The following is a 72,089-nucleotide window of genomic DNA, read 5'->3' on the forward strand; positions in this document are numbered from 1 at the left end:
AGATGCTTTCAGATGCTTCCCTCAGACCCTGTGGCATGTACTAAGCTGGCCGTGTGACCTCAATTCCAGTTGAGGTGGCACAAGGTGGAAATACCTCGAGATCTGGTCAGATGCTCAGTGCTCAGAACTTGTGGCATACACCAAGAGAATGCTAAAAGCTCAAATGCTTGACCTCTACCATCATGGGGTCATGTGGCACTGCTCAAGATCTGCTCTGTTTTTTTGTTGGTTTAGTTCCATCCTGATCCTGATGGGAGTGGTCTCTTCCAAAATGACAATAAAAACATCCAGGCAGCTTGACGTGTCTAAAAATGGCTAGATGTGAGTAAATATGCCAACCCATCGATCACCCAAAGGGCAATAACAGCATCTGACTGATAACAGCATCTGACTGATGTGTTAGACAGCACTGTGCACCACTACCACCGAAAGACAGGGTCAAGGGTCATTCAGCATCTTTTGGTGGCCTACCACCTTATGTATTTTTTAGCTTTTCCTTTAATTTGTCACCTGCTCATATATGCTAAGTATATAAACCACATAGGAAGCACAATCCTGCCCTAAATGTGTATATGTGTCAAGGAACATGTATGTGTGTGTACGTGTGGGCGTGTGTATACATACACAAGCCATTTCCCAGAAATCCGTCTCCTCACACAGACAGGTGCTGGGTGAATCATGCAGGTTCACGTGAGACTCAGGTGACAGATAACGATCACGTAACGACGTCACCGTGCTCGTCGCCGGCGAATACAGCCAGGGATCCAGATCCTACCCACAAACCACCATTCCAGAAAGCGAAGGAGAGAATTCAGGTGAAATGGCTGTTATAAAGAAATGAAACTGAGGATCTGTGATGCTTTGGGGCTGTTTTTCCTCCAAAGCCCCTTAAGAAGCTTCATCATGGCATCATGGACTCCTTGAAGTACTAGGAGATTTGAAGGAAAGAGTCTGTCTGCTCCTACACAGAAAAACACCAGCCTATTGTATATGTGGGGTGGATCTTCCAGCAGGGTCATCAAGACACAAGTACGATTCCGAGCAATAATGGTATGTTAAGTATGGAATTAAGGATTTGACACGGTAATCCTAGTCTATAGACAACAGTCCTCAAAGGAAAGTAAGAATTTGGATCAAAAGTACTTCTAGGTGGTTTGGAATCTTGGCTTGAATTCTCCAAGGTCTAATACACTTGTAGGACAAACCAGACCTAGACTGGTGTAGAAGCTAAGAAAAAAGTGAAAATCTTTAATTATTCAACATCAAGTGTCTTCATGAGGTCTTACACCACCAGGAGACACCAGAACAGCTTCAACTAGAGATGGAACATAACAATAATACGGCGTGCTAACTACCATATCAGCCCTGCCAGGAAGCAAAAGCCTCCACATCTCCAAGGCTCCAAGTTCTGAACCCTTTGCTCCAAGCTCTGAGGCCTTGGTAGCAGCCTTGTGCTGTTTGGTGTGACCCTGCGGGAAGGATTGTTTGAGATATTGGTTCACAGTCTATAGGTAACACACCTGTGGAGAAGGGCTGTCTGAGCCCAGCATTAAGCTTAGACAATGCCAGGTTAATTCCAAATCAAAGATTACACTTGTAGTTTGAAGTCTTAAGGTACTAAGTGACATCAACGGTTTGAAGTTAATTTAAAAAATCCATTGTCTTGACAGACCATGGACCATCTATTACACTGAATTGTAAACAACTGTCTCTTTATAGATCAACCCACCAAGCAGATGTGCAAATTGTGCCAAAATTCTCAGTCGTGAATTTCTGCTGACTTAGACGAGACGTGAGGTTAAAGTTCATTGGTAATTGCTTTTGGGTCACAAGGCTAGAAATGTTTATTGATGTCATTTTTTTCCACAAACAAAAGCAGACCTGCATCCAAAACGGCCAAACGCGAGTACTTTGACAGCAAGTGCACCAATTACAAAAATGTGACCCAGTGCTTGGGGTATGGAGCACAACATCTTGACCCTGAAGAATTGAAAAATATAACATGGTCCAATAAGTCAAATTTGCATTGTTTCTAATGCTTCTAGAGCAGGGTTTTTTAAACCTTGGGTCGCCAAAAAAGTGAGTCACAGAGAAAAATTATAAAACAAACAGAAATTAACAAAACATGAACTGAAACTTGTGTTCCCTGGGTCGCGTTTGAAGGAAGCCAAATGATGCCAACTGTTCAGTACAGCCATCTGATGAAACGCATAGTTAAATCTGCATTGTCATCTAACAATCAACAACTATGGTGCAAACAATCTTTCCTTTCATTTTTACATGATTTCACCATGAGCTACTTTGGCACACCCGGCCAAACGAATGCTGCCTCCAGGTTCAGAGAGCTGGCACGAGTAACAACTAAAAATATGGGCACATGGATCAAGAATAAAACAGAAACAACATGTAGGGTGTCAGATAAACTGAGGAAAGTGCACTAAAACATGTAGGGTGCTACTAATAACCTATTCCGAAACAGAACGGAATAATACAGTGCATGACAGTATTGCTGGCATAGTGGTGCTACGTGTAGTCCTGACACTGCTCCAAGAAAGAGCTCCGCCTCGTTACTGCCATCTTCCTCCCCACCAACACCTCCTGAAAACATGACAGCAGGTGGACTGGCTAGGGTGCATTTCTGTCGAGCACCCGGTGTTCCTATTAGGACGTGGTGAGCGGGAAAATACGTTGGATTGAGATCTACTGACATCTAGTGGTAGAAGTGAGAACTGCGACATGCATCTAAATAACGAACCGTAAAATTTTTTTTATTTATTTTATTGAATGCAAATTTTAGAAGAACATCCCAAGCTAGGTATGTGTTTAGCATTTTATATAATACATCCACATTTTCATGCTCTGAATGATGATTTTGGAACTTATCCTCAAGGCACAAGCAATTCTATCATTAATAAAGTTCTGTTTGTAATCTCATGAATGTGCATTCAGAGTCTCGTGAATTGCATGAAAGATTTAATCACAAAAAACTAAAAAGAAGCAGAAATATTGCAATTAAAGCATTAAACACAGTGGTTATTGTAAGGAATATATTTTGCAAATAGAAAACACAAGAATATTTGGGAACAAGTCTTATTAGTACAACAGAAAAAATAACATTTGAGTTGTGTACGGCCAGATTCAACCAGAGTATCTGTATGATCAACAGCATTTTTAAGGTCAGACACATGTTAAATGAGAAGACCTGGCTTGCCGTTGACGTTCCGATTCATCCCAAATGTGTTCAATGGTGTTGAGCTCAGGGCTGTGTGCAGGCCACTGGAGTTCATCTAAACCAAACTCACTTTGTTCAAACTGTTACTACAAGATTAGAATTTAAACACTGTTTAGCAATAGGTGTGACCAAAACCCATGAATTTAATAATTACAAGGAGCGTCCGTATACATACAGAACGTCATTAATGCACTAGTGTTCATATGTGAGTGTTCCTGATGTAATGTGTCACACAGTATCTCAATCTGCTCCTGTGAATAATCCTGTTTACATGACAAAAATCCTCACATCATTTTTCTGGGTCTTTGTTTAATGACAAGGTCACACGGCAAAGAGGAACAAATATTCCACTATTATTATTTTTGTTTTTAATTCACTGTTTGTGCCCATGAACTTCATCTGCCTAATTTTATTGCGCAATGAGTAGCAATCATGATAAAAGTCAAGGAGCCACACCAAACAGCAAACACATTATACTTTAAATACTTTGCCGTCTAACTGATTTAGTATGTGCGAAGCTCAAGGAACCACAATTTGTCCCCAGACAGGATTGTAAGCCACCCAGAATTTCTCAAAATGCTCTTAGACTAATAATAAAAAATATGAAGCCAGCAATTAATTAAAATAGGTTGCAGGATGACCTGAAAGGAGCAGGAACAACAGTCAGCAACAACAATCAAACCATATGGCAAAAGAATATCAGATCATTATGGTTGGAGATCACTATGGTTGAAGGAAAGGAAGAAGTTCAGATTCTTAAGATGAAGTTTCAAGTTTATAGTAAAGTATGGTGGTGGAAGCATCATGATATAGGGCAGCTTCTTGGCAGATAGTACTGAGGAATAACACACCATGAAAATAAAAACATGAATGAAGAGACGTACCTGGACATTGCTAATTTGAAATCTAGGCAAGTTATCGTTTTAACAAAGCAAACACCAGGAACATGACTCTCAAAATGACTTCTTTTGAGTACACAAAAAGTGGTTTAAGACTAGCTCTCCTCTCATTGTACATAGGATCTGTGTGCAAATGTATTACAGGTATAATATTATTGCTATTACACGATTATTTATGCCTATGATTTATCTACACACCCACACATTTACTTCCATCTCTCCTACAAACCCATGTGCTACAAAAGGCGACATGCACTGACTCTTCTGAGTCAAAGTTCAGCCTTGGAACTTGCCCCGAAGGAGCAGGTGACTCCCGTTCCCTTCAGTCCGCAGTAACCATCAGGGACCTTGTGCAGGTACTGCTGGTGGTAATCCTCTGCGTAGTAGAAGACCGGGTTCTCTCTGATTTCGGTGGTGATCGCACCCCGGCCTTTCTCCCTCAAAGCCTGTGTGATATCAGGAGACAGAAAAAAACAAAGTAAAACAAAGCATGAGAGAAAAAAGTGATTTATGTTTCATTTTTGGATTCTATATGGACCAAAAATTTTAAGTGGTTGTAGGAATTTGTGCCCATTTAAAAAAAAGACAAAGCAATTTACGTTCCCATTTATCCCAGAGAAACAAAATCAAGAGAAAAGAAAAGAAATCACTTGCCATGATGAATTATAACATTAAAACCACCTCCTTGTTTCTACACTCACTGTCCATTTTATCAGCTCCACTTACCATAAAGAAGCACTTTGTAGTTCTACAATTACTGACTGTAGTCCATCTGTTTCTCTGCATGCTTTGTTAGCCCCTTTTCATGCTGTTCTTCAATGGTCAGGACCCCCACAGGACCACCACAGAGCAGTTATTATTTAGGTGATGGATCATTCTCAGCACTGCAGTGACACTGACATGGTGGTGGTGTGTTAGTGTGTGTTGTGCTGGTATGATGTGGATCAGACACAGCAGCGCTGCTGGAGTTTTTAAATACCGTATCCACTCACTGTCCACTCTATTAGACACTCCTACCTAGTTGGTCCACCTTGTAGATGTAAAGTCAGAGACGATCGCTCATCTATTGCTGCTGTTTGAGTCGGTCATCTTCTAAACCTTCATCAGTGATCACAGGACGCTGCCCATGGGGCGCTGTTGGCTGTATATTTTTGGTTGGTGGACTATTCTCAGTCCAGCAGTGACAGTGAGGTGTTTAAAAACTCCAGCAGTGCTGCTGTGTTTTATCCACATCATACCAGCACAACACACACTAACACACCACCACCATGTCAGTGTCACTGCAGTGCTGAGAATGATCCACCACCTAAATAATACCTGCTCTGTGGTGGTCCTGTGGGGGTCCTGACCATTGAAGAACAGTATGAAAGGGGGCTAACAAAGCATGCAGAGAAACAGATGGACTGCAGTCAGTAATTGTAGAACTACAAAGTGCTTCTATATGGTAAGTGGAGCTGATAAAATGGACAGTGAGTGTAGAAACAAGGAGGTGGTTTTAATGTTATGGCTGATGGGTGTATTTAAACAACTCACTTTTAGCCCGGAGTGTAATTTAATAACCTGTAGTTCTAAGCCGAATCCACTAGGTGTCAGTGTTGTGTATGTAATGAAGTATGTGTTGATTTATTGTTTATTTCTACAATTAAGCTTAATAATATGGTACCTGTTCACTTTTCAAAGCTTTTTCACATTCGCGACGATTCCTGTACACTGTAAAATGTCCATTTTCTTTTGTTTTTATATATTTAAACACTTTTAGCCTGGAGTGTAAATGAATAAGCTGCAGTTCCAAACCAGATCCACTAGGTGTCAGTGTTGTGTATGTAATGAGATAAAAACTGAAAGTCCGCATTTTTTATGTGCCTGTAATATTTGACACCTGAAAGTGCATTAAAAAAATTGGGCTTTCTATTTAGACTAAAATAGACTAAAGAGATAGAAGCAGTTTTCTAATTGGCGGTTATTTGGAAAAACCACATTTAAAATGACATAATATGACAATGTTTGAGGGTGTAACAAGAAAAAAACAATGTTTGCATGATTATATATTACATATTTATTGGAAAATGTAAGTGTTAGTGAGCTGAATTACTTTATTACATCAAACACTTGTGTTACAGGGGAATCTAAGAACCTCATATTTCCTATCCTGCCCCTCCATCTTTCAAAAATGTGTAAAAAAAAAACCCATATAAATAAATAATAAAACATACAAAATGCACAGTATAATGCATTTGGAACTGCACACTAGCATTAACACCCCATGTGTATTTAACTGCTTGAGCATCTTGTTTGTTTACATTCCTCCACCCTATTTAAAGTGGATTTTTTAGATTACCGCTTTAGCGATCTGAATGGCAATACTGTTGCACTTCAAAAACACTTCAGACGTGTAGCTAGCAGCTGAAAATAAAGCAAAACTAATCCGCTGCGTTTAATTTTGCACGACCTTCGATTGACCTTGACAGGCCAGACAAAACTGCGCTGAGGATTTTTAATGGCGAGGGATAAAATATGCAAATGCGGCTGAATCTGAAAGAAACAACCAGATGTTCAGAGCAGTACGGAGACCAGAAAAAAGGTTCAAAATCATTTAACTTCAGACCCTCAATCAATTTTACTCTCAACATGTGAGAGCTTCACTGCGGAAAAACTGATCTGATGAGATCTCGCTCGTCCTTCTTCGCTCCCTCTCGCTTCTGAATAAAAAGTCTTTGATGTTCTGCTAATTTCTACATATCGGAGCATATCGCAGCACCCCCACCCTCCCTCCGACCGAAAACGTGGCTCTGAAATGAGGTCTTCTGCCGCTCTGCTCTTTTTCACTCTTTACTCTTTATTCAGCTTTTAGGGCAAAAATATATGGATATGGATGCCTGACCATGCGCTTGTTGGATATGCAATAACAAACCTTAGGCATTTATATGAAAGTGCGTTACTTTGAGGTTACTTTGTGCGTTATCGTTTGTGGGAATTTGTGCTCGTTTAGCCAAGAGTGCAATTCTCAAATCATAAAATCTGGCTTGCGAACAGTGGGTCTGTCCAAAAACCATTTAATGCTTTTAAATCATCCAACACGCCACAGAAGAAGGCTGTCCGAATTCTTAGATCCCTTAAAATGCTGCCTTCTTAGGCGCCTTAATTCTTAACAATAATCTGACTGAATGACGAGGGAGCGTCCGATGCTTCCTTAGCAATGAAGGCGATCCCAGCATTCAGTGCGGTCCAATTTTATTTGTTGTTGTTTATTTTTACATAAGCCAACAGCACTCTAGTTTCTGACCTCGGACTGATGACCAGAAATTTTTATCAGAATGTTTTGGGAAAGGATTTCACTCCACAGATACTTTAGAAGCTTGGGTCAGAGCGCAGGGTCAGCCGAGAGAGTCAAGGGTGGATGCATGGCCCAACTGTGGCTATGAGGCAGAGCCAGGATTCAAACCCACAACCTTCTAATTGGTAACCCAACACCTTTATCCACTAGGCTACCTAGACTAGCCCATATAGGTCTGGACTAGTAATCAGAAGCTGGCTTCTTCTAGCCATACTACCAGGTTACTATTGTTGGGCCCTTGAGCAAGGTCCTTAACCTAATTGCTAAGACTGTGTACTGTCACAATTGTAAGTTGCAGTTGTTTGGATAAAAGCATCTGCTAAGTGCTGCAAATGCAAATGTAAATGTGAACGTATAACTAATGGGTTTTATTGTTTTTTGTTATGGTTGTTATATTGTTATATTAAATTGAATTTAAAGATCTGACAGTTTAGTGTAATAAACATGTGACAATAAAATAAATCAGTTAAAAATAAATGTTTTTTTTGGCACTGCTTGGTTCCAATTAGCACCTTTATGTTTAAGAGTACACCCCAACAAATTATATATAATTTACGTTTTATCTCTGCGTACCCCGATCAGGCATGACATTATGACCACCTTCCTAATATTGTGTTGGTCCCCCTTTTGCTGCCAAAACAGCCCTGCAACTGTGATGCTCTGTGTATTCTGACACCTTTCAATCAGAACCAGCATTAACTTCTTCAGCTACAGCAGCTCATCTGTTGGATCGTACCACATGAGCCAGCCTTCGCTCCCCACGTGCATCAATGAGCCTTGGCTGCCCATGACCCTGTCGCCGGTTTACCACTGTTCGTTCCTTGGAGCACTTTTGATTTATACTGACCACTGCAGACCGGGAACACCCCACAAGAGCTGCAGTTTTGGAGATGCTCTGACCCAGTCGTCTAGCATCACGATTTGGGTGTGTGTGGGTCTTTTAGGGTCAGCGTGGTCGTTGATAGCGTCCCGTCACCTCTGGCTGCCTCATCTGATTGCATTTCTTAAAACACAGCTGCCCCCCTCAACCTCTGACCTTTGCTCCACCCAAGGCCAAGGGCATGAAGCAGCGTGGGCTCCGGTGTGACGACTCCCCCATCAGGCGTTCGCATCTGAGCCCAAGCGAGGGAGCAGGAGGTCGCCTCCGAAAGAAAACGAGGGGGTTTGCATACGGGTTCAAACCGACACTGGAGACGTTGGTCATGCTGATTGTGTGAAATGAGCCCGACTGCAGGGACTGCAAAATAGTCCTGAGTGTGAGCTGGACCTCAAATTCTCCGGTTTGAATCTGAGGTGTTATCGACCTGGCCGGGCATCCAAACAGGCACATTTGGCTGCACCAGAGAGAGGAATGATGACTGTTTTGTGTTTTGTAGCACCTGGATTGTAGAGTGCAAGGTTAGTCTCTCTGTACGCTATTCGGCTCTCTGTGAGATTCCACCGCTGGCAGGTGAACATGTCTCCTAGGGGGCATGTAAAACTCTCAGCTTTCCTCGGCCAGCATGGGGGTGGTGCAAGCGGCAAAATGACTGCAATAGGGAAACTGGCAGCAAAACGGGCAGCAAATGGGGAAAATTCAAGAGAACTGATGCGCATTGGTGTAAAACAAAGCTGCTTTGTTACAGTTAGTGTCCAAATCTTAAAGTCTGGAACCAAGAAGATTGTTATTTAGTGATCTGACAGAAGCTGGTACACTGGGATTGCCTTCACCGCTGAGGAAGCATCAGCCGCTGCCTTGTTACTCGGTCAGATTAGAATAAAATCGCTTAGAATTAGGGCACTTTAGGCAGCATTTAAAGGTATCTAAGAATTTGGACTGCCTTCTTCTTGGGAGCGCAGGCAGGATGATGTACAATGCGTCTATGTAGAGAGATCACTGAACCCATGGACTCCAAAAGCCCTTTGAGGGAGTCCTCTGGTATCTGGTACCTGTACATTACCTGCATATCCATCACCCTACACTTCTAAGAAATAAAGTACGGTCATCTGTCCGTGTCCTGAATGTGAGGACTGTGTGTATTTGTGTTCGTACGCGTACCTGCTGGTAGAGCTCTTTACTCTTCATGACTAGCTCCTGCTGCTCCGGACCGCACGTGTAGATAGTCGAACGGTACTGCGTCCCTTTATCGTTTCCCTGAGCCATACCTGTGAACACACACACATGTAAAATCCTCAAGTAAGCAGGACACAGTGATGTCCTTCGAACCCTCATTCATCCGTCCACGACGGAACTTCAGCCCTAAGGCTACGTTCACACTAGACGCGGTTTCAGGTGGAACAATGCTGACCAGTGTGACATTTATGCTGATACGGTGAAAAACGTCGTGCTTGTTATTCCCATTAACATCTGGTTAGCGATGCCGAGCAGTAAAACATTTCTGATCCGGCACATTGTTGCTTATCTTCACTGACATGACCGCGCTGACTGACGTCTTGAGCTGCGTCCTGGCTGGACAGGTGATACAAAAGGCACTTGAGGTCATAAGCTATTACGCAACACTGATGTCCACTAAGCATAAAATTCACCAAAGAATGTGGAGAAATTTTATGCTAAAGTGTTAAACTTTGATAAGAAAATCGTTGATCTGCGACCAGGCGAAAAACATTACACTGGACACCCCTACAAATGATAAGTTCAGGTGTTTTTTTAGCCACAACCACTACAGCAACCAGGCATAACATTATGACCTCTGAAAGGTGAAGTGAATAACACTGATTATCTCTTAATCACGGCACCTGTTCGTGGGGGGGATATATTAGGCAGCAAGTGAACATTTTATCCTCAAAGTTGATGTTAGAAGCAGAAAAAATGGGCGAGCGTGAGGATCTGAGGGCCAAATTGTGATGGCTAGACGACTGAGTCAGAGAATCTCCAAACCTACAGCTCTTGTGAGGTGTTCCCGATCTGCAGTGGTCAGTATCTATCAAAAGTGGTCCAAGGAAGAAAAAGTGGTAAACCGGCGGCAGGAGGCTCATTGATGCACGTGTGGTCCGATCCAACAGACGAGCTACTGTAGCTCAGATTGCTGAAGCAGTTGATGCTGGTTCTGATAGAAAGGTGTCAGAATACACAGAGCATCACAGTTTGTTGTGTATGGGGCAGAAAAAAGGAATTCCAACACAATATTAGGAAGGTGGTCATAATGTTATGCCTGATCGGTGTAAAACCATTTATATGCTTCCATTTTCCTGTGCCACATGTGTGTGCCCCTGTACCCAAAGCAATCCGTCCAAAAATACGGTTCCTGTGGCTTCCACAGAGTCTTGAGTTCAACCTCCCTGAACACTTTTGGATGAATTGGAACACTGACCACAGGCCAGGACTTCTAGTCCAACACCAGTACCTAAACAAAGTGGGACGATTTCCCACAGATGCACTTTAAATGCTTGTCTTGAAATGAGACGTCCATTAAGCTTAAGGCTCAGTAGGCAGCATTTTAAGGTACCTAAGAATGTAGACGTGTCTTCTTCCCGGGAGCGCAGGATGACTAGGTTTTCACACAGACCCATGTCTCCATGGACCTTGTTTAGGCCTTCCCTAAACTATAGTCACAAAGTATGTTATGTATAGATTTGATACACCTGTTAGGTGAACTTGTGCAATTAGAAGAGGTGTCCACATACTTTTGGCCGTACGTACACTGAGAAGTCGAATTTTATAGACTGACAATCGTCCTCTGTCACTACAAGCTCTGCACACTGAGTTTCTTCAACCTCCATCAAAGACGTCAGTTATTATAGATGAGAACCGGTCTGAATAATTCACACACACACACACACACACACACACAGTGGATTTGAGAGAAGGAAGGCGAGAGATGCATCCTTCAGTTCCAAGCATTTGCACACTCTAACATAGACACATACAAAAAAATACAGCCAGAAGTATGTGGACGCCCCTCCTGATTGTTAAATCCAGACGACAGACCCCACGTCTCCATGGGAACACAATCATGCTGGAACAGGCGAGGGCCTTCCCTAAACTGTTGTCACGAAGTATGTAAAGTAGGAAGCATGTGTTATTATTGATTTGAAGAAATGTGACAGAAGACGTTTTTTTTTAACCAACACTTAATCCTGGTCAGGGCCACACTGTGTCCTGTGTTGTGTATGCAGAAACGCATCCCGGACAGGATGCCCATATATGGCAAAGCGTCAGGAATCATGTCTGTATGTAGACGAGATTCGAACCCTGGGGGTTCCGGTTGTCACCTGTTTTACACTTTGTGGGAACGTTAGTCAGTCCCTGGAACGTTAATTCCCTCAAGTCAAAGAGAGTCAAGAGAGACTTTGTAAGCTCAGGCATCACAGTCAACGTTCTGATTCATCCCAGATGTTTTAAGTGGGGTTGAGGTCAGGACTCTGTGCTGTGGTGCCTTTTAGCATTTAGCAGACACCTTTATCCAGAGTGACCTACAGTACTGTGACAGTGTATTGTCTAAGCAATTGAGAGTTAAGGACCTTGGCAGTGGTGGAGTTTGAACCAGCGACCTTGTGATTACTAGTCCAATACCTTAACCACTAGGCTACATCTGCCAGTACGATGTGCTATGTGATTACGGACCGTGTGTGTGTGTGTGTGTCCTGCAGGTGCAGTGATGCAGTGTTCGTGCGAGAACATGAAGCTAAGAGGGAAGCGCTGCAGAGTGGAGGCTATTTTTATTCCTCTTGCATAACACACACACACACACACACACACACACACACACAGTGGATTCAGAAAGTATTCAGACCCTGTGACTTTTTGTGCACTTTCTGCATCGTGGATTTGACTTTAAATGGACATGATTAATGTTTTTAGAATTAGTCTAGGCTTAATCGCTGTACATTGTAGGGTCTGTTTGAAAACCTAGAAAGCTGCTAGGTTTGCCTCTTTCCTCTTTCCTATGTGGGCAGCTGCCTCAGTAGAGAGGATTCTAATAAGACTCGAATCAAACTCATAAGGCAGATTATTTAGACAGCGATTAGGCTGATTACGTCACCGCAGGTGGCTTACTTGGCCTACTAAGCTAACACAGTTAGCCTCAGGTCATTCAAACCAGCGGGCACAAGCCAGCGGCACACCCGGGTCGCTGGCATGCCAGCTAACGTCTCCCTCTGTGTACCGAAAACAGTTAAACTGTCCCCGATGAGCCCGAATTTACAAATAAATGACACTTCTATATAATTCTACCTTTATACTTATTACAAATCAATGAGAAATTATTTACATTGGAAAGAAACTCCGTTGGTTGCTCTGCATATATTGTGTAATTTTTTGTGACAAAAGGTGGGAAATGTATAAACAACTAAAATTGGGTGGGAAATGTATAAACAACTAAAATTGGGTGGGAAATGTATAAACAACTGATATTAGGTGGGAAATGTATAAACAATAAAAAAGATGGCTGTACATGAACATGACTAAATTGGAAGGAAATTAGGTGGGAAATGTACAAACAACTACAATAATATTGATTAGAATTGAGGCACCTCAGTAGGAGCATTTTAATGCACCTAAGAATTTAGACATGCCCTCTTCTCAGGAGTGCAGACACACACTGTGATAACATGTAATCCCATATGTGATACCATAATGGTGGCATATTGTTATGCATAGATAAAACCCAATTTAAAAGATGAAAAGTGGGTGCTCGGATGGCACAGGAATCTATCACACTAGCCCACCAGCGCTGAGACCTGGGTTTGGGTCTCAGTGGTGCCACTGGTCTGGTTGGGCGCTCTACAGACACAATAGGGTGTCTAAAGCGTTTGACCTCAGTAGGCAGCATTTTAATGCATCTACATGCCTTCTTCTCGGTAACGCAGGTAGGGAGATCACTAGGTTCTCAGACAGATCCATAAAGCCATGTTTTTTTTAACCGAACCCCTCGTTCGTTCCTCTTTGTCTCGCTCCTCGACTGCGTCCGTTATTTCGGCTATTTAAACACACGCTTCCTTCCAATCCAATCTCCATAAATTAGCCTGAGCTGCCGCTCCGAGCGGCCCTGATAGACAGATCTTAACGACTCCGCCTCTTCCAGCCCCCCGCAGGGGAGGGACAGAGGTCGAGGGTCACCCCTCGTGAGGCACGTGCCGGGTGCAAGCTGCACCCTGCCGAACAGGGTGGGTGGGGGTCTTACTTGGGGGTTCTTATTTTAGAAACGGGGCGTCTTTTTGCTATTGTTGTTGTTGTTATTTCCTTCGACGGGGAAGGGGGAGGGGGAGGGGGTTGTGCTAATCCATGATGCGGCGTGATTGAACTCAATAACCCGAAAACCCCGACTGGATAAAAACGGCTGAGATTTGGAGAGATTAGGAGATTTGGATTTGGAAGCTGTTCTCTAAGAATGGAGCGTCTCATCTTTCAAAAACAAACCACAACTGAGAATATAAGAGGATGAGACGATACTGGTGGATTTTAAAACTGTAAAATGTCACGTTTTACATGAAGGAAAATTCTGGTTTCTGATTGGCTGTTGATAATAAGACAGCACCAAAGTAGATTTGCCCCAAAATTGAATCATGGTTCAAAATGAATCTGAGGTAGCTGGGTCGGGTATCCAGATGTTTCCAGCAGGTCCTTCAAGTCCAGTACGGTGCATTCAATATCCATATTTATACGACACACAGTGTGATATCATGTGTACCATGTGATACCATAATGGTGGCATAACGTTACAAGTACATGTATAAAAACACTATTTAAAAGACAAAAAGTGGGTGCTTGTAATGTGCAGGAATCTATCACACAAGCCCACCAGTGCTGAGACCTGGGTTTGGGTCTCAGTGACTTCACTGGTCTGATTTGGCACTCTACAGACACAATAGGGTGTCTAAAGCAGGGACCGCTGGATGGAATATCCCCTAACAATGGCTGCAACAGTCCTGTGTTCGGCCACTGTTACACCCAATCGTGTCTGTGTTGTTGCTCGAGCTAGGGGAACTTCTGCGCTCGGAGAAGTCTGGAAGGTCCCATAGTGTGCGCCACAGTGCATGGCAGTCCTGTTTGAAAATACTGCACTGTACGAACACCTTCGCTGTGACCTCAAATGACCTCACTTTGACCAAAGACAGCTTGACAGTCTGTTTAAGGCCAACGTTATGTCATTACTAAATTGGAAGGAAATTAGGTGGGAAATGTGTAAACAACTAAAATTAGGTGGGAAATATATAAACAACTAAAATTAGGTGGGAAATGTAAAAACAACTAAAATTAGGTGGGAAATTTATAAAAATAATGAAAAAAAATGATGGCCAAACAAATGACTAAACTGGGTGGGAAATGTATAAACAGAATTTAAAGAAAGATGGGCGACCATGCAAGTGACTAAACTGGGAGGTAATTGGGTGGGAAATGTATAAACAACTAAAATTGGGTGGAAAATGTATAAACAGAATTTAAAAAGATGGCTGTACATGCACACAACTAAAATTGGGTGGGAAATGTATAAACAAAAGAAAAAAAAAAGAAACAATGGTCGTACATGTAGGAGACTAAATTGGGTGGGAAATAAATAAACAACTAAAAAAAGATGGCTGTACATGTAAGAGACTTTGTGAGGAAATTGGGTGGGAAATGTATAAACAGAATTACAACAAACTAAAGCAATCATGTGACGCTCTTCAAACACGCTCGACTTTACGGCTGACTCCAGATCAGTAGCTGTGACGCTTTTATAACACTCACAGTTTCACATTTTAAAGCAGGCTGATCTCCGGTCAGTTTGGGTGCATCACATTCATAGCTGTAGAAAACAAAGCTGATTTGAAGTCGGAACTTACGGACTATTGTTCCGGACTATCGTGGTTCTGGAGAGAGCGGGTACAAACGGGGCTGAAGATGCCACGGAGCTAATGCAGTCCCTCATATCTACAGTACATCTGACCCAGAAAAGAAGAAAAAAAGAGACAAAAAACTAGACAAAGCCGTGAAGAAGCACAGCGCTGTCTTCCTGTCTTATTCTGTCTTTTCTACAGATTTAGAAGAAGCGAGGGACTGGGGGGGCGAGGAAGGATGCTCAGAGTGACTAAGTGATAAAAGAGGAGCGCAGGGATGAGCGGCCCGCCTCGGGGATCGGACGATCCTGGAACGACAGAAGTGATGCGGCGCTGATTGGGGAGGAGCGGAGAAGAAAGCGGGATATGATGAGGAGAGGAGGCAGATAAGATGTTCTTATCTCAGTCCAAGAAAGTGCCAGACTTTTGGGGTCAGGTGGGAATAAGGTGGAGGGGCGGGGGTGTGGGGGTTCCTCTTTTAAGCTGATAAGTGAGATGAAGCTGTCGTGCCGGGTTGCGGTTCGTGTGTTTACATGCACGGTCATAATCCGGAAATCAGATCGTGGGCTGATTTCTGCAGTTGCTTGTTATTCGTTATGGTTAAAAGTATGTGGACACACAGGTGTTTCAGACAGTGGTACCTTGAAACTCAACGTCAATTGGTTCTGGGAGTGGCGTCGAGTTTTAAAGATGTTGAGTTTCAAGGTATTTTTTCCCATAAGGATGTATTGTAAAAATAGTAGTGTTCCATGTTCCTGAGGATCTGCATATATTTTAGACTAATGTAAAGTAATGAGGTTGTTTTTGACACTTATACACTAAAAATAACAAATATAATATAAAAACACTGAAATAAAAAGCTGATTCTGATTCTCACAATTTCTCAGAAGCTCGAGCTGTAACACAAGTTTAAAAGTGAAACAGGGAGGAAAGTCCAGATAAACACAGATACATGTGGAGCTGTAACACTGGATTTGATGGTTATTCCACACAAACGCAGATTCGTCTCATATTCGCTCTTTGATGACGTTTTATTGCCGAGGGTACAAATTTCTCCACAAGGGGGGTTGAGTTTCAAAGATTTTGAGTTTAGGGGATGTCAAGTTACAAGGTACCGCTGTTCTTGCATGAGTTGAAGAATTGAGGGTTCGGGCCTTGCTCAAGGGCCCAACAAAGGCACCAGAAACCCTCCAATTTGCATTACTCGTCTGGTACCTTATATATAAAATAAATGACATGTGTTTAACTATGTGGCAAGAGTTTCGGGAAGGCCATTTCCATTTCTTGCTTAATATTCCTATTGCGCTATTGACTGATGCTATTGTTTATAATTACGGTTGCGGATTAGCGTTTAGGTTCTCGTGGAAAATGCGCCCATGTTTAGCAAACCCTACTTTCCTAGTACTCTTGATCAATTGGAAAGTATGGTACAGATAGCCCTAAATTAGGACTTGTAACCGTTTACAGGTTATTTCACTCTATGTCTCAGCAATCCTATGGCAATTCAGTTAGTAATAACTTCAAAAAGTCGAAAGCAGCTAAAAGCATGACTCGGGTAACTGAGTTTGGAACACTCCCAACCAATTCTGCAATTGTCGATGCTCCAAATCCTGTTAGCAGCAAGTTCGGGTTGCCGGGTACCCTTGATCAATCGGAAACAGAAACAGAACACTAAGTACGGTACAGATTGCTATAAATTAGGACTCACTCATTTAATGGTTATTTTGCACTATGAGGCGGTCCTAGCAATCCTACGGCAATTCAGTTAGCAATCGCTTAGTCAAAAAGTCTAAAGCAGCTAAAAAAACGTTTGGAAAACTCCCAACCCATTCTGTGGACGCAGGAAAGGGGGGCGATTGTCGATGCTCTAAATGCCGTTAGAACCAAGTTCGGGATTCTGGTACCACTTTCGTGGACAGGTTTCACCCGTGACCTGACTGTCCGAGCCAGGCGTCGACATACGGGCGCGCCGTGTACACACCGGCATACGTGAAATTTGCTCTGCGTGCCATGCCACGGCCTAGACACAGTGCCAGAGCAAGTGTTGCTGGGTATAAGATCCTGGGTGCGACGCGGGGGGTGCTGAAGAGCGTCCGATTGGCTGGGAATGTTGCTATCCGAGCCGCGATTGGTGGCCTCGCGAGTCACGCCGCTGAGAGCAAAACCCTTTGAACTAGGAGACGACGGCTGAATGCTCAGGTCTCTGAACGTGCCGCGAAGACGCGTGCACACACACACACACACATACGCACACATATACAAAATGCAATGCAGTGACTAATGCATCACATGAACACACACCGTAGTGAGACGACATGAGTGTCTGTGTGTGTGTGTGTGTGGAGAGAGCCGAGTTATGCATGCATGGGAAAACAGCCTACAGAGACCCTTCCACATCCCTGCACTCAAATGGACCAATCAGAGAGCAGCAGTGCCTACACCTGACAGGCTGGATTATTTTGCGGAATTGACGAAGGCCCTCGTGAGCGCCGTTTCACTTAATACTGCCAGAGATTCGACGACCTGGGCGACCTGGTGTGAATAAGTAAATGCCCCCTTTGCTGATCGCTTTATTTTTTGGTTTGTGTTAGGTAGAATATCAAGGTGTCCAAACTTTTGATGACTTGCCCTTTTCCTTTGGCCTTTGTGTTGCAACAGAGGTGCTCATTTCAGTAATAGGTTTCGACAGGTTTTATTCCCCCTCCAAATGTTAACAACCCCAACACCCCTAACCCTTACCTTGGGTCTGGGCTATGCTCGTAAATCGACTCGTAAATCAACCATCCGAACCAGTTTCATTTCAGCATAAGGGGAAAGTTGGGGATTTCTTCCCACCCTTGGCTTGAGCCGACTGTTCCATGTATGTTTTAATGGGTGCAATCAAACTAGCCCTATTTATATGGACACACCAGTCAACAGCTATTAATGAGCCGTTCCAAGACAAGGAATTAGCGCCTGTATGTATACTTTTGACTCGGACACAGCAAGAAGGTCCTGTGTTCGATTCCCGGGTGGAGTGGTCTGGAACCTTTCTGTGTGGAGTTTGCAGGTTTGCATGTTCTCCCTGGGTCTGTGTGGGTTTCCTCCGGGTGCTCCGGTTTCCTCCCACAGTCCAAATACATACAGCCAGGTTAACTGTAGCTACTTAAATTGCCCTATGTGCGGTCGTGAATTACCTTAAAATCCTAATAAATGCCCCCAGGTGGCGCAGCAGGATATTTTGCTATCACACCAGCGCAGAGATTCTGAACTCCTCGGCTTGAAACTCGGCGTTGCCACCAGTCTGGCATAATTGGCAGTGCCTGCAGGGAGGGATGACCGGAATATGTGGACGGGGTCTTCAAATGCTGTGTAAGGACCATGACTGGCGGATAGAGGCGCCTGTGCAGAGTGCATGGGTGGAAAAGGGTCGAGTTAAGGGCTGCACGCGGGTCGTCGGAGGCGTGAGCAGCAATATACCCAAAAATGCAGCGGAAGACAAATTGACTACGCTAAATTGAAAGAAAATGGCAGAAAAACGCATAAAATATAATAATAATTTTTTTAAATCCTAATAAATTAAATACATTTCGTGGCGCGGCAGATTCTAGGGCTGCTTTGCTTATTGTTCCATTATCGAGCCACATCTGGAAAAATCGCCTCCCACACACACTCTTATCCGTTTGACTTGCTTCGTCTCAGATGGGAGAAACTGGGTTAAATGCCCCCGGTGGGCACGCGCACCCACGATGACAAATCCCCACGCCGTATTTTGCATTTCTCATCTTTCCACATGACCGCGGTCTGTACCGTTCTGACCCTCGAGACTTCCCGAGTGGCGCTCGTCTCTCTCTCTCGACCTTTTCCTTCTGCGCCGGTTCGCTTTCGGTACACGTGTGTGAGATGTGCGTTTACCTTGAGTGGGGTCGTGGCTCTCCCAAAACACCTTCAGGAGTTTGTCTAGGCTTAGATCTTTAGGAACGTAGACCACTCGTACCACCTCTGTGTGGCCTGTCAGACCTGCAGAGGAAGCGTTAATGAACGTTAGGAAGCGTTCACATCAGTCTGAAAGCTCCACGTGTATCTGTGTTTATCTGGATTTTCCTCCTGTTTCACTTTTAAACTTGTGTTACAGCTCAAGCTTCTGAGAAATTGTGCGAAACAGAATCAGCTTTTCAGAGTCTAAAATGCTTATCATTAAAAAAAAGCGTGGTTTAATGTATTAAAAGAACGACTCAGGAACACTAAACTTCTCTTCATTATTACTGCTTGTAAGTTCTCTCCACTAATGAAATTCCTTACTTGCTGTTTACATTTACATTTTCCGCATTTAGCAGACGATTTTATCCAAAGCGACTTACAATTATGACTGAACACAATTTTGAGCAATTGAGAGTTAAGGGCCTTGCTCAGGGGCCCAACAGTGCCAACTTGGCGTTGGTGGGGCTTGAAACGGCAACCTTCTGATTACTAGTCCAGTACCTTAACCACTAAGCTATCACTGCCCTTTTTGTTGTTCACGTTAAGCTTTGTTCATACGGTCCAAGTCACTTTTACCGACTCATATCAAACAGTTTGTCTCTCTGGAGGCGCTTTGAAAAGGTCAGCGGCAAACAAACTGGGTCAGTTTGTTCAATCAGGTGACAGCGTTGGCATGACGGGTTTATGTGTGAATGGTCGTGTTGTTTCTTATCCATAAGCTATTTTTTCTCCCTTTTTCTCCTGTTTTTTAGCACGTCTAATTTTTACCCAATTGCGTTATGCATCTGTGTGGGAACCCAACACTGGCAGGTGACAAGAAGTGGCCTCGTTTTTTCTTTATTTTACTTTAAATTGATAACCTTTTTTTTACGAATTTCTTTCCACAGATGCCAATGATTGTATATTATATTGTAATTACATGTTATTATTACCATACAATGCTCAATAATATCAAATGATAAATTTTTTTGTGCATCAAATACGTTCACAATAGAACTGCGATAAAACAGGAGCCTCTTCTTTCCTAAACACACCGTGTGCCTGCCTACAACTAGGTCATGGGATGGAGGAGGGGGAGCAGTGCACTGCAGAGGGCTGCTGGGATGTCACGGAGGACCGACGGATGCGGACGACTGAATCGGTACGAATGAATGACAGAAATGGGAAAAGCAAATGATGAGAATCTTACCTGAACACACCTCCTGGTAGGTAGGGTTGGGGGTGAATCCACCCGCGTAGCCGACCTGTGTTGAGAAAACTCCAGGAAGAGTCCAGAAGCGCCTCTCTGCACCCCAGAAACAGCCCATACCTGCACACACACACTGGGTTTTTAGGGAATGAAAGGAGGAGGGACATGCTATGCTTTCTTTTTTTTCTCCACCAGACACTCAGGGTCTGTCTAAAATCTAGTGATCTCTGTACATAGACAAATTTATGTCATCCTACACTCCTGAGAAGAGGGCATGTCTCAATTCTTATACCTCTATACCTTAAAATGCTGCCTACTGAGGTGCCTTAATTCTTAGTGATCTTATTCTAATCTGACTAAATACTAAGGGAGCGTCTGATGCTTCCTCAGCGGTGAAGGCAATCCCAGCATTCAGTGAGGCACAACTTTTCTCACAAAAAATGACAAATATGGCGGATGGATTATTCGACAATTTAACTGTGTTCGGCACACGGAGGGAGACGTTAGCGTTAGCTGGCATGCTAGCAGCCCGTGTTGTGCCGCCTCGGCCCATTGGTTTAAATAGCCTGAGGCTTACTGTGTTAGCTTAGTGAACACAAACTGTAGTGACGTAACTGCCGTCTGTTCGATATCTTGTTAGAATCCTCTCCACTTAGGCAGCTGGTCAGGTAGGCAGTAGGCAGCAAGGCAGCTCACTAGGTTTAGGGGGATTACTACAGATTTACAGCCTGGTTTGCTCAGGCAAAGAAGATTAACTCTGAAATAAGATGGCTATGGCTAAAGCTTGACTGTGTTCTTATCATTTTGGACCTATAGCTTGTAGGTGGCAGCAGCAGATTTTCTCCAGGTGCTTTATGGAGTCCTAACAAAGTTTATAGAATGTTATGGAATGGAGGACAACTCCATAAATGAAATTAGTGGTATTTTCTTCTAATATTCAGTTTGTAAAGTCTCCTTGGGTATGTAAAAGGCTCTATATAAATTAAACTTATTATCATTATTATTATTACAAAAGCCTTTTGTGTTACAGATTGTGCATTGAGATGCAGAAACTCACCAAACATGATCATCTGTGTTAGTTCAGGAAAAGGCTCCACTGTGGGCCTCCCTGTGGCTGCATGCTTAGCTAAAACAAAGAGAAAGAAAAAAAATACACAATTATCGGTTCAATCGTCCACAAGTGGAAAGTTCACTGAGACAAATGGTAAGGACATTCGCACGAGTCACACAAGACCATAAAACAAAGCTAGGAAAGAAAGTCATAAGTATCTGAAAAGTCTCTTAAGGGTTGCAGGATGTCCAGAAAACAGCAGAAACAACAGTTACACACTAAACAACAAGCAATAAACAAGCAATAAACTGTGCCATAATGATCTCAGCTAAAAGCTGACAAAATGTATCATTTGAATGCCCAATTTCTACAACGTTATAAACAAATAAACCCAAATTCAACATAAATAAGCAAATACTGTGCGGTAGGATGAATATAGGTATATGTATATGTATATAGGTTAGCGGTGGGGGATTACTATAGATTTGCCTGGTCTTCCCGAGATAAGCGGGATTAACGCTGGAGACTCCACACTTAACAGATTACACACACACACACAATACCTACATAGGTATATTATCATTTCATCAGACCAGTTTCCAGCCTCCTGTAGATGCCGTTTCGCAAAGTCAAGCAGGTTGTTTTGCCCTATGTCCAGAAAGGACTGATTTTATGATTTATTGAGTACTGCAGATGGTCTATCAAAGAGATTGTACCTTCCCTGCAAAGAAGCCCATAGAGTGACTGTTGAGCTCTTTATTCTCTCAGATACCAAGGTCCTTCTTATCCAGAGGGCCAACTCTAGAAAGGTTCAAGGCCAGGCCAAGCTTCTTCCACTTAAAAAATGAGGTCCCCGTGGTCCATGGAATACTCAAAGCCTTCTTGCTCTGATCGCTGCTTTGCCAAGATTTGATTGCAGAGATCGAAAGACGTCTTGGTTGCTTGGGCGGCATGGTTTGTGTTGAGTCAAATGGACTGGAGTCGAGTTCTGAGTTCAAGGGTCTGAAATCCGAGGGCGCAAAAAGTGAGGGGGTCTGAATACTTTCTGAATCCAGTGTATATTTCAACCTGGATAAAGTGTTTTAATAATGTAGACAAAGAAACTTCCAACTTCAGCTGCGAGTGCGCTCTCTCACGCCCTCTCTTCCCATAATGCCTTTCTCTGGCGCACTCTCTCTCCGCACACGCCCCCGTAGGCACACATGTTGTCTTCCACAGTGGTTTCCTTTCCTCCTATGGAGTTCTGGCCGTAGTCCAGGCAATGCCAGTCGGTCTTCTTTCACCATGAGCTCGGAGCGGGTGCCAACGGCTTCACCCACACCTCAGCGGCTCACCGCCAAAGCCGGCCATTGGCCAAAGACAAAGAGGGAAGAAAAAAAACAGAACCAGGGTGGGCGAGGCTGACAAAAGAATAAGCAGGAGGGGACGGGACTGTTTGAAACAAAAGAGTTTTCTTTTTTCGGGGAAACTTTACAGAACCGCAGGCGAAATCTACCACGCTGGACGAAACGAACCGATCGGAATCGAACAATGCGAATAAATCCAATGGAATTAATCTACTGGGCTCCAGCAAGGACGAAATGACAGGGATCCATCACAAGAACAAACCCGTTGAGGAATACGGACGAGATGACGTTTGCCATCTTTCCGTCAGGTGCCTGCCATCTTGCCACATTGTCGGAGTCGAATCTGGGAAAACGGCCAACGCACCGCAGACCACGAGAGCTGTACGGCGGGCATATGGTCGGGTTCCGATTGGCTGGATCACTATCGCAGGTGGACCGTTTGGCTACGTTCACGTTGTCCTGATCCTACACAGCGTTGGTGCATGTTGGAATCTTCCGGAACATTCTGGCACTGCTGGGTTTGGCCATCGGTGGAGTAAAATAGCCGAGAACGGCGAAACTGCTCAGGAATTTTTACATTTTGAAAATGCTATTTCACAATTAAAAAATGGATAAACCAGGGGCGTTTGGAGTGCTGTCTTTTTATTGTACGTGGAACAGTGGTTGCCAGGGCCGAGGGGCGGAAAGAATTCCAAACTGCCACCTTATGTTGACATTTCTGTGTCTGGATGGTTAAAGACTCACATATATGGCGGTATGCCATGAATTAGCAGCTACTGGAATGCCGGGGTCAGTGTCCACAGTTGAGCAAGCTTTACTTGTCACCTTTACAGAGTCACCTATGTGTAAGCAAGTTCTACAGCAATTTTCCTTCAGCATTTCACAAGTTTGGTTCTACCTCCTGACCATAGCATTACAGAACTGTTTCAAAATGCTAAAAAGTCATAAATTCAGCTTAGAGGTGTAGATTATATGGTCAAAAGTATGTGGACAGCCATCCTACCTCATGAATTCTGGTGTTTCAGTCACATTCTTACAGTTCTTACAGCAACAGAACTGTGGGCCTATTTTTATACCACTCTAGTCACATTACGATTTTAACACTTGGGTGTTGGACTTTGGAGCCTCCATTCTGTGCTAACTGTTGTTTCGTATATGCTAACGACATTCTACAACAGCTTAACGACAGAGAAGTTGCTTATTTTTGTGCATTCGACTCCCATGTCTTTGGAATGCGGGGGGAAACCGGAGCTCCCGGAGGAAACCCACACAGACAAGGGGAGAAATGCAAACTCCACACAAAAAGGACCCGGACCTCTCTATCTGGGGATCAAACCCAGGACCTTCTTGCTGTGAGGCGACAGTGCTACCCACTTAGCCACCGTGCCACCCGGCTTGTACTTAGCCCTGACCTCAAGACTCAATACGTGTATTGGAATGTTAATTCTGATTTTGAAGAACTAAGAGCAAAGGCCACTCTACGTTTCAGTGACTGTACCCTGCTTTTCTGTTACCCACAAACCTCGGTACCCTGGAAGAGAAACAACTGATCAAGGAGCATCCGAGACCGCTCCGTACCATACACCTCGTATTCCGTTCACGCCGGTCTCCAGGCAACCGTTCCCGGTTGCTATGGAGAGGAGGTCTCCCTTCCCTCCCCTCACACGGGCACCGTCAGCTACTGCTGGCAAGATGGAGGCATGCGGGTCTGAAGGACCAGCATCAGAATTCTGATGAGGTTCAGGCTGCTGGTTGATCACACAATCTGACGTACAGTGGGAGAGGGGGGGGAGGCGACTATTTCAACATTTTCATACTCACACCGTGTCATTTAGGCTCGTATTTATAAATAAAAGCAACAAATCAATACATTTAAGAGCGTATTAGATATTTAAAAAATACCTGGAGTGATTTTATGACTTTCTATGGAATAACAAGCTTTGTGCAGCACTTTGGTTCAATTTTGGCTCATTCTTCTAGTTTTTATTTCCATAGGTTACAAGGATCCTATAGTAATGAATGCACAATTTCAAAATCCTCCCCTCTATTTTTAATGGGACTCTAGTCAGGCTGGGCCATGCATGTACCTCCACCTTTCAGTTTTTATGGGGAGAAATAAAAAACAATCAAGACGTTTAGGCCACATGTTGGTGCGGGGTTTGCTGTCTTGTTGATGCAGCAACTCTCTCACTCACTCACTTTCTTAACCGCTTATCCAATCAGGGTCGCGGGGGGGTGCTGGAGCCTATCCCAGCTTTTCAACGGGCGCAAGGCACACGGTAACACCCTGGACGGGGCGGCAGTCCATCGCAGGGCAGACACACATACACACACACCCATTCACCTATAGGTCAATTCAGTGTCTCCAATTAACCTGACTGCATGTTTTTGGACTGTGGGAGGAAACCCACGCAGACACGGGGAGAACATGCAAACTCCACACAGAAAGGACCCGGACCGCCCTGCCTGGGGATCGAACCCAGGACCTTCTTGCTGTGAGGCGACAGTGCTACCCACCGAGCCACCGTTATTATTATTATTATGCTTTTGCATTCTCAATTGGGAATCATATTCAATCCTGACTGTAACTGCTCTGCTGCTTGCACCACCCCCCTTCTCTGAAAAGTGTACATTCAGTGTTTGTTTCACGATGCCCTTCCATAACTTCTCCACCACCAGGAATGAGGATCTCAGATCGACCTTCCTTGCGCCTGTTGGACGCCCACCAGATCGGTAGCACAGCTAATCTCAGCATTAGACTGCACCTCAACCTGACTATCTAATTCATGTAAAGTTCAGTTTTATAAAGAAGAAGCTGATGCTCCCACCACCATACTTCACTTTTAATTTGAAGATCATTCGCCCAATGTTTTTTCCTCCAAAAATGAGAGGTTTTTTTGTGATCTAAGCCGATTGGGCAAGCTGTTAGCCTAGTGGTTAAGGTACTGGACTAGTAATCAGAAGGTTGCTGGTTCAAGCCCCACCACTGCCAGGTTGCTGCTGTTGGGCCCTTGAGCCCTTGCTCTCAACCCTCAATTGCTCAGACTGTATACTGTAACTGTAATGTAAGTCTCTTTGGATAAAGGTGTCTGCTAAATGTTGAAAATGTAAATGGTTTTAAAGCATGGTGGTACGTTTTATTTGCAAATCTTTAGGCTATTTTTTAATGATCAGAGGTTTGGGTGGGAGGTGGTAACAGAGATATTTGCGGTGCTTGTTGCTGCTCTGTGTACTTGTCGTTCCCGCTGCTTTCAGGTCATCCTGAAACTTCTGGAGTGACTACCGGACTCTCTCTTCGTTTATTATCATTAGTGTGTGAGGCGTACTGAAGACTGGTACATAAATGAGGTCATTCTTCCTCATTGAGTTCCTACTTCACAGTATCTTGGTAAATCAAAACAAAATTACAACTGCCAAGGAAGCAGTGATGTCTCGAGCCATTCTGAGCTTTACTGTATACAGAAATTTCTTCTTGCACCCATTTACATCCAGTAGAAGTGTTTTGTGTGCCAATTAACGACCGTCCATAATGTTGGCTCCCAAAACAGGTACAGTAAACTGATCTGCAGTAAGCTGGTATTTTAACCAACCACAGAACTCAAGCAGGATCTCAATCTTTACAGGCTGAAGAACAGCAGGTACTGCCTCCATCAGACACTAAAGCTCCTGCTACAACCCCACGGGAAGTGAAGGCCCAGAAACTACCGGCCTGCTGTGACGATGAGCTGCTCCGACAGACGGATCAGGAATTTACGACGTGGGTGGAGCTTTCAAGCGCAAAATTCACAGATGGTCTCATGCTAGTGCCATAGTCCTAAATCTCCCACAATGCATCATTTTGCTCTCAGGCACGGGAGGTGTGCAGAACGTGTAGTGAGCTGGTAGCAAGGGCAAAAGTGTTGCATAACACACCTTTCAGCCATAACAGTAAAACCACCTCCTTGTTTCTACACTCACTGTCCATTTTATCAGCTCTACTTACCATATAGAAGCACTTTGTAGTTCTACAATTACTGACTGTAGTCCATCTGTTTCTCTGCATGCTTTGTTAGCCCCCTTTAATGCTGTTCTTCAATGGTCAGGACTCTCCTAGGACCACTACAGAGCAGGTATTATTTGGGTGGTGGGTCATTCTCAGCACTGCAGTGACACTGACATGGTGGTGGTGTGTTAGTGTGTGTTGTGCTGGTATGAGTGGATCAGACACAGTTTCCTGTGACCACTGATGAAGGTCTAGAAGATGACCGACTCAAACAGCAGCAATAGATGACCGATCGTCTCTGACTTTACATCTACAAGGTGGACCAACTAGGTAGGCGTGTCTAATAGAGTGGACAGTGAGTGGACACGGTATTTAAAAACTCCAGCAGCGCTGCTGTGTCTGATCCACTCATACCAGCACAACACACACTAACACACCACCACCATGTCAGTGTCACTGCAGTGCTTAGAATGATCCACCACCTAAATAATACCTGCTCTGTGGTGGTCCTGGGAGAGTCCTGACCATTGAAGAACAGCATGAAAGGGGGCTAACAAAGCATGCAGAGAAACAGATGGACTACAGTCAGTAAAAGAACTACAAACTACAAACTGTAATATAATAGTAATAATAATAAAGTCGTGATGAAGTCTTTTCAGTTGAGGGGTTCCAAAAATAGCATAAAGGGGTCCTTGGCTGCCAAATAATTTAGAACCCCTGTTTAAATTATTTAAACTGCATAAAGTCCTGTATAAAAGTTAAATCATTGTTTCTTTTCGAACTTTCAAAGTGTTTATTGGTTTTGAGACCAAATCATTTGCTACTAGTATTCAAAAGAGTCATTTGCTGCAAAACGAATCATCGCTTTTCAGCTGATTCAGCATTGCATAACATTTGTGTCAAAGTTGCATAACATGGCATCATTTCATAACAACATATTGGTGCTTAGATTAATAAATTAGCTCGAAAGTGACAGAAAAAGCTAAAGATAAAAGAGGCACAATTCAGTATATAGTCTAATAGGCAAAATGAATCATATTCTGCACAGTTTACAGATGATTCTGTATCTATGATTCACTGATCCATGGTTCAATTCTACCACAGTGTTTTACGACAGTGGCACAGGAGTTCCAGCACGGACAAATTTACCTGCCACGGTCATTTTCTCCTCCCTGCCCTTGAGAGCTTGCTCTTTGCTGGGTAACACCGAGCTGCCTCCCATGTTTAAGTTCGCCAAAGATATCCTCAGAAACAGAAGAGCAGAAAGTGGCTTATGAGCTCTTCTACGGAAACAAAACAACATGGCTTCCTGACAGCGAACACGTCCCAAATTACTATTCACTCCCTGCGCAAGTGCACTACTTTTTGTGTGAAGTTACCGCAATACGCAATTTATCTAGTGTACTTTGCTTCTAGATGGTAGCTGTTTGAGATACAGCTGCTACTTACCTAGCATTACAGGAGGAGTAGCTTATAAATATGGATGAATGAATAAATGTTCCTGAAGCAAATTCATTCGTTCAGAGAAACTCAGTGACTGGAATATTAAGCAGGCGATGTTTATTTATGCGACTTCGCACCTTCCGTGCAGTATGAGCTGCAATTAAATTATATTAAAACTAACAGACACGTTTAAAATACCATTCATGCTCTGCATGCAGCCCCCATTCCTAATAATCCATAGTTCAATACTGAAGCACAAACAAAACCAAGCACAATTACGTGGTTACGACCTTGTTACGACCACATTTGACATTTCTAATGTTGTAATAATATCTATAATATATAAAACATTATCGGAATTAAACATTTTAGGGTTTGTAACAACGTAGTACTCGTTTATAAGCTGTTTTGTTAGGTTTAGGTTAGCTTCTTTAGCACAAACATGTAAGACAGCACGAGTATTCATTGTTTTGTTGCTACTTTTGGTTAAAAACTAAGTAACAGCAACTCTAGGGCTGTCCAAGCAATATAATAAATAAATAAATAAATAAATATGAAAATTAATAAATGTAACAAATTACATGCATCATGTTTTCGCCCAAAAGAAAGTTAGCCTAACTCTTGTTATCGAATTGCATTAGAAGTTTTCAGTCACAACATTACATTTAAGTTTTAAACGATTTTATAACTTCTGACTTTTCTGAGAAAAAAAAAAGCACTAACTGACATTTTTACTGACTTATTAAAACATTTCTTATGTACTCTAAATCTCTGGAATGTTTTAGGCAGATAAACACAAAGTTAAACCAGTAAAGGTTGTCAGAATGTAAATAGTTTATGTTTGCACCAACTACATGGCTGTTTTAGCAATATTTTTTAGTATGTCTGTAGTAATTTAATCTTATTTAGTCCACAAAACATTTGTGATGTTGTGCGAAAAGGCCTGACTAGCAAAATAGATTACAGTTGATCCAATGCAGTCTTAATTTGAGCACAAGGGTCATGCTAGAACAGCAAAAAAAGCAATTGATGGGAGAGGTGTCCACATACTTTTGTTGTGAATTCTGCAATACATAACGTGCAACATTGCAGGCAGAACAGCATGCCATTGACTGGAATATAATTCAAGCAGTATGCACAATGGCAGCACTTAAAAACACAATATATATGCATAAGTGTGTGAATTAATGCTAATTCAAATTAGAATATTCATCGCATCCTGAAGATGCTAAGCTTTTACACTTTTTGTAGGTTCAGTGGTGCATTTGTGTCTGTGTTTACACTGCAGTGATTTTAATGGAAATTACTAAGAGATTACTAAGCATAAAGGACTATAACACTTGAATTTTACCTTTTTCTATTCTTTTCCTCTGACTGAATTCCCATAGCAAATTTCCTCTTAGCATAAGGTGATGGCTTGGATGTTTTAAAGTTAAACTAGGTCTAGAACTAGTAAGAAAATGAGAGTTTTGTAATCAATATGCAATCAAATCTTTAAAATGTGCTGGTGGTAGATTGAAATAAGAAAACAGTGTTTTATGTTTATTTTATACCATGTACAACAGCACACACACAGCTCTTCCATTATTTACGACAATGACCACCTTTATCTAGGATGCAGATGAGGCTGACGTGTGCATGAACTGGATTATAGTGAGGAGCCCTTGGGTAGCATCTTCCTTCCTCACTCTTTTTCCCTTCTTCATCTGATTCCAGTAGCGAGAATAAATCAGGACAACTGGAGATAATGCTGAGTGCTTAGGAAACATTTGCCTGCCCACAACCCAAATCATCCCAAAACGCATACAGTGCTGGCCAAAAGTATTGGCACCCCTGCAATTCTGTCAGATAATACTCAATTTCTTCCAGAAAATGATTGCAATCACAAATGCTTTGGTATTAATATCTTCATTTATTTTGCTTGCAATTAAAAAACACAAAAGAGAATGAAAAAAAAGTCAAATCAATTATCATTTTACACAAAACTCCAAAAATGGGCCGGACAAAAGTATTGGCACCCTCAGCCTAATACTTGGTAGCACAACCTTTAGACAAAATAACTGCGAACAAACGCTTCAGGTAACCATCAATGAGTGTCTTACAATGCCCTGCTGGAATTTTAGACCATTCTTCTTTGGCAAACTGCTCCAGGTCCCTGAGATTTGAAGGGTGCCTTCTCCAAACTGCCATTTTGAGATCTCTCCACAGGTGTTCTATGGGATTCAGGTCTGGACTCATTGCTGGCCACTTTAGAAGTCTCCAGTGCTTTCTCTCAAACCATTTTCTAGTGCTTTTTGAAGTGTGTTTTGGGTCATTGTCCTGCTGGAAGACCCATGATCTCTGAGGGAGACCCAGCTTTCTCACACTGGGCCCTACATTATGCTGCAAAATTTGTTGGTAGTCTTCAGACTTCATAATGCCATGCACACGGTCAAGCAGTCCAGTGCCAGAGGCAGCAAAGCAACCCCAAAACATCAGGGAACCTCCGCCATGTTTGACTGTAGGGACCGTGTTCTTTTCTTTGAAGGCCTCGTTTTTTTCCCTGTAAACTCTATGTTGATGCCTTTTCCCAAAAAGCTCTACTTTTGTCTCATCTGACCAGAGAACATTCTTCCAAAACGTTTTTGGCTTTCTCAGGTAAGTTTTGGCAAACTCCAGCCTGGCTTTTTTATGTCTCTGGGTCAGAAGTGGGGTCTTCCTGGGTATCCTACCATAGAGTCCCTTTTCATTCAGACGCCGACGGATAGTACGGGTTGACACTGTTGTACCCTCGGACTGCAGGGCAGCTTGAACTTGTTTGGATGTTAGTCGAGGTTCTTTATCCACCATCCGCACAATCTTTCGTTGAAATCTCTCGTCAATTTTTCTTTTCCGTCCACATCTAGGGAGGTTAGCCACAGTGCCATGGGCTTTAAACTTCTTGATGACACTGCGCACGGTAGACACAGGAACATTCAGGTCTTTGGAGATGGACTTGTAGCCTTGAGATTGCCCATGCTTCCTCACAATTTTGCTTCTCAAGTCCTCAGACAGTTCTTTGGTCTTCTTTCTTTTCTCCATGCTCAATGTGGTACACACAAGGACACAGGACAGAGGTTGAGTCAACTTTAATCCATTTTAACTGGCTGCAAGTGTGATTTAGTTATTGCCACCACCTGTTATGTGCCACAGGTAAGTAACAGGTGCTGTTAATTACACAAATTAGAGAAGCATCACATGATTTTTCAAAGGGTGCCAATACTTTTGTCCACCCCCTTTTTTTATGTTTGGTGTGGAATTATATCCAATTTGGCTTTTTGACAATTCTTTTTGTGGTTTTCCATTGAAGACAAATTAAATGAACATTTTAATATCAAAGCATTTGTAATTGCAATCATTTTCTGGAAGAAATTGAGTATTATCTGACAGAATTGCAGGGGTGCCAATACTTTTGGCCAGCACTGTAGGTGGTTTCCCAGCCACTCTTCCATTCTTCAGACACAAATAACTGTGTCTGTTATGCGCCCGACCAAGCCATTGGCATTGCTGAGAACCTGGATCTCAGAGGTGGGGAGCATACACCCAACTGATTAATGTAAAAAAGCTAAGGACTGTTTGAGGTTTAATTGTTACACTGGTGGTTGCACTTGAGCGAGGGCCTTAATTAAAATTATAAATCATTCGTCATTCCTTAATGACTCTCATTCCCCTTATTTACTCTCTGCTTCACCTCTGTCTCAGCCAGTGATCCAAAGGTCCATTTTTAATAAATCAAGATTTTTGGATCTCACAATGCATATGGTCATGTAATGCTTGTAAGGGTCTGCCTAGCACAGAATGGACTATCATTTACAAATATTAAGTCAGGTTAATATAAACCGAATTACATATCCATATCAATTATTCCAAATTATTATAATTATAGATTTCTTTCGTCTGTTTCTAAAGATTAAACATGATTCAACATGAGCCAACTATGTAAACTACATGCTACAAAATACATGTATAACAGGTGCACGTTTGTCTGGAAACTAACACAATAACGGAGATAAAAGGACCATAAGAATATCAAGTAACAGTCCAATCCAAAACAGCCGTCAGCCCAATCCCACACTAGAATTAGCTCATTAGCTTTTTAGCTCGTTAGCAGGTAGCTCAATGGATAGACCGAGCAGAACTTGTGCTTTACACCCCCCATTTCCTCTGTTTTCATCTCTAGCCTGAAAGCCCTTATCCCAAAAGATCTGGGTAAGCTGCTCTTGCCCTATTTACACTGGACAGATTACCGTCACCCATAATCCTGCACGGCCTGCGCTGCCATGTGCCGCATCTTCCCTGCACGCTCTTATTCTATGTGTGCCTTTCTAGTCTCTTCTTTAACTGACAATATTTGTTCTCCCATTTCAGACTAGCATCTGTCCCCTCTGACACGTATGAAAGTCACTGACTAGCCCAAATAAAATGTTATCATGATCATTTTTAAGGTCACTCATTACTACCTATTTCTAGTGAACCAGTGTCTTCTATCATGAGTTAGTTCTGGCTTTATTTCCTTTTTGCACCACCGTATATGATTAACTGAGATATACTCAATTTCCGAGTGCACTTTGGTGAGATCTACTCATCACCCAACATGCTCGAAGCCGCCAGTCCTCAACACTCCTCCATGCTTCAGCCAAATGTCCCGTCCGACCTTCCCTCTCTCAGATACGATGGATTTCCTGCTGCAATGAATCGGGACAAACATCTGCCAGAGGCTTGTGGGCAGCAGGAGAGCCATCACTAAACGGGTTTTAAATAAAGCCTCTTTGCTAGCCTCAATGCTGATGACGAGAATAAGAGGAGGAAGAGCCCCGGCACAGATTTATCCTAATCTCCAGGCAAGTGTCCCAACCTGGATCTGTAAAAGAGAGACGGGAGGGATCAGAACGAAATCGTTCCAGGTAGCTCCATAGACAAGAAAAGAGTGGGGGAAGGTGTGGGAGTGTAAGAATGGAGTGTTCTAGAAAGAACCAGAACAATGCGGTGTAGGAAAAGCAGATATTCTTAGCATTGGTACTGAATTACAAATGTAGTATTTGCACATACCGTTTCCATAAAATATACAGAATTTTAGTTCAATTTTGCCAAGTTGTCCTTATTTCCTCAAGGTTATTAAAGGTCATCCATGACTTTTCAGGAGAATCCGAAATTACGAATACGAATCCAGCCTTTATAATTGGGTTTGTTGTCTTTAGATTTAAATTCTAGGCCCTGGCCCTGGTATATCATTCCATTCATAATGCCTTTAATAAAGTCTAATGTACACTTCATGTTATAAGCATTGAAGCAGCTTTATATCACAATACTCATGACACCCACTTGTTTCTACACTCACTGTCCATTTTATCAGCTCCACTACCCATATAGAAGCCCTTTGTAGTTCTACAATTACTGACTGTAGTCCATGTGTTTCTCTGAATGCTTTTTTTGCCTGCTTTCACCCTGTTCTTCAATGGTCAGGACCCCCACAGGACCACTACAGAGCAGGTATTATTTGGGTGGTGGGTCATTCTCAGCACTGCAGTGACACTGACATGGTGGTGTGTTAGTGTCACTGTCACTGCTGGACTGAGAATAATCCACCAACCAAAACTACCCAGCCAACAGCACCCCATGGGCAGTGTATTGTGACCACTGAAGAAGGTCTAGAAGATGACCAACTCAAACAGCAGCAATTGATGAGCGATGGTTTTGGAACTGGACATCCAACAAACTGATACTCGAGCATCTACTTTAAATCAGTCCACCACTTACAATCCAGACCAGGTAGGAACTGTGTTCTCAATCATGTCAGGAGGAAATTTGGTTGAACATCAGCTTCCACAAGGGACAAGGTCCTACCTGGTTCACGTTTACTGGTAAATTGCACTATGAGGTGGTTCTAGCATTCCTAAGGCAATTCAGTTAGCAATCGGTTAGTCAAATTGTCTAAGATGTCGAAGTAAAGCAGCTAAAAACACGACTCAGGTAACTGAGATTCTGTGGACTCAGAAGGGATGAGAATTTTCGTATTTGAGACGTAGCCTCGCACCTTCGCTGGATGTTCCTGGTTTACATTCAAGTACAGTATTAAGGTAGCTGTGCTGTGTATTGCAGCTTCCATTTATTCTAGGATTCAATTTATGAGTGTTAATTAATGACTGCTGTGAAATGTGATTTGTGATTTATCTTCAAGAATCCGTGAAATCTGTGACATTTGAAAAACCAGGTCCGTGAAATTAAGCACATTTTACCGTGAATTTTGTAGGACCCTAGTTCTAAGAGTTATAATGAGCTAAAGACCGTAAATCAAACAAGCAAAAAGAATGACGCATTACTGTAGCACGGCTTAGAGAGCCTGCTGTTAGTTGTATTCATTAGCCTGCAGAAGCTTCAGTATGTCGTTTCAGTTGTACTTTAATGTACTGGGCTTAGTCTGCGTGTTCTGGGTAAAAGCAGCAAAAAACACTGAACACCAGGGACCTTTTCATCTCAGCATTACAGCACAGTAATGAGACCCAAGACGGCATGCTTCGCTTTCAACAAGCATCATTAGCTTGAAACAGAGACGTGATGGAGACAGACGGAGACGGCTAAAGGCTCAGATCCTTCGGTGAAGAAACCGTGAACACTCAGACGGGGACATGAAAGGATCGGACAGTGGCGGAGGAGCTCGGAATGGACTTTTTTTTTTTCTCTTTTACATTACGGTGACATAAGAGCATGGGTGTGCTTCAACCTGTGGCGTAGTCAAGACTAGATCCATGCTGCCACGTGGAGCCGACCAGCTGTGCCACTGTATTCTTATCCAAAGTGACCTACAGTTAAAAGAGGATCTGATGCAAGTAATAGTTGCTCAAGTGTTTAGGGGTGGAAAAGTGGCTCCCACTGCACCACTGACCACTGTGGAAGGTTAAAGCATCTTATATTGATGAGGGTTTTGGTGGAGACTGGACATTATAAAAGCAAACAATCCAAGCAGGAGTTGCTTTAGGCCTCAGCAGTGGAAAATTGGCGACAGTAACCCCAAACCTGGTACCTCAGTACCGCTGCTCCCACTGCACCACTGACTAATGTATAAGGTTAAAGCATCTTTATATTGATGAGGGTTATGGTGGGGACTGGCGACCTACTTTAAAAAAAGCCAACAATCCAAACAGGAGTTGTTTTAGGGCTTAGCTGTAACAGGCGACAGTAATGCCAAACCTGCTACCTGGGTACCCCTGCTTCTACTCCACCACTGACCACTATATAAGGTTAAAGGGTATATGTATTGATGAGGGTTTTGGTGGGGACTGGCAACCTACGTTAAAAAAAAGCAAACAATCAAAGAAGTAGGAGTTGCTTTAGGGTTCAGTCGAGGAAAATTGGCTACAGTAACCCCAAACCTGCTACCTGGGTACCACTGGTCCCACTGCACCACTGATCACTGTATATAACTATAAGGTTAAAGTGTGGTTAGATTGATGAGGGTTTTTGAGGGAACTGGCAACAAAAACAAACAAACAATCCAAGAAAAACGGGTTGCTTTAGGGCTACAGTGCCAGATTGGGTACCACTGCTCCCCCTGCACCACAGACCACTATATAAAGTTAAAGGGTCTAAGTATTGACAATGGTTTTGGTGGGGACTGGCAACCTACATTAAAAAAGTCAACAATTCAAGCAGTAGGAGTTGCTTTAGGGCTCAGCAGTGGAAACTTGGCGACAGTAACGTAACCCCAAACCTAAGTACCTCACTTGCACGTCTTTGGACTGTGGGAGGAAACCGGAGCTCCCGGAGGAAACCCACACGGACACAGGAAGAACATGCAAACGCCACATAGAAAGAACCTGGACCGTTCCACCTGGGAACCAAACACAGGGCCTGGACAGGGTGCAAGTCCAGGGTTCGAATCCCCAGCTGTGCTATCAGCCAGTCTGGTGGCTTCATACAAAGGTGTTTGGCTCTCCTCGATCAGATCAGATCAGGGGGGGGGTTTGACACAAAAATCCAAAATAATCTGAATAATGCATCTGCAAAAAGTCCTCATTAAAACATCTGTAATATTCCAGCAGCACTTTAATATCACATTCATGTGTTCATCTTTAATAGTTTGTTGCTTTGCAGTTAACACTCTCAGGTCTCGGGGACAAAAAGCCGTTCTGACGTGAAGCTCGGTGGTGGAAGCACGCAATTAAATTATTGATAAATAAACAACTTCATTTATTATTTTATTGGGTTCGTTTAAAGCCTGCATGCTTGCAGAAATGAAAGGGAATGTGAGCAGAAGTGGGTCATGAAGAGATCTGTTTCAGAAGCTGTGGAAACTGGGTTGTTAATGTGGGGAGGGTGCCGAGCGGGGTGCGGTGCTGGCTTTTGGGAAAGAAAGAAAGAGAGAGAGAGAAATGGGATTTTGGGAGAACTGATGTGCTGTTGCTGGGTTGCCATCAGAGCCGGAGAAATGAAACCGGTTCAGTCTGTATAGGATTTAAAAATGTATAGAAAATGCTCAGACTGAAAGAAAAGAATAAAAAGAATAAAGATTTAAACTTTTAAAAATCATAGATTTATTTAATATCAGCACACTTGGAGAACTAAAGTCCACCTACTCGACTGTATTGGGACTGTTGGTGGACCAGCATTACAGTGGGAACGTTTCAGAAGCTCAGTGCTGATTTTTTTTTTATTCTTTTTATTTTTTTGCTTGTTAAATGCCTTACAAAAACAGTCAAACTTAACAAACCAAAGTTCAAAAGTACAATAGAAACATACATAAAAGATCAAATGTTAACAGACCACAGTAACGCATGTTAGTAAATGAGAAGAAAAAAATTTATATATATAAAATAAATAAATAACTAAACAAAAACAAAGAAGTAAAGAAAAAAACATATATATATATATATATATATATATATATATTAGGGTTGGGCGGTATTGCCATATTTTCATACCGTCATACCGTCTTCAGAAAATACTGCGGTATACGGTATTACTGCGGGGGTTGGTGTGGTTGGACAAACTTTACAGTGTACAAACTTTACAGTGTAATCACAGTATTCAAATGTTTTATTTAAAAAAATTAAACAATCAGAACGTCAAACATTGCTTATCCTATCTGATCTATAATAAATATTTCACGCATAAGTGTAAATGCGTCTCTTTATATATTTTTTTTATTTCTGCGCAGTTCTTATCAGCTGTAATCCACCCATTCAGCTTGGCATCAGTAGAAGGAATCAGTCAGTCATAATAAGAGCTGTTTATTGTCGAAATTTAAATCCGAAAACACTTTTAATATCGCGGAGAGCGAGCGAGCGAGACGCGCACACACACAGAGAGAGAGAGAGAGAGAGAAAGACGTAACCGAGCTACAGAGACAACATACAGAAAACGAGCACAAATAACTAAGAAATAAACTTGTTTAATTATGTTAAATCTGATTATTTCATGGTGCGTATGTTTTAAAGCAGAAATAAACACAGGCACATCTCTGCACAAAAGAGGATTGTTCTGAAACTTAATGCGATGCAACCTCAGTAACCTCAGTCTCTTCTCTGTAGTTTTTTCTCTTCTTTTAAAATAAATCATTTTTTTCTCATTTAAGTGTTGTTTGAATTAGGCCTACATTTAAGGCAAGGTAGCAAAATGTTCATGATTGTTCATCATTGATATTAATATCGGGGCTGTCTTATAGTTTACCCAGTAGCGCTTCCCGAGGAACGAAGAGTCGTTTTTTTGAACGGCTCTTTAAAAGGAACCGAGCCAAAAGATCCGGCTCCCTTCAAGGAGCCATAATTCCCATCACCACAACCAATCAGTGAGCTCCAACCGCCTACCCCCACACCCCTCCCTTACTGTGGATGCGTGAATGTCGTAAAGTCTCAGTTTTCAAGGTAAACCTGAAGCAGAACCGTCAACATTTTTAAATACCGCGGTATACCGTAATACCGTCATACCGCCCAACCCTAACATATATATATCTTTACATCACCATCTTTACACACTCGTCGTGCTATTCATTGGTTTATGCTCATACAAAACCCTGCTTGGTTTGTCTCCTCCCTATGGTTTCAGTTTTCCTCCCTTCAGTTTATTATACTCGCGCTGCTCATCGTATTTCACTGAAGGTTCCTAAACCGAACACCATTTTTGGTCAGTCATCATTTCAGGTGGCTGCAGCCATAGACTGGAACAAACTGCAAGAAACTCTAAGGCTGGATACATTTATTTCTAAGACAACTTTTAAAAAACAAATTACAGATATCTTAAGAGATACATGCAGCTGTATGACAAATTGATTTTTCTTTTATACTATTGCTGGATGATTCGACTATGTGTTATTGTATTGTGATCATCGTTGTTTGTTTTCAGTGTCTTATGTAAATTTGTTTGTATGATTGTCCCTCAAGAGGCTTTGCCTTTTGCCAGGCCGCCATTGTAAATAAGAAGCAGTTCTTAATGACTTGCCTGGTTAAATAAAGGTTACATATATATATATATATATATATATATATATACAAAATAAATAAACAAATCAATAAAATAAAAAAATAAAAAATAATGAAATAAATTAATGAATTAAATAATAAAAAAATACAAGAATGGGGAGAGAGGGATAAGAACAGGGGAAATTAGTTAAGATGGGGGACTATCATATATATATATATATATATATATATACAGTGTATCACAAAAGTGAGTACACCCCTCACATTTCTGCAGATATTTAAGTATATCTTTTCATGGGACAACACTGACAAAATGACACTTTGACACAATGAAAAGTAGTCTGTGTGCAGCTTATATAACAGTGTAAATTTATTCTTCCCTCAAAATAACTCAATATACAGCCATTAATGTCTAAACCACCGGCAACAAAAGTGAGTACACCCCTTAGTGAAAGTTCCTGAAGTGTCAATATTTTGTGTGGCCACCATTATTTCCCAGAACTGCCTTAACTCTCCTGGGCATGGAGTTTACCAGAGCTTCACAGCTTGCCACTGGAATGCTTTTCCACTCCTCCATGACGACATCACGGAGCTGGCGGATATTCGAGACTTTGCGCTCCTCCACCTTCCGCTTGAGGATGCCCCAAAGATGTTCTATTGGGTTTAGGTCTGGAGACATGCTTGGCCAGTCCATCACCTTTACCCTCAGCCTCTTCAATAAAGCAGTGGTCATCTTAGAGGTGTGTTTGGGGTCATTATCATGCTGGAACACTGCCCTGCGACCCAGTTTCCGGAGGGAGGGGATCATGCTCTGCTTAGTATTTCACAGTACATATTGGAGTTCATGTGTCCCTCAATGAAATGTAACTCCCCAACACCTGCCGCACTCATGCAGCCCCAGACCATGGCATTCCCACCACCATGCTTGACTGTAGGCATGACACACTTATCTTTGTACTCCTCACCTGATTGCCGCCACACATGCTTGAGACCATCTGAACCAAACAAATTAATCTTGGTCTCATCAGACCATAGGACATGGTTCCAGTAATCCATGTCCTTTGTTGACATGTCTTCAGCAAACTGTTTGCGGGCTTTCTTGTGTAGAGACTTCAGAAGAGGCTTCCTTCTGGGGTGACAGCCATGCAGACCAATTTGATGTAGTGTGCGGCGTATGGTCTGAGCACTGACAGGCTGACCCCCTACCTTTTCAATCTCTGCAGCAATGCTGACAGCACTCCTGCGCCTATCTTTCAAAGACAGCAGTTGGATGTGACGCTGAGCACGTGCACTCAGCTTCTTTGGACGACCAACGCGAGGTCTGTTCTGAGTGGACCCTGCTCTTTTAAAATGCTGGATGATCTTAGCCACTGTGCTGCAGCTCAGTTTCAGGGTGTTGGCAATCTTCTTGTAGCCTTGGCCATCTTCATGTAGCGCAACAATTCGTCTTTTAAGATCCTCAGAGAGTTCTTTGCCATGAGGTGCCATGTTGGAACTTTCAGTGACCAGTATGAGAGAGTGTGAGAGCTGTACTACTAAATTAAACACACCTGCTCCCTATGCACACCTGAGACCTAGTAACACTAACAAATCACATGACATTTTGGAGGGAAAATGACAAGCAGTGCTCAATTTGGACATTTAGGGGTGTAGTCTCTTAGGGGTGTACTCACTTTTGTTGCCGGTGGTTTAGACATTAATGGCTGTATATTGAGTTATTTTGAGGGAAGAATAAATTTACACTGTTATATAAGCTGCACACAGACTACTTTTCATTGTGTCAAAGTGTCATTTTGTCAGTGTTGTCCCATGAAAAGATATACTTAAATATCTGCAGAAATGTGAGGGGTGTACTCACTTTTGTGATACACTGTATATATACAGTGTATCACAAAAGTGAGTACACCCCTCACATTTCTGCAAATATTTTATTATATCTTTTCATGGGACAACACTATAGACATGAAACTTGGATATAACTTAGAGTAGTCAGTGTACAGCTTGTATAGCAGTGTAGATTTACTGTCTTCTGAAAATAACTCAACACACAGCCATTAATGTCTAAATAGCTGCAACATAAGTGAGTACACCCCACAGTGAACATGTCCAAATTGTGCCCAAATGTGTCAATATTTTGTGTGACCACCATTATTATCCAGCACTGCCTTAACCCTCCTGGGCATGGAATTCACCAGAGCTGCACAGGTTGCTACTGGAATCCTCTTCCACTCCTCCATGATGACATCACGGAGCTGGTGGATGTTAGACACCTTGAACTCCTCCACCTTCCACTTGAGGATGCGCCACAGGTGCTCAATTGGGTTTAGTCCATCACCTTTACCTTCAGCTTCCTCAGGAAGGCAGTTGTCCTCTTGGAGGTTGTGTTTGGGGTCGTTATCCTGTTGGAAAACTGCCATGAGGCCCAGTTTTCGAAGGGAGGGGATCATGCTCTGTTTCAGAATGTCACAGTACATGTTGGAATTAATAATAATAATAATAATAATACATTTTATTTATATAGCGCTTTTCAAGATACTCAAAGACGCTTTACATAAGACAAATAATCAAAACAAATACGTACATACACCATACAAATCATAGTACAAAATCAAAATAGTACATCAACATCAAGAATAATTAAGATAAAAACAAAGAGAGCAGCATAAGACAGTTCATTAAAAATTAGCTAAATTATGAGAGAGAACAACAAATATAGAACAATTTCTTAAAATTAGACAGAAACAGGACAGATTTACATGCAATCAGGAAACTGAAAACTTTACAAGTTTTAGGATCTAGGACTTCACATTTCTGTCGTGATCTAAGTATAAAAACTATTAAAAAGAATAGCAAAAATAAAAGCATTTATTTCGTGTTGTTACAAGTTAAATGCCATATTGAATAGATGAGTTTTGAGAAGTGACTTGAATTTGGACAGGTCAGGACAATCTCGTAGGTGTTTGGGGAGAGCATTCCATAAAGATGGAGCAGCTATGGAAAAGGCCCTGTCACCCCAGGTCCGGTGCTTGGTCCTAGAGGGTATGGACAGTAGGTTAGCCTCAGAAGAGCGAAGGCTACGGGAGGGAATGTGATGATGGAGCAGGTCGGTGAGGTAGGATGGGGCCTGATTATGGAGAGCTTTGTGAGTGAATAGAAGAATTTTGAATTGAATGCGTTGAGCAACGGGAAGCCAATGAAGTTTTTGTAGAACAGGTGTAATATGATCACGGGAGCGAGTATGAGTAAGGAGGCGAGCAGCTGAATTCTGGATATACTGAAGTTTTTTTAGGATTTTGTTAGATGTACCATAAAGGATGCTATTGCAATAATCAATTCTGGATGTAATAAAAGCATGAATCAAGGTTTCGGCGGCAGAAAAGGAGAGTGATGGACGTAGACGTGCTATGTTTTTTAGATGAAAGAAAGCAGTTTTGGTGATGTGATTTACATGGCGGTCAAAAGAGAGGTTGCTATCAAAAATTACACCAAGATTTCGGATGTTAGAAGACGGAGACAAAGTGTCATTATCAATGGTAATTTGAAAATTTTTTGTGGTTTTTGCCAGGGATGTAGGACCTACAATGATCATATCTGATTTTTCACAGTTTAATTTGAGGAAATTAGCTTTCATCCACAATTTCATTTCAGTGATGCAATTTGTCAGAGTGGAGTGAAGTTCAGTATTAATGGATTTGGAGGAGATGTAAAGCTGAATATCATCAGCATAGCAGTGGAAATGTAAACCATGCCGACGTATGATGTCACCAAGGGGGAGCATATAAAGAATAAACAAAAGGGGACCTAACACTGAGCCTTGGGGAACGCCTTGGGACAGTGGAGCAATGGCAGAACTACAATTGTTGATATTAACAAACTGTTGTCTGTTTACGAGATATGACCTTAACCACAAAAGGGCAGTACCAGTGATGTTGACAGAGGATTCAAGGCGGGACAGAAGAATGGAGTGATTAATGGTGTCAAAAGCTGCAGTAAGATCAAGGAGGACGAGAATATTAATTTGTCCAGAGTCTGAGGAAAGAAGAAGGTCATTTGTGACTTTGAGGAGGGCTGACTCAGTGCTGTGCTGGGGGCGGAAACCAGACTGAAATGATTCAAATAGATTATTGGAATTTAGGTGATCTTTGAGCTGTGAGGCAACAACACGTTCCAGTATTTTCGACAGAAATGGAAGATTGGAAATGGGCCGAAAGTTACTCATAATGTTAGAGTCAAGTCCAGGTTTTTTAAGTATGGGAGTAACAGCAGCCAATTTGAGTGATTGAGGGACTGAGCCAGAACTAAGAGAGGAATTGATTATCTCTGTGATAAGTGATGAGATAACTGGAAAACAACCCTTAACAAGTTTTGATGGAGCAGGATCCAAAACACAAGTGGAGCTTCGCATCCCTGTTAAGATCTCAGATAGGTCCAAAAGAGACACAGGTGAGAACTGAGACAGAGGCTGGGTAATAAATTGAGATGAGATAGGCGGAGAAACAGAGATGACAGGGGAAACTGTCAGAAAATTGTGGATATTCTCAACTTTTGTTTGAAAAAATGAGAGGTAAGAGTTACACTTGTCAACTGTAAAGGAATTGGTAGTATTGTCAACTGGTTTGAGAAGTTTATTTATTGTGGAAAAGAGAGTCTTAGGATTTGTTGATCCAGCATGTATGAGTTCGGAATAGTAAGTGGATCGGGCTGCCGTAAGAGCGTCTTTGTAATGTTGAAGATAATCAGAATAAATCTGATAATGTACTGTTAGACCGGTTTTCTTATAAAGTCTTTCAAGCTGGCGTTTACGGGATTTCATTTGGTGAAGCTCAATTGTGTACCATGGTGCGGAATGACTAAATGAAACAAATTTGGTTCTCAAAGGAGCCAGCTCATCAAGACATGAGGCGAGTATGTCATTATAGTAATCGACAAGGTCAGATGAATTACTAGACAGTACAGGACAGACAGACATCTTTTTAACAAGAGAATCTGAGAAAGCAGAGGGAGAGATATATTGAAGATTCCTGAAGGATATTTTACGTTTAGCTCTAGTGATGGGCCTAGTGACCTCAATGTCCATGATGATTGTCAAATGATCAGAGACAGTAAGGTCATGGCTGGACGGCTGATGAACTAGGACACCAGTAGAGCAGACAAGGTCAAGAGTATGACCTTTTTTATGAGTTGGAAAATGTATATGTTGTGTGAAATTAAAACACTGTAACAATTCCAAAAATTCCCTGGCAAATTTACAGTTGTTGTCATCAATATGGATGTTAAAATCACCCATAAGCAGTACAGAGGATGAGAGGGCACTAAGCTGGGTTAAAAAATCTGAAAAATCAGAGAGAAAGGAAGCGTTTGGCTTTGGCGGACGATAAACTACAGCAGTGACCAGAGGAGTAGGCCCTGACAACTTGAAAGCCAGGTGTTCAAAAGAAAGAGCAGCAGGAAAAGACAAAGTGGTTATTTTAATATCATCCCTATAGACTGCAGCAACACCACCACCTCGCCCTTCCATACGAGGTTCATCAATATACGAGTATCCCATTGGCGTGGTCTGATTTAACGTAAAATAATCCAAGGGTTTATGCCAAGTTTCAGTGAGACAGAAAAAGTCTAGTTCACTGTCAGATATAAATTCACTAAGTACAGTACTTTTTGTGTTGAGTGAACGAACATTAAGCAATGCCATTTTCAAGTGGTATTGTTGTGTAGTTGGCTGTGAGGAACGAGGAAGAGAACGGAGATTTGCTAAGTCCACTCCGCGAATTCATGTTTCCCTCAATGAACTGCAGCTCCCCAGTGCCAGCAACACTCATGCAGCCCAAGACCATGATGCTACCACCACCATGCTTGACTGTAGGCAAGATACAGTTGTCTTGGTACTTCTCACCAGGGCGCCACCACACATGCTGGACACCATCTGAGCCAAACAAGTTTATCTTGGTCTCGTCAGACCACAGGGCATTCCAGTAATCCATGTTCTTGGACTGCTTGTCTTCAGCAAACTGTTTGCTGGCTTTCTTGTGCGTCAGCTTCCTTCTGGGATGACGACCATGCAGACCGAGTTGATGCAGTGTGCGGCGTATGGTCTGAGCACTGACAGGCTGACCTCCCACGTCTTCAACCTCTGCAGCAATGCTGGCAGCACTCATGTGTCTATTTTTTAAAGCCAACCTCTGGATATGACGCCGAACACGTGGACTCGACTTCTTTGGTCGACCCTGGCGAAGCCTGTTCCGAGTGGAACCTGTCCTGGAAAACCGCTGTATGACCTTGGCCACCATGCTGTAGCTCAGTTTCAGGGTGTTAGCAATCTTCTTATAGCCCAGGCCATCTTTGTGGAGAGCAACAATTCTATTTCTCACATCCTCACAGAGTTCTTTGCCATGAGGTGCCATGTTGAATATCCAGTGGCCAGTATGAGAGAATTGTACCCAAAACACCAAATTTAACAGCCCTGCTCCCCATTTACACCTGGGACCTTGACACATGACACCAGGGAGGGACAACGACACATTTGGGCACAATTTGGACATGTTCACTGTGGGGTGTACTCACTTATGTTGCAGCTATTTAGACATTAATGGCTGTGTGTTGAGTTATTTTCAGAAGACAGTAAATCTACACTGCTATACAAGCTGTACACTGACTACTCTAACTTATATCCAAGTTTCATGTCTATAGTGTTGTCCCATGAAAAGATATAATGAAATATTTGCAGAAATGTGAGGGGTGTACTCACTTTCGTGATACACTGTATATAATAAACACTGATTAGCTATAACATTAAATCCACCTCCTTGTTTCTACACTCACTGTCCATTTTATCAGCTCCACTTACCATATAGAAGCACTTTGTAGTTCTACAATTACTGACTGTAGTCCATCTGTTTCTCTGCATACTTTGTTAGCACCCTTTCAGCATGTAAAAAGTAATTTGTTTTTTAATGGTCAGGACCACCACAGAACCACCACAGAGCAGGTATTATTTAGGTGGTGGATCATTCTCAGCACTGCAGTGACACTGACATGGTGGTGGTGTGTTAGTGTGTGTTGTGCTGGTATGAGTGGATCAGACACAGCAGCGCTGCTGGATTAATGAAAGGTGACCAGCACCTATAAAAGTTGTCTGTTTAACCCCGAGACCAAATGTAATTTGCTCAAGGCGCAAGAAAAAAATAACATCTCTCAACCACAGGTTCATGCTTTTATACCACAAAAACTGCAGCTTCCCGGACAGAAAAAGTGCCGCCACTGTGGCCCTGGAGCCAACAAACCAGTGATGCAAGCGACCAGTGAGTGAGGGGGTCACACACTAGATGGACAAAAGTACTGGGACACCCCTGCTCCAGCTTTGGAATGAACCGGAACATCAGTTGAGGCTTTCTTGACCGACATCAGTGCCCAGCCATATAAATGCTTTCATCTTTTGACTAAATGGGCACAAATTCCCACAGACGTACTTCAAAGTCTTGTGAGAAGCCTTCTCAGCGAGTGGCTGTTGCTCTAGCTAAAAAAAAAAAGATCCCATATAGGTCACTTTAATTCCATTTGTTTTGGAAATAAGTTGTCCAACAAGCCCACGGTCAGGAGTCTGGAAACCTTGTAAATGGTTCAAATTGCCACTACTGGGCCCCTGAGCGCGGCCCTTAAGTATCAATAGCTGGCATTGCATTCAGTCACAAACAGTTAGGCTAAAATTAAAAGTTAACTGAGGTGCAACAGAGATCTGAAGGTGCTTATATCAGAGAGAATGGGTGAATAATGAGGGGAAAATCTGCAGAACTGAAGGGGTTTAAAGCTAAATTAATCAACTTTAGAGTCACACACACACACACACACGCTAAGGTGAATGTGGTGTCACTAATGAAATTGAGAGTGATATTTGGGCCGTTGAAGCTGACCAACGATTGACCCCGATGGAGCGATGGGCATCGATCGGGCCCAAATGAACTGACACTGCGTTTCTGCACTCGGAACACACACACAACACACACCGCCGCCGACAGTCCGGTGTTCATTAAACATTTTTACTCGTACACACACACACACACACAATAATTACAGATACAGTGTATCACAAAAGTGAGTACACCCCTCACATTTCTGCAAATATTTCATTATATCTTTTCATGGGACAACACTATAGAAATAAAACTTGGATATAACTTAGAGTAGTCAGTGTACAGCTTGTATAGCAGAGTAGATTTACTGTCTTCTGAAAATAACTCAACACACAGCCATTAATGTCTAAATAGCTGGCAACATAAGTGAGTACACCCCACAGTGAACATGTCCAAATTGTGCCCAAATGTGTCGTTGTCCCTCCCTGGTGTCATGTGTCAAGGTCCCAGGTGTAAATGGGGAGCAGGGCTGTTAAATTTGGTGTTTTGGGTACAATTCTCTCATACTGGCCACTGGATATTCAACATGGCACCTCATGGCAAAGAACTCTCTGAGGATGTGAGAAATAGAATTGTTGCTCTCCACAAAGATGGCCTGGGCTATAAGAAGATTGCTAACACCCTGAAACTGAGCTACAGCATGGTGGCCAAGGTCATACAGCGGTTTTCCAGGACAGGTTCCACTCGGAACAGGCTTCGCCAGGGTCGACCAAAGAAGTTGAGTCCACGTGTTCGGCGTCATATCCAGAGATTGGCTTTAAAAAATAGACACATGAGTGCTGCCAGCATTGCTGCAGAGGTTGAAGACGTGGGAGGTCAGCCTGTCAGTGCTCAGACCATACGCAGCACACTGCATCAACTCGGTCTGCATGGTCGTCATCCCAGAAGGAAGCTGACGCACAAGAAAGCCCACAAACAGTTTGCTGAAGACAAGCAGTCCAAGAACATGGATTACTGGAATGCCCTGTGGTCTGACGAGACCAAGATAAACTTGTTTGGCTCAGATGGTGTCCAGCATGTGTGGCGGCGCCCTGGTGAGAAGTACCAAGACAACTGTATCTTGCCTACAGTCAAGCATGGTGGTGGTAGCATCATGGTCTTGGGCTGCATGAGTGTTGCTGGCACTGGGGAGCTGCAGTTCATTGAGGGAAACATGAATTCCAACATGTACTGTGACATTCTGAAACAGAGCATGATCCCCTCCCTTCGAAAACTGGGCCTCATGGCAGTTTTCCAACAGGATAACGACCCCAAACACAACTTCCAAGATGGCAACTGCCTTGCTGAGGAAGCTGAAGGTAAAGGTGATGGACTAAACCCAATTGAGCACCTGTGGCGCATCCTCAAGTGGAAGGTGGAGGAGTTCAAGGTGTCTAACATCCACCAGCTCCGTGATGTCATCATGGAGGAGTGGAAGAGGATTCCAGTAGCAACCTGTGCAGCTCTGGTGAATTCCATGCCCAGGAGGGTTAAGGCAGTGCTGGATAATAATGGTGGTCACACAAAATATTGACACTTTGGGCACAATTTGGACATGTTCACTGTGGGGTGTACTCACTTATGTTGCAGCTATTTAGACATTAATGGCTGTGTGTTGAGTTATTTTCAGAAGACAGTAAATCTACACTGCTATACAAGTTGTACACTGACTACTCTAAGTTATATCCAAGTTTTATTTCTATAGTGTTGTCCCATGAAAAGATATAATGAAATATTTGCAGAAATGTGAGGGGTGTACTCACTTTTGTGATACACTGTACATAAACAATATTACATTAAGGGTAGTTGCATTGTGCATGCAAAAACACACACACACACACACACACACATACACACTCACACATAGAGAATAACACACACACACACATCATACAGAATAACACATACACACACCATAACAATAATGCACACTCACACATGCACCATATAGAATAACACACACACACACACACACATCATACAGAATAACACATACACACACCATAACAATAATACACACACACATTCACAATAGAGAATAACACACACACACACACACACACACACACACACACATCATACAGAATAACACATACACACACCATAACAATAATACACACACACATGCACAATAGAGAATAACACACACACACACCATGAAGAATAATCCACACTCACACACATGCACCATATAGAATAACACACACACACACACACACATCATACAGAATAACACATACACACACCATAACAATAATACACACACACATTCACAATAGAGAATAACACACACACACACACACACACACACACATCATACAGAATAACACATACACACACCATAACAATAATACACACACACATGCACAATAGAGAATAACACACACACACACACACACACCATGAAGAATAATCCACTCACACACATGCACCATAGAGAATAACACACATGAAAAATAATTCACACACACACACACACCATGAAGAATAAGCCACACACATGCACCATAGAGAATAACACACACACACACACCATGAAAAATAATTCACACACACACAAACACCATGAAAAATAATCCACACTCACACACATGCACCATAGAAAATAACACACACACACACACACACACACATTACATTGAGTATAGCTAAACTAAGCATGCAGAACACACACACAGACACACACACTAAAGAGAATATTTACACACACACATACACACACACACACACACACTACATTACATTGAGTATAGCAAAACTGAGTGTGCAGAAAACACACACACACACACACCAATCAGAATATTTACACACATACACACACACTACATTACACTGAGTATAGCTAAACTAAGCATGCAGAACACACACACACACACACACACACACACATACTCACACACCAGTCAGAATATTTACACACATACACACACACACACACACACACACACTACATTACACTGAGTATAGCTAAACTAAGCATGCAGAACACACACACAGACACACACACTAAAGAGAATATTTACACACACACATACACACACACACACACACACTACATTACATTGAGTATAGCAAAACTGAGTGTGCAGAAAACACACACACACACACACACACACACACACACACACATACACACACTACATTACATTCAGTATAGCTTAACTGAGCACACAGAACACACACACACACACACACACACACAACAGTTCTGAAAATTAGTTTAGGTTGCCAGATGTTATGCCAAAAAAACCTGCAATTAATTAAAAACTGCTGGAATATGGGTGACACCGTACACAGCCAAGCAAGCTTTATATCGGCATGGTCTTACGCACTTACGCTTTGAAATGCGGCACCTCAGGTAAAATCTGCCATGAACGTGAAACATGGGTGACACTGTCCACAGTCAAGTGAGCTTTACGCAGGCTTAAGGGTTGCCAGATATAAAGCGTGGCTAAAAAGCAATGCTTTCTTTCCGTAAGGGTTCTAAACTTTTGACCGCCGTTGTGCTGGTACAAGAGTGCACGTGTGTTAGGCGGGAGATAAAGTGCACGATGTGACAACAGGGGTGCCCCCCGCCCTCACTTCGACCCCCGCTGCACCGCCTACCTATCAGCTGATCGCCCCGAAATGATGGAGTGATATGAGGTTAGAGGTCACCTTCAGAACTGCGCGTCCCCCAGCGCGCAGACACCCTCGCCCCCCTCGCCCCGCCCAAATCCGCACACATTAACATACGTTTAATGGCGCCGTCTGGATAGGGGTGAGGCGGCCGAAAGTATTTGGACGCTTGACCGTGAGCTTGTTGGACGTTCCATGTTCCAGGTCATTCCACAGCTGTTTACTGGGGTTGAGATCAGGGGGCTTTATGGATCTTGTTTTGTGCACAGGGGTACAGTCATGCTGGAACAGGAAAGGGCCTTCCCTAAACTGTTTCTGCAAAATTTAAGGCATATGATTTCCTTTATATAGTTGTGTGTGTGTGTGTGTGTGTGAACATACTCATTGATTAACGTTACTGGACTGGTGATCGGAAGGTTTGTTGGACCCCTGAGCAAGATGCTCATCCTTAAATTTCTTGGACTGTATTTATTGGACTGTAAATCACGTGACATGGCATTCTAATTCCTCACCTTGGCTTCTCTGTGCCTACATAAAAAGAACTAGGACCACAGATCACAGTACACAGGCACACAGTAACACCCTGGATGGGGCGCCAGTCCATCGCAGGGCAGACACACATACACACACATTCACCTACAGGGCAATTCAGTGTCTCCAATTAACCTGACTGCATGTTTTTGGACTGTGGGAGGAAACCGGAGCACCCGCAGGAAACCCACACAGACACAAGGAGAACAGGGGAGTCAGATTCAAGCTTAGTGATGATGATGTGAGAGGCATGCACACTAGGGTGCGGTCGAAATAGTCCTGTTTATATGGGCACAGAGAAGTCAAGTTTCGTCATTAAACAGTACATGAAACAGTGGCCTCTTGTCAAGGACAGGTGTAAACCCAATCTGCCACCTTATCCTGAAAACATCTAGGTTGCCAGATGTTATGCCAAAAAAACCTGCCATGGATTAAAAAATGCCGGGACGTGGGTGACACCGTACACAGCCGAGCAAGCTTTATATCGGCATGGTCTTAAGTGCCTCTGCTTTGAAATTCGGCACCTTAAAACTCAGGCCAAACTAGTCCTGTGTATATGGGCACAGAGAAGTCAGGTCTTGTCATTAAACAGTACATGAAACAGTGGTCTCTTGTCAAGGTCAGGAGTAAACCCAATCTGCCACCTTATCCTGAAAACAAAGGACGGCATCTTATCCTGAAAACACCTAGGTTGCCAGATGTTACGCCAAAAAAAACCTGCCATGGATTAAAAAATGCTGGGACGTGGATGACACTGTACACAGCAGAGCAAGCTTTATATCGACATGGTCCTAAGCACTTACGCTTTGAAATCAAGGTCAGGAGTAAACCCAATCTGCCACCTTATCCTGAACACAAATTTGTTTAGGTTGCCAGATGTTATGCCAAAAAAAAAACCTGCCATGGATTAAAAAATGCTGGAACATGGGTAACAATGCAAACAGCCCAGCAAGCTTTATATCGACATGGTCTTAAGCACAAATTTACTTCAGGTAAAATCTGTTGCTGATGTAAAAGCTTGCTCGACTGTGGACGCGATGAGTCCATTTAAAATAAATGTAAACTAAACTAAACCGTGTTGGCTGGTCACAAATATGAAGCTGACACCATCCACAGCCAAGCAAGCTTCAAATCACCCTGGGTTTAGAAGTGTCAAGCTTAGTGATGATGATGTGAGAGGGATCCACACGATTGTACAGTCGAACTAGTCCTGTTTATATGGGCACAGAGAAGTCGAATGCACTGTATGTATATATATTTTTTTTTCCATGTAGTCAGAAGGGATTCGCAATAATCGTCGGAATCCTGACGATTCTGTATGAGCGTCCCATCCGAAGAGATGCTCTCCATCCCCCCATCATGTCCTCCCCCCTGCATGTGTAATCCCTGCCAGCTGTCCCCGCAGTCTAATCCGTCCACCCTGATCAGCTGGGACGTGTGTGTGCGCGTGTGTGTGTGCGAGCCTAAAGAAGTGGGGGTGGTGTCAAACAGAGAGCATAAATTGAAGGCGAGGCATGTGCGCCACGCAGTGCGTGTGTCTGTGTGTCCGAGTGAGTGCTGCTCCTCATCCTCATCCTCATCCTCCTCTCCGGATCCTCGTAGATATACACCGCCACGTCTGTATATGTGTGCCGTTACGTCTGATGGATTTCTGGGTGGCGGCTACGTCATCAGACTCTTCTACCGACTCACCTCCCCGATCCTGTCCCGTCCTATCCGTCCTTCCTTGCACTTTCCCACCATCCTGTTCCGGCCAGGGTGCCTCTTCGCTTACGCGGGACGTGGAGCCGAGACCGAGCAGGAGCCTGGGGAGAAACGCCGGCTGCAAGAGAAAACAAGAACAGGATGCTGATGCTGATTCTGGTCTGATTTGTGCGTTCACGTAGGTACCGACAGATCGATCGACTTGACTTGTGTTGCGTTCGCCATTCTTATATTTAGCGCGAGCCGGGGTTTGACGCTGGGGTTTTACATTTATTAACCTGCTGGTTTACGACAGCCGTATGTTGCGCGAGCGTCTGTGAATTGCGAACGCGGGGAAGGAAAAGAAAGAGAGAGAGGGAGGCGAGAGGCAGGAGGTGGGGGTAGGGAAGGATGGAGAAAGAGAAATAGAGAGAGAGGCAGGAGAAGAGCTGGTTTTTGAGGAGATAGCTTTACATCCCGGAGCATCGTCATGGAGGGATTCGGGGATGTGCGATGTGTACGATGGTGTGTTCTGTATTCCTGCAGGTCCGTGTGGTTCTTATGTGATGCTGTACGGGTAAACGGATTAGCAATGAGGCAGACTGGCTGCTAATGACTTTCCAGGCATCTGACGGCATTCGAGAAGCAGGTCTGCACCGTATCCCGTATTTCAGGAGGCGGCGTGATGCTGGTTGTATTGATGTATGGCTTTGAAGTGAAAGTATAGGGCGGAAAACAAGGGCACGGCACTAAGGGACGAGTAGATCTGTGGCTTCGCGCTCTTTGTGTTCACAGTGGACCTTGATTTAATTTCAATACAATTAAGGCACGCGGTGAATGCCAAGAGAAGAGTCAACACACTCCGCCCCGCTCGCAGAAATAAAATGCTTAGCGCTATAGATGCTCTGAGACGATCGGACGAACCGTAGCGCCGTACGGGCTAGGCGCTTGACCTCCAGCACGCCAATGTATATGTACCGTATGTAATGCTAACACTATATTCTGCACTATATTCATGCACCAACCTACAATAAAGCATCTTTTATGTATTGTATTTTTTTCCTTGCCTCCTTTCTTATTTCCATTCGTGAACACATTCACCGGCCTTCTGTGTTATCTTTCTCTCAGGAAGACAGAATGGCGACCATGCTTGATGTCTCCGAGACGTATCCGAGTACGTAATATTTATGCATCTAGTACTAATCCCAAGCTCCTGCCTGGGCGTTGCGATATAGCGCAAAGACCTAGTGCGCTCGTGCAGAAAGCACAGACTCATTTGGGATTCGGATGCAGCTTCGGAGCAGAGGAAAAACGCTGAGGTCACGTTATTGCGACCTACGTTCTGTAATGCATAACGTATATCATTTTATATCATTTCAACCTGTGTGGCCTTACTATAAATACAATTGAGCTAGCTATCTATCTATCTATCTATCTATCTATCTATCTATCTATCTATCTATCTATCTATCTATCTATCTATCTATCTATCTATCTATCTATCTATCTATCTATCTATCTATCTATCGCTCGTATGCATTTATTTACTAATTCTATCAGGTTCCTCATTGGTAACATCATATATCAAGCAGTGATCTGTTTGGGATCCACCAACTTCAACTTCGGCTTTAGAGGACGTCAGTTTAGGCCGATCTTGAAAGCGGCTTCTAATATACAAAAGCACAGAGCGAAAATGTCCCAGTCACGTTGCTGTGACCTACATACGTTCACTATAATACTGATATAGGTTTATAATGAAGGAAAACAACACGGCAGACAGACAAACAGACAGACAAACATATACACTGATCAGCCATAACATTAAAACCACCTCCTTGTTTCTACACTTACTGTCCATTTTATCAGCTCTACTTACCATATAGAAGCACTTTGTAATTCTACAATTACTGACTGTAGTCTATCTGTTTCTCTACATGCTTTGTTAGCCCCCTTTCATGCTGTTCCTCATTGGTCAGGACCCCCACAGGACCACCACAGAGCAGGTATTATTTAGGTGGTGGATCATTCTAAGCACTGCAGTGACACTGACATGGTGGTGGTGTGTTAGTGTGTGTTGTGCTGGTATGAGTAGATCAGACACAGCAGCGCTGCTGGAGTTTTAAAACACCTCACTGTCACTGCTGGACTGAGAACCACCAACCAAAAATATATCCAGCCAACAGCGCCCCATGGGCAGCGTCCTGTGACCACTGATGAAGGTCTAGAAGATGACAGCAGCAATAGATGAGCGATCGTCTCTGACTTTACATCTACAAGGTGGACCAACTAGGTAGAAGTGGACAGTGAGTGGACACTGTGTCTGATCCACTCATACCAGCACAACACACACTAACACACCACCACCATGTCAGTGTCACTGCAGTGCTGAGAATGATCCACCACCTAAATAATACCTGCTCTGTGGTGGTCCTGTGGGGGTCCTGCCCATTAAAGAACAGGATGAAAGGGGGATAACAAAGCATGCAGAGAAACAGATGGACTACAGTCAGTAATTGTAGAACTACAAAGTGCTTCTATATGGTAAGTGGAGCTGATAAAATGGACAGTGAGTGTAGAAACAAGGAGGTGGTTTTAATGTTATGGCTGTATCAGTCGTATGTCATAGGCTGATAAACTAGGTACTTTAAATAATTCATTGTGTGCATTTTATACTCATCCCACACGGTTCTATACTGAATGTTACTGTGCAATATAATGCTGAGTACACAGGAAGCCAGGGGAGGTTTTGAAATGGCTTTCTGCCCCAAAAAATTAAAAAAAGAGTGATATATAAGCGAGCATCACTGTATATATAATACAAACAATTCGAAATAACAACAGACATGAAGATAAAATATGACACATGAAGCACAATGCTAATATATATTTTTATGATTTTGAATCCAGCATTTACATAAGGTAAAAATATACATTTAACAAACACACACTGCAGAGCTGCTTCATTGTGACCTACATTTTATTAAAGCGAGCATCACGGTACGTACAGTCCAGAAGATCTGCACACAAGTAGAACGTGATAGATGCTGCTGTTGGACAAATCCTGAATTCATCCTGAGTTCAACAACCAAAGAAATGAATTTATGGTTGTATATGTTTTTATAATAATAATAATAATTCTGTATGGTTCCAGTATAATGCAGAGTAATGTAAAATATTACAGATGGAAGACAGAACAGGGACTCGTCTGGGATTTAACCCCCGCTTTAAAACATGTAAGGGTACGCCGAGATTAAAAATGGTTTAAAAATCTGCCAGTATACACAATACAAAATATACATCATAACACACATACAACAGGAAAATGTGCTATGGAATACGTTATCCTGAACTCAACACCTACACAGGGTGAAATCATATACATTTATGGAAGCATGAATTATTAACGTGAATGCCGCACGGCTCTTTTTCGACGCAGCTGAAGGAAGGAACCCACCGAAAAACCAAAGCCAGGGCCGCTTCGCTGTGATCTATATTTAGTAAAAGTGAGCATCACTGTACAGGCGATACAAAAGATGTGGGAGATGGTGACGATGGTGTGGTGGTGCGATGCTACTGATTTTCTCATTTAAACAAAAGGATCATGTTCTGTTTAAGCTCAGTTTAGGAAGGCAGGTGGAATAAATGCATATTAATATCTACAGGGCTTCAAACATTAAATATTATGGGGTGAAATCTGAGCGTGACAGAGCTAATATTATTACATATGCATTTTTTAACCAATACTAATGAGTGCAGTCATACAGAGAGCTCTTCTGCACATACAATACAAATAATATATAACAATATAAATGCCTGTATTTCTTCGCATATCCCAGCTTGTTTGGAAGCTGGGGTCAGAGCACAGGGTCAGCCATCGTACAGCGCCCCTGGAGCAGAGAGGGTAAAGGGTCTTGCTTAAGTGCCCAACAGTAGCTGCATGGCAGAGCTGGGATTCGAACGCTCAACCTTTCAGTTGATAGCCCAAAGCTCTACCCACTAGGCTACCACAATATGAACATGACTATTATAATGCCCACCACAGCAGAGATCCTGGTTTGAATTCAGCCAGCTGGGCATCTACACAGACATAACCGGCTATATCTATAAGATGACCAAAGCCCTGTGACAGTGGAACTGGACCCACTGATGAAAATGCCAAGAATAAAAAATTAAATGTATAATATAACTAAGCAGGACCCAATAGATCTGTGTTAATGGGCTGCATGGTGGTGCATTGGTTAGCACTGTGGCCTGACAGAAAGAAGGGCCTGGGTTCGAATCCTCGACTGGCCGACCAAGATCCTTTTCTGTATGGAGACTGCATGTTCTACCCCTGGGTACTCCAGTTTCTTCTCACAAGTCCAAAGACATGCATTCAAACCAACTGGAGCTAGAAAAGTTTGCTCTAGGTGTGTGTGTTCCCTCTGATGGACTGCCAACCTGTGCTTAAAACGTGCCAGAGAGAGGGCTGGATGAGGTATCACCTCGTTGGTGATACATTAGTGACTCCTACTGTCTGGAGCTGGCAGAGTGGTGGAGAAACACTTGAGTATAGTGTGTTCCTCCATGCATGTTAGTTCTGTCGTCCGCTGCTGACCAGTGTAAAGAACACGGGATATGAGCTTGTCTCAAATTATTAATAAACAAACAAACACACAAAATCAGATGTTGAAGCTCCTGAGTTCGAATCTGAGTGGTTCTAACTGGCTAGCCATTCACCTAAAAGACAGTCGGCTGTGTCTGAGGGAGGTAAGATGGAACGTTTTATATTCTTGATTCTACAGCAGCACCCCCTGCTGTGTGGACGAGATGCCTGCATGAGCAATGGAAGACGCGATGGTGTAGTGCAGCCAGCAGAGGTCGCCAGAATGCACAGGGAATTGAGTAGAAAAAAAGTGGAATGATTTTTTTTTGTTTGTTTGTACTTAAAAGTGCTATTTTGTTTTAAGTACAGTTACTGTGATAAAAAATAAAGAAGAAAATACCGTGATAGAGGGTTTATTGCTATATACAATACCCCACACTACACATACACACACACGTTTTGTTCTAACGTTATTATTATTATTATTAAAAATCTCATTTATAACAAAGTCTAATTTAACCATGTAAAAATAACCCATCAATTATGTTTGAAACATAAAATATTCACATTTATAAATAAATAAAATCACCAAAACCTACCGCTCAGCAGTGTTGCGCATGCGCCATTGGAATCAGGCTTGCACTTGAATCCGAATCGTTTTACACAGTTAAATGCTGTTTGTTTTGCTATAATTACACACAGTTTACATAAAAAAATAATTAATAATCATTAGACCATCGGGCATTAAACACATATTATATTTGTACTGATTTTTGTCTCCTCATACTGCTGTAAAATGAGCTCACATACGATAGAAGACGAACCTGTTTGTGTAAGGCTGTGTCCTGAATGCCGTTCTTTGTACAATCAAGTGCACTAGATCACTGTTGTGTATTATTCTATGTAGTGCGCATTACAAGGGAAGTAGAGACAATTTGTGACAATTTGTGTTTTCTTCACAGGCGCTGCACTTAATTAACAAAAGTTCAGGTTTTTAAGCTACCATTACTGCTAACAAGAGTTTACATGTAATTATATAAAATAAATAAGATTCGTCCTATTTTTGCAGAAAAACCTTTGCTGGTGTAGCTAGCTGCTAGCTCATACACAGTGAGGGCCATAAAGAAATGGCTGGACAGGTTTGTTGTGGAGGAACTTTGGCTTTTTACAGCAAACCAGGTCTTTATGTCTTCACAAATGCTATTTTCCACAAACACACTCCAAAATCTTGTGGAGAGCTTTCCCAAATAAGATGCAACAAACAGGAGAAACGTCATATCGCTCTGGAATAGGGTGTCCATATAGCTTATGGTCAGGTGTCCACATACTTTTGACCAGACTGTGTTTGCGTTTGTGTGTGCAGGTCATTCAGGACATTCATCACAATGCCCAAACCCCTACACAAATATTTTCATTCAATCTCATAATAAAACTGAGCATCTTTATGTTGTGTCTTATTTGGTGATATAGTTGCAACACTGTACCGACAGGACTGATATAAATGCACCATTCTAAAAAAGAGAGCCAGTGGGCAAGCAGACTCGACTAAAATGTAGTGCTCTTAGGGACACGTGCCTCCCCCATCCCGCTGTTGTTCAGTGTGTTCAGTGTCCCATGAGACTGTGTGTTCCTCTGGGAAAGAACAAAAAGTGAGACAGAGCGAGGGAGAGGTCAAAAGAGGAACCCTCAGGCAGCCCAATTCAGAGGCCATAGGCACCGACACGTGCCACTTCGTACCCATCACCCCAACCACACACATCCACGTTGACAATTTCTCCAAATCTCCAAACACTCCTGTCCTATACAGTAAAAGATATACAACCCACACACATCAACTTACTACACACTACATGTACATCATTTACAGTATTGTAATATTACAATATCATTTACAATATTCTGATTCTGATTCTGATATTGGATGAGAAGAGGGCCTCTAATTGATCGATGGGCTTGACCTCTTTTGACAGGTCGACAGTTGGAATATTTACCAAATGCAATTGCATCTACAGCTCTGTGCACATGTGAATAAGAGACACATCTGATACAATGGCAAATCTACAGCATTGATGTAGCAATAATTAATTGCTTTTTTACAATTTCACATCAATACCCAAAACATATTACACAAAGAGAACATGAAAATTAATTAAACACATTTTGGAAAACATTCAATTAATTAAAACACAATGTTATACAACTTGCATCAACCTTTCATATCACCCGATTGTGTGTTAAAAGTCCTGTCTAACAGTGTTCCACAGCGTCAAGCTGACATTGGTGAGGCTTGAAGGAGCAATCTTATGATCACTAGTAAAGTACTTGGAACATTGAGCTACCACCAGTAAATATCTGATGTTTTGTGAACCTTTAAGAGTAAGTTGTCACTGAGCCCTTAGAGATAATGGCTCTTACTGTGGTTCATCTGAGTCCCACAATCTTTAAATAGCTTTGTAATAACCCATATGTTATATAACAACCCATACGTATTAAAACAACAGTTTTTACAGCTTGTGTAACAACAGTAGAATTTTGAAGTGACTTCTTGAGATGATAAAGATTAGTGATTTATATTTTACAGGGCTGGTTGAATTCAAGCCTGGCTGTCTTCAGTAGGACATATTTGATAACTGAACCGGTTAACTGAGTACTCTTAGTATTCTTATATAACCATGCTTTGTTCAATGAACTGAAATAATTCGGCCTGACAGAAAGGGGGGCAAATACGTTTTCACACTGTATATACACTACTGGGGTAAACATATGTGGATATCCTATTTCAAAACTCATTAATATACATGAATATACTTCCATATTCTCCGATTCATTGTGTTTCATTTGGTGCCATTCTAAGAGTGGAAAATACGTCAGGTGGTTTGCTGCCCTCTAGTGGATAGTTTATTTTAACACGACATCACCATTTACATGTACAGTACGTTTTAGCTAAAATAAAAGAAATGTATATTTATGAATAGTTTTAGAAATTATAAGAAATAAAAAAGGTGCGTGTACAAAAGTTAGAAGTGTTCCCTGCTGCAGATGGGTTCACATATTTTTACTTAAAATAAACCTACTGTTGTTCCAAGGAACCGTTTTGTTCAGTTAACGTTCATAAAAGGAACAGTGTGTAAAATCACAGCTTAATATGCTTAAAAACTGTGTGAAAACGGGCTAAACTGCGTCATGGCATCACTGTTTGTATTGACGCACGAAGACGCACGAAAGCGCACGAAGGTGTACACAGGTACCAAGTGGTATCTTCCATTCGTGCTCCACCAATATGTTGTAAATACGAACTTGTGTACTGTACACTTCATGAAGCAACTAACAGAGTTACCAAAATCAGGTGCTGGCTGGTGTAAAGAAGCGTCCCTGCAGCCCTTCTCGGTCAGGACCTGATAAATGTGTGGAGAAACATGACCAGTGCAGGTGTGTTCATAAGTTCACTGCATGTTACAATCAAACACTTCATATTCTACCAGACTTCAGAAGGTTTATTTTTGTGACACGCATAGCAGAAGCTTCAGGACGTGCGGTGTAAACCAGGAGAAAGGAACAGACTTGATTGTTTTAAGATCTAACATAAAGCCTCCACAAGGGGGCGTTCGCGTACTCTTCTTGTACAAACTTTTCTTGTTGGGGGGGGGGGGGGCACATTTATGGGGAAAATGCCATTACGCACCACACTGTGTGAAATAAAATAAGTAAATACATAATAGGCCTACTTGATTAAAATAACTGACACGTCCTTTTGATTTGTCAAGAATTTGATTTATGAGAAAAGATGATGTGGAGCGTTTTATATGTTAATATATGAAATAGCGACACCCAGTGTTCAAACTAGGAATGACTTATTTTAGACCTTAGACCTGTAGACCAACTTTCATTTGATTTCTAAAAATGCACCCCCTGGTGTAAGGTCATGGTTTAAGAAAATTAGTGAGCCAAACCAACAGATAGTGTATATCTGAGACAAAATTTAACCACAGAGTATACAGGTGTGTCTGTGTGTGTGTATATATGTAAAGGTCAGGAAGCCTTTTAGATAACCAGGACACAGGTTATAGTGGAACAGAAAATTATTTAATGAAACAAAGTGTTCTGCTGAGTATACCACATTTATTTGAATGAACTGAGTAATAGAAAGCGGGCACACAGCCCAACTTGATGCTGACTTAAGAAACAGAGGATGGGGGGGGGTTTAATGGGGGAAAAAAAATGGGTTGACAAATAGAGAAGCCCATAGCAACATTTTCGAATGGAAAACGGAGGAAAACAGGTTCAAAAGTTCAGAGACGTCTTTCGTAAACAGCCCTATTTCTGCACACCATAAAAAAAATGAAACAAACGACCGAACTCAACATTTCTGCCACCAGCTCGCAATGAATGTCCTGGCAATAACCATCACTTACCACCAACGAAAAGTTCCAAACATTTACATTATTACAATTTTTACTCGAATAAAGGAGGCATAGTTACACAAAATTGGCTTTTTTATCCTCTTTTCGCACAGGTTACTGTAGAATTGTAGAACCCAAAATGCAACGTCCACCGAAAAGGTCACTCCCGCTGTGCATCCGGATGGGATCGATTCCAATCGAACGGGAAAAAATAAACAGAAAATGAAAGGCTGCTAAGGCAGATAGGGCACTAGAATCCATCACTAAAAAAGATCCACTACAGACGGTTGATGCGGTCGAGCCTTTTGCTCTGGGACTGTAAAAACAAAAAGCTTGCTTTAAAAAAAAAAAAAAAAAAATGAATGAACGCAGCAAACGAAAAAGGAAACAAAAGGAAAGGGGCGAGAAAATGATCGTCTAAGAATGCTCTAGAATTAAGTCATAGTCCTATGAATAATCGGTTCTTTTTCCTTGTCTACGAGTTCAGAGTCTTTTTTTTTTTTTAAGTCAACAGAAATCAAGAGTCTTCATTTAGTTTTTTTTTTTTTCTCCATTCATTTTTTTCTTGCTTCAAATCCTTGGTTAAATCTCCCCCCAGTGTAATCAGTGAAAAGATCTGGATGAATGATGGGGGTGAGCAGGACCACGTCAGTCTTTTCCCCCCAAATTAGCCGCTCTTATTTGACACGTCCTTGGCGATCCTAGAGAGAAAGAGAAAGAATCATAATATAATTATGAGCACTCAAAGAATCTAAGCATTTACATTTGACATTTAGCAGACGCTTTTATCCAAAGTGACTTACAGTACTGTGACAGTATATTGTCTAAGCAATTGAGAGTTAAGGGCCTTGCTCAAGGGCCCAAGAGTGGCAACCTGGCAGTGGTGGAGCTTGAACCAGCGACCTTTCGTTTACTGGTCCAATATCTTAACCCAGCGGTCCCCAAGCTTTTTTGCACCACGGACCGGATTCACATCAGATATACTTTCACAAATCGACAGGGGTAAAGGAATTTAAAATAGAATAACTATAAAAAAGCGCCCAGGTGGCGCAGCGGGACATTCCGCTTGCACACCAGCGTGGTTCCGTGGTTCGAAACTGGGCGGCATCTAGCGGGCATAATTGGCAGTGCCTGCAGCAGATACTAATTGGCCACCGTATCTGCGGGGTGGGGGCCGGACTATGTGTTTCTTTATACGCTGTGTAAGGACCCTGATTGGCGGAAGACACGCCTGTGCAGAATGCAGGGGCGAGAAGAGGAGGGCTGTACACGTGTCGGAAGAGGGGTGTTCAGCGACGTGCTCTCCTCGAATGCAATATGGTAGCAGCTGAAGACAAAACTGAGTGCGCTAAATTGCGCTAAAAAAGCGACACGCTGCTCCCACCTAGTGGTCATTGGAGACAACAACACCCAAAGAGTGTTGGAAATGTAATTGCTCTTGTAGCAATCTCTGATTATTTATTCTTTCTGTTCGGCACGGTAATGAATGACCCACTGGGGGGCTATGACCTTAACCACTAGGCTACAACTGCCCTAAGCTTTTTTTCAACAGGACATCAAGAGGTCTAGACCAGGGTTTTTTCAATCGCAAGCCAAAATAAATGGGTCACAGAGAAAAAAATAATTAACAAATAAACAAATTTAACAGTCATATAAACACAAAATGAACTCGCACACGATCGCCCCCTTGTGGATGCTTTATGTTACATCTTGTAAACCACAGTGGGACCAGATTACCACCAATTTTATTACTTAGGTATGCTTTGTTTTTAAGCATCGTGTGTGTTGCCTGGACAAAATGTGGGTCACTTGTCACACTAACACATGTATTTGAATTTTTAGTCTGATTTCTTTATGAAATAAAACTTGGAAGTGGTGTAAAATGCAATGCAGGTGCAGGTGTTAGACCCGTGACATTTATTTTCTCTGGATAAGCAAAATGCAATCGAGTAATTGGGTATGACTAGATCGTGAGGAAAATTGTGGAAAATAATATAAATATATACACAGATGGGTCCCAATTTTGCTCAACATTACTACACAGGCAACTTATATCATTTTATTGCACTAACAGACCTTTCAAGTACATATAAACACGTGTCAGTGCTAGTCAGTATTACATACTTTATAATTTACTTTTATTTAAGAAGCCTCGTCAGTAAATAAATAGTTTTTGGTTAATATTGCCAGACTGGATGTCCAGTAGAATATCTATACTTTCTTATAAAGCGTAGGCAAAATGAGTTAAATGTTACAGTGATTAGTGAAGGTTATCATACAATAAACATGTTTGTGTGTGTGTGTGTTTTACCTGCAGTCTGTAGTGACCCCGGCTGGGGTTACTCGAGTATGGATCGCTGCCCTGGACCTCTACCTGCACAGGTAAAACAAATAAACTGTAAGCTCTTGTTTTAACTTCTCTGAATGCAGCAGTTACAGACACGTACAGTACAGTAATGATGCACAGATCTCTAATGCACAACATACTTAATCAGATACTGCAGCTGCTCATTCAATGACACCTCACCAAGCTGAAGTCAAGTAAACATCTTAACATTCAAGGGTCATATGAAACATATGTTGGCTTAAAACAAACTTTTCCCAGCAGTTCAAGCTTAACACCACCAGGGGGCGACCTGGCAACTTTATATAAACACCCATGGATTGAAGTGGATGTCCAATAATATCGTAGTCCGAATATTTCTGGCCATCTAGTGTATCATTGGAGGGGGGTTAAAAGTTAGAGTGGTGTGATTAAACGAAATCTGTAATTTAATTATGTTTAATCAGTTCTAAGAGTGATTTATGTCTACAGTGGCACAATTCATGGCACCGCCACTTTAGGAACCAGCAAACTATTTGTAATAGTTTTAGAGAAACGTCCAGAAGTCTACGATCACAAATAATCCAGATGTGTGCAGGCAATTTTCTTCCAGCTGTAGGTGTAACAGCTAACGTGGCTTAAAAATTGACATCAATTAAAGCCATAAGTAACTGGAGCAGTTTTACTGGACTGTCGTCACTGCATGATGAGAATAATATCAGTTTAACAGCATTAAAATACCATTTAAAGCTCACAAACACATGCACCACTTACACATGACACATTTTTTGAAAGTGTCTAATTTAAATAATCACTATTATTAATGTTGACAATGGGATCACAGCCTGATTTGTAAGCGAGGTGGGCAGCTACACTAGGTCACACCGCCCCACCACAGGTTTCATGCAGCCTCCAAACCCACTGCGATGTAAAGCTGGCTTGACTGAGGAAAGTATAATGTAATTCAAGAATCACAAGTAAAAACTGATGAATAAAAAGCTGCTCAAACACATCAGGTCATTCAGATATTTCTCCTTACAGAATGAGGTGAAAGTTTGGCTTTCCTTACAAATAGTGTGCCCATACAAAGAGGACGAGTGTTCCATGAACTTTACAAAATATGGCTATTTTACAAGACAGGTATAAGAGCTTGTGGAACATCCTGCAGGACCAAATCAAAAACAACAGTCATGAAAAATAAGCCACAATTTGGCTCAATATTTAAGACAGATCCTTCTTTTAAGTATAAACACCAGAGTGGAAAGAGGACTAAAATATTGTACTCAAGTAAAAATACTATTACTTTGATGAAGTTTTACTTAAGTACGAGTAAAATTACTAGTCTAAAAATATACTCAAGTAAAAAGTAACTCGTAAAATGTACTCAGAGTAAACGTTACTTAGTTACTTTTTTAACAGCAGCAGGGCGGGTCTCTTCTGTGTAATGCAAACAGGACACGTATCACAAAAGTGAGTACACCCCTCACATTTCTGCAAATATTTCATTATATCTTTTCATGGGACAACACTATAGAAATAAAACTTGGATATAACTTAGAGTAGTCAGTGTACAGCTTGTATAGCAGTGTAGATTTACTGTCTTCTGAAAATAACTCAACACACAGCCATTAATGTCTAAATAGCTGCAACATAAGTGAGTACACCCCACAGTGAACATGTCCAAATTGTGCCCAAAGTGTCAATATTTTGTGTGACCACCATTATTATCCAGCACTGCCTTAACCCTCCTGGGCATGGAATTCACCAGAGCTGCACAGGTTGCTACTGGAATCCTCTTCCACTCCTCCATGATGACATCACGGAGCTGGTGGATGTTAGACACCTTGAACTCCTCCACCTTCCACTTGAGGATGCGCCACAGGTGCTCAATTGGGTTTAGTCCATCACCTTTACCTTCAGCTTCCTCAGCAAGGCAGTTGTCATCTTGGAGGTTGTGTTTGGGGTCGTTATCCTGTTGGAAAACTGCCATGAGGCCCAGTTTTCGAAGGGAGGGGATCATGCTCTGTTTCAGAATGTCACAGTACATGTTGGAATTCATGTTTCCCTCAATGAACTGCAGCTCCCCAGTGCCAGCAACACTCATGCAGCCCAAGACCATGATGCTACCACCACCATGCTTGACTGTAGGCAAGATACAGTTGTCTTGGTACTTCTCACCAGGGCGCCGCCACACATGCTGGACACCATCTGAGCCAAACAAGTTTATCTTGGTCTCGTCAGACCACAGGGCATTCCAGTAATCCATGTTCTTGGACTGCTTGTCTTCAGCAAACTGTTTGCGGGCTTTCTTGTGCGTCAGCTTCCTTCTGGGATGACGACCATGCAGACCGAGTTGATGCAGTGTGCGGCGTATGGTCTGAGCACTGACAGGCTGACCTCCCACGTCTTCAACCTCTGCAGCAATGCTGGCAGCACTCATGTGTCTATTTTTTAAAGCCAACCTCTGGATATGACGCCGAACACGTGGACTCAACTTCTTTGGTCGACCCTGGCGAAGCCTGTTCCGAGTGGAACCTGTCCTGGAAAACCGCTGTATGACCTTGGCCACCATGCTGTAGCTCAGTTTCAGGGTGTTAGCAATCTTCTTATAGCCCAGGCCATCTTTGTGGAGAGCAACAATTCTATTTCTCACATCCTCAGAGAGTTCTTTGCCATGAGGTGCCATGTTGAATATCCAGTGGCCAGTATGAGAGAATTGTACCCAAAACACCAAATTTAACAGCCCTGCTCCCCATTTACACCTGGGACCTTGACACATGACACCAGGGAGGGACGACGACACATTTGGGCACAATTTGGACATGTTCACTGTGGGGTGTACTCACTTATGTTGCCAGCTATTTAGACATTAATGGCTGTGTGTTGAGTTATTTTCAGAAGACAGTAAATCTACACTGCTATACAAGCTGTACACTGACTACTCTAAGTTATATCCAAGTTTCATGTCTATAGTGTTGTCCCATGAAAAGATATAATGAAATATTTGCAGAAATGTGAGGGGCGTACTCACTTTTGTGATACACTGTATACACATACGGCTCTTTAAAAGGAACCGAGCCAAAAGATCCGACTCCCCATCGCAGAATTCACTGCAGCAGTTTCCCAGACGTAATTTTAGTAAAATTACAGGCTGTAAAAGCTACTTTAAAAAGTACAAGTACACAAAAAACTACTCAATTACAGTAACGCGAGTAAATGTAATTTGTTACTTTCCACCTCTGATAAACACTTCTCTACACACTAGTCAGCATTACATTGTCTAATCAACTTATTTTCCATTTAAAAAGCCTTGATATTAAATGAATATTCTTGGTTAATATTGCCAGGCTGGATGTCAAGTAGATTTTTTTTGAAGTACCTTTACTATTTAAGTGCCAGCAAAATTGGGCAGCAGTTAAATAGAAGAACTCAAATGTTAATCAGTGATTAGTGAAGGGTATCAGGTTTATGGTCTGCACAATGTCTTAAAAGTTAGGATAACAGTGACTACTAAAGGATTTGATAAAGAACCTGCTTTAAATTTCTGAAATTTCACATTTTTTGGTAAAAAATTCTGTTATTTAAACAGATGAGTAACCAAACACTCCTCAAAAAACCCCACAAAACACATTCTGTAATCGCCCCCGGCTCGACTCGTCCCCCTTGGAAGGAATTTGGAGGGAACACTGATTCCGTGCAATTCCCCAAACTACAAAACCCTAAAAAAAGTCCTTTGCAAAAACCATACGAGTCAGAAACATACCTGTAACACTCTAGCCCAGGGGTTTTTCAAACTTTCGGACCCAGGCAACACAAACAATGCATCAATACAAAACACAAACAAAAAATAGTTAATTTAAAAAAATGATGGCAATCTGGTCTCACTGTGGTTTACAAGGTGTAACGTAAAGCCTCCACAAGGGGGCGTTTGTGTACAGGTTTATTTCGTGTTTGCGTGCCTGATGGCATAACAAGCACTCGAGTTTTTATCTCTGCTGTGCTGTCGGCCGTCTAAACGTCTACACAGGCATGATTGGCTATTTCTGAGGGTGCGTGACTGTGTGAACCGGCATTTCACGGGTAAAGAGAAGCGGTTGCGTGATAGGTACAGGGTCAGGGTTACACTTCAACATAAATGTATTTAGGAAAGGGGCAGACACAGTACTGAAGCAAATCCTATAGTATTATACTAACAGCACAGTTGTGCATATAGTGTTGCAAACTTCCTATACGCTTGTGGTCGAACCACTCTTGTTTACAGTCAAAGCCCCCTTCAAAGCCCCTTTTTTTGGGTATTTGACAAACAGGTTCTATATTTTAACCAACATCCTGTTGAACAAACAGCAGTAGAAGTAAAATAATCATGCATACAGGTAACTAGGTGTGTTTAGGACATTCTTAGCATACTTCAGACGACACATGAGCCTGCTGTTCATTAAAGACAGGGCGGAAATCTATCAAAATAGATCATAACTGAGAAACTCCATTCTGAAAGCATAACATTTAAGTGGTACGATCCACGCAATGTAAACACGTTCATACATCTGTTTGTGATGGACCATGATAACACAAGTACTCAAACCCCCCCCCTTCTATAGACAAAACATTCCATTTAGCCGCAGCCGTCACCACAGCTCAATTCCTGACACATTTGACCTGCATAACACAAAGCACAACAACTTTCTAGCTACTAAGCAGCTGATGGTCAACGTCAAGGCTGACATTTCAATCCCAAAGACTTGCATTCAAAATCAGCAAAGCATTAATGAGAAGCTACGATTTATAATTAGAGCCCTACCTAACTCTCGGCCGTGACGTGAAATGAGCCTTTTCCAGTGTGATACTCAATTTGCTGTAAAATTCATATTTTACTTCGGGTTTGTGTTCAGCGATTTAACGTTTTTCATTCACGTATCATTCGAGAGCCTCACGTTTTACCGGTTAATCCGCACTACGAGGCGCCCTAGCGATCCTACGGCGATTCAGTTAGCAATCGCTTAGTCAAAATGTCCAAGATGTTAAAGTGTAAAGCAGCAAAAAACACGACTCGGGTAACTGAGATTGGAAAACTCCCAACCAATTTTGTAGACGACGGTCTGTCATATTTGAGAGTAGGGCCTTACATACAGCATACACCATCTAACAGAAATAAAAGAGGCGAGAAAGCAAGGCCGGCTACGTGCCCACACCTAGACCTGACTGGCTGTGTCTGTTGGGAGGGAGGGCCTCTGCTGGCTAGTCCTATGCATGTGGCCAGCATATAGGGGGAACAATGGCGAAACTTGTCTCTGGTCGGTGAAAAGAAGCGGTCAGCAAGTGCACGTGTGTCCGAGAGGGCAGGTGTTAGGTACGGCCCTGCTCGGTTAGTTTAGGGGTCTGCAGAAGCGCAGGAAAGACTCAAGTGGGTAACTGGATACAACAAACTGGTAGAAATCAGATTGAGGGAATAATCTGATCACCAGGGTTTCATAAAATATGAAGCAAATCTGATACACTGCTTACTGGCCACCAAACCACTTCAGATTTGCACTGGCAAAGTTGTAGAACAGCAAAAAAAAAGGGGCTGGTGGATTAAAAACACTAAATAACTCCAAGCTCCAGGGGGTCACTCGCACGGCTTAATTAGAATCGTGTCCCAAACAGACTTGTTGCTATAATCTACATCAGGGAAGGTTGTGAGCCCAAAAAATAATAATGAAACAAACAAACTTTAACAGACATTCAATTATAAAAAAAATAAAGAACTTGTAAACAAACGCCCCCTTGTGGAGGCTTTACGTTACACCTTGTAAACCACAGCTGGACCAAATTGCATTTTTTATTAAGTAAGTATATTTAGTTTCGTGTTTTGTATTGATAAATTCGATGTGTTGCCTGGGTCGCAGTAGAAATCGTGTACAAAATGTGGGTCACTTGATCTACATCATCATTAGAAAGATAAATAAAGCACCTAGTGTGTTGACGTTACCTTTTTCACACTCTCCTCCTCCTCCTGGCGCTTCTCGTAGTGCGAGAAGTCGTCGAAGATGGAGGTGGTGTGCTTGTATCCGGCGATGATCTTTAGCACCTGGCGCGCCTTGTCCAGCGGCACCTCCTGCGTGTCTCGCGAGTTGGTCACCGGCTTGTTCTCGTTGTTTTCCAGGCGGATGTGGCGCAGCTGGCTGTTGGGCACGTCCTTGACAAAGATCCAGCGCACGTCGAAGCGGCCCTTCCACTTGTCCTGCGACCACACGCCGGCGCACGTGTTGTAGTCCACGGGCGAGCGCATCTCGGCCACGCCGCAGAAGTGGCCGCTCCCGTTGACGCTGAAAAGCAGGTACAGGGGTCCCTTTCCGGCCAGGGAGCGGTACGCGGCGTCCAGGCGCTTGTTCCCGTGCTCCGTGCTGCACCACACGTTGTACTTGATCGAGCGGTGGATGTCGTCCTCCGAGTAGCTCTTGATGATGAACACGCGCCCCTGCTTGGGGTTCCAGTCGAAGTCCTTCGGGTTGTAGTTGTTCACGAGGCGCAGCTTCTCCAGGACCGGGTGCGGCTCCGAGACCACGCCGACTACTCCTAATCCGGCGCTGGGAGGGGACTGGCTGGCCACGCCTGCCACGTCTCCGAAGCCGTTGGCACGGTTGCGCGGGGGCACCCAGCGGGTAGGCTGGGAGGGTTGGGAAGGAGGAGGAAGTCCTTGGGAAAGCTGTGGGGGAGCCATAACTTGCTGCCCATTGGGCGCTTGAGGATGTTGTCCAAGAGGCACCGTAAGGGGTACTAGCTGTCCATTGCTAAGGGGAAGCTGCGGCACCCCGCCAGCAGTACTAGCCGGCTGAGGAGAGGACTGATTGGGTGGCTGTCCATTCGTAGGCATGGCTGGCTGCTGGGGCGTCGCAGCTTTAGGCATCGCCCCTTTGTTATCCCACGTGCCTATATCCATGTTGTGTTTAATCGGCGGAGGGGGAAGGTTCGTGCCACCCAAGACACCCTTGGTCTTGAGCTTGGGCTGAGGTTTGGCAGGCTTACTGGCAATGTCCGCCCAGGACGCCACCTTGGCAGGCACGAGAGAGGCCACCGGCATGCTGGGAGCCACCGATACCTGATTCAAAGGCCCCCCGGGAAGTCCAGAGCCGACAACTTTAGGCGCCATGTCCCCCGCTCCGATTTTAAGCCCCGCCATGCCCTGGTCCAAACTGTTCATTCCGACGGCCTTGTTGAGCGGCTCGTTGGCGGCGAAAGGAGACTGTCCGTCTATCACGGCGCCCCCGAGTGAGCTGGGCGCGTAGGCGTAACTCGGCGTGGACTGTCCCTGAGAGCTGCTGCTACCCCAGGCGGAGAAGTCGATCCCGCTGGGGAAGAAGTTAAAACCGTGCTGGCCCAAAAAAGGGTTGCTCCCGAGCGCCCCGGACTGGCCGAACATGGCGTCCGGGAGAAAGTGGTGCTCTCCGTTGCTAAGCTGTCCGTAAGAGGCCAGGTAGGGCATGGGAGGGTCGCCGCCGGTGGACCATGCCGCTTCGTTGAGCGGGTAGGCGAATCCTATGGAGGGGCTGTAGTAGCTGGGCATATAGGAGTCCGACATGGCTGTATACGCATTGCTCTGCAGGGGAGAAGAAATAAACCATTACTAGACAGATAAACCACAGATATGAAGATCTAGAACAGTACTACAGCTAAGTCTTAGGCATCTAATGTGTGAATGCGCAAGGGTGGCCAGATTCTTCAATCGTATTGTGCCCCGGGTGGAGGAGAGTCCTTGTTTATTTTCATGGGGAGTGACCAGTAATTATTCCACCCCGCCCCTGATTGTACTAAATCCCTCAGTGCTTGGTCAAAACCCAAATTATTGGCCCCTTGCCAATGTGCAATGTACACAAATGCAAGAACAATCTATAAATATACCTAAATGAATGATATGACAATCATAAGCCCAATCATATCTACCCTTATTACATCATGGACAATTTAGTATCCCCAATTCACCTCACTTGCACGTCTTTGGACTGTGGGAGGAAACCGGAGCGCCCAGAGTAAACACACACAGACACGGGGAGAACATGCAAACTACACACAGAGAGGACCCGGACCGCCCCACCTGGAAACTGAACCCAGGATCTTCTTGCTGTGAGGTGACACCGTGCCATTTTGCGATCACAGGCAAGTCACAAGTCCAGGCTGACCATCAGATAGAGGGTACATGAAGGAGCTTAGGTGACGGTTTAAACACACTACATGATCAAGGGATGTGCTGTATCAGAGGGACAGTCTCCTTTCACCGCTCAACAAGGCCGTCGGACTGAACAGTTTGGACCTGGGCACGGCGGGGCTTGGACATGGCGCCTAAGGTTGTTGGCTCTCCCTTAACACTGTCAGAATATTTTGAAGCAGAGGAGAGAAGCTGCATTGGTAATCTACACAGCAATTAACAAACTGTGCTCACATTAGCACGTATTTGTACCG

General features: G+C 42.9%; 2 protein-coding genes across 2 annotated transcripts in view; both read right to left on the minus strand.

Moving 5' to 3' along the window:
- Positions 1-2,762: 2,762 nt before the first annotated feature.
- On the minus strand, positions 2,763-28,104 carry msrab (methionine sulfoxide reductase Ab). Its single transcript, XM_063007689.1, has 6 exons — positions 27,901-28,104; positions 21,430-21,498; positions 20,373-20,492; positions 19,118-19,222; positions 9,504-9,610; positions 2,763-4,577 (listed from the first exon to the last, which is right to left on the minus strand). The coding sequence occupies exons 1-6, from the start codon at positions 28,052-28,054 to the stop codon at positions 4,401-4,403; spliced, it is 732 nt and encodes a 243-aa protein (XP_062863759.1). The 5' UTR covers positions 28,055-28,104; the 3' UTR covers positions 2,763-4,400.
- A 32,887-nt stretch (positions 28,105-60,991) lies between these two features.
- Positions 60,992-72,089, minus strand: part of ythdf2 (YTH N6-methyladenosine RNA binding protein F2) — a 13,910-nt gene continuing 2,812 nt past the window's right edge. Inside the window, exons 3-5 of the mRNA XM_063007638.1 lie at positions 69,622-71,229; positions 63,642-63,704; positions 60,992-62,031 (exon numbers count right to left, since the gene is read on the minus strand). Of these exons, the coding sequence (XP_062863708.1) occupies positions 62,008-62,031; positions 63,642-63,704; positions 69,622-71,229 (1,695 nt within the window). The 3' untranslated portion in view covers positions 60,992-62,007. The remainder of the gene's footprint in view (positions 62,032-63,641; positions 63,705-69,621; positions 71,230-72,089) is intronic.

Source organism: Trichomycterus rosablanca, chromosome 13 (genome assembly GCF_030014385.1).
Source record: "Trichomycterus rosablanca isolate fTriRos1 chromosome 13, fTriRos1.hap1, whole genome shotgun sequence".
Lineage (NCBI taxonomy): Eukaryota > Metazoa > Chordata > Actinopteri > Siluriformes > Trichomycteridae > Trichomycterus > Trichomycterus rosablanca.

What these genes read in the sequence shown, in the direction of transcription:
- msrab (XM_063007689.1), bottom strand. Translation starts at nt 28,054, where the DNA reads ATGTTGTTTTGTTTCCGTAGAAGAGCTCATAAGCCACTTTCTGCTCTT. An exon ending in GGAGAAAATGACCGTGGCAG is followed by an intron (nt 21,499 to 27,900) that starts GTAAATTTGTCC and finishes TCTTTGTTTTAG; the next exon opens with CTAAGCATGCAGCCACAGGG. An exon ending in CTACCAGGAGGTGTGTTCAG is followed by an intron (nt 19,223 to 20,372) that starts GTAAGATTCTCA and finishes CTTCCTCTGCAG; the next exon opens with GTCTGACAGGCCACACAGAG.